General features: G+C 47.3%; 2 protein-coding genes across 6 annotated transcripts; one reads left to right on the top strand and one right to left on the bottom strand.

Annotated features, from left to right (window-relative positions):
* Window positions 1–2387: 2387 nt before the first annotated feature.
* On the bottom strand, window positions 2388–39133 carry DMRTB1 (DMRT like family B with proline rich C-terminal 1). 5 transcript variants are annotated; one of them, XM_037499877.2, is made up of 8 exons: window positions 38936–39129; window positions 33826–33985; window positions 32548–32711; window positions 26371–26591; window positions 24880–26265; window positions 23223–23428; window positions 20641–20818; window positions 19168–20030 (listed from the first exon to the last, which is right to left on the bottom strand). In XM_037499877.2, exons 5-8 carry the CDS (start codon window positions 25736–25738, stop codon window positions 19966–19968), a joined length of 1308 nt encoding a protein of 435 aa, XP_037355774.1. In that variant the 5' UTR covers window positions 25739–26265; window positions 26371–26591; window positions 32548–32711; window positions 33826–33985; window positions 38936–39129; the 3' UTR covers window positions 19168–19965. The 5 variants fall into 5 exon arrangements, with proteins under 5 accessions (XP_054547203.1, XP_037355774.1, XP_037355772.1 ...); XM_037499875.2 differs by having other exon boundaries at window positions 26371–26588; XM_054691228.1 differs by lacking the exons at window positions 19168–20030; window positions 20641–20818 and adding an exon at window positions 2388–2547 and having other exon boundaries at window positions 26371–26588; window positions 38936–39133.
* LOC119236759 (phosphate carrier protein, mitochondrial-like) lies at window positions 38816–54858 on the top strand. Its single transcript, XM_037500735.2, has 3 exons — window positions 38816–40345; window positions 48537–48669; window positions 54549–54858. The coding sequence occupies exon 1, from the start codon at window positions 38816–38818 to the stop codon at window positions 39818–39820; it is 1005 nt and encodes a 334-aa protein (XP_037356632.1). The 3' UTR covers window positions 39821–40345; window positions 48537–48669; window positions 54549–54858.
* Window positions 54859–60948: the final 6090 nt, after the last annotated feature.

Raw genomic sequence — 60948 nt, 5'->3', positions numbered from 1 at the left:
ACATTAACCCAGAGGCTGCAGCCTGGAGCTCGTGAGTTTCTGTCAGTCTCTGGAGCCTGGGCAGTGGCCCTCACTTCACAGATAGGGAAACCAAGGCTCCAAGAGGCCAGACTGACCGAGAAGGTCAGTAGTGCTGCTCCAGCACTACTCCTATGGCAGGGAGTGGTTCTTAGTTATAGAAGACACGAAGTCCCAGAGAAGGAAAGACCATGCCTGAAACAGTTCAACTTACCCCTCTGCCTGATGAGCGACTTGAAGCAGATGGGTCTGTTGACTGCATGTTAAAATTTTCTGGGTGTTTCCAGGCTCCACACACAGACCCCCACCTCCTAGCGATGGAATTAGCTCTCCGAGGGTGAGCCCGTGCCCAAGTGTGAGAAGCTCCCCAGGAGGCTGCAGGGCCCAGAAGGGCTGGGAATGAGGGTACAGGGGTCACGCTGTGGCTACCAAGAGCCAGGCTCCATCGGCGTTTCACACATGTCCTTGTTTAACCTTCACCAGCCCTGCAGGAAAGGTCCTGTTGTCATCCCCATTTTATAGATGAGAAAACTAACAGCCAGGGAGGTGAAGTCAATTACCCCGGAGCATAGACAGCCACGCCAGAGTTTGGACTCATTCGCATCCTGACTGCAAACCGTGGACACCTCTGAGCCACCGCACTTGGCTGTCTCCAAACTCTTGAGGGGAGAGGCTGTGTCAAGGTGAGACGGGATCCTGGGACTAGGCGCCAACCCCTGTACAACCCGCCTCTACCACTGACCTGTGGAAAACTATTTGCACTCAGGATCTTGTTTTCTTTATCCATATATACAATGAGAACCTGCCCAGGCCAGCTGGCTCCTGGGAAATCAAGAGCCATTCTCTGGAAAGACGGGAGAGCTGCCGTGCAGGGCTGTGCTTTGGCGAGCTGCTATTTTCACTGATGTTTGGCACTTTACTCTCACCTCAGAATTCTTCCTTATCAGTCACACCTTTACCACCCGATGGTGAGCCACCTAAAGGGAGTGGGGCCTGAGCCCCCAGAGAAGGAGCGGGGTGGGTGCTCCTGCTACAAGGCAAAGTGGGGAGACAGAGGGGGAAGTCACTAAGCCCTGCCTGGGGTGGACTTGGTTTCCAGGAGCTCTATGGGACCTGGATATGGTCCCCTGGAGCAAGGCTGCATATTGCGCTGTCTCCATAGAGCCCGGCTTGACAAGATGGTGCCATGTCCTGGAGAGGCCTGGCAAGAGATGAACATACCTGCTGTAGCTGATGGGGAAACTGAGACTCAAGAAAGCTTGTGGCTCCCAAAAGATGGCAAGATTTGGAGAGCTGACGGCAGGCATTCCAGAGCCCCCAAATCTGCTCAGACAGGGGCAGTGGGCACGTCACTTCACTTTTATTCTGTATGATAGGATGAAGGCCATCAACTGGCAGATTAAAAAAGGGTAATACTGTCACACAGTAGGTGCTCCAGAAATCAAGCCTGTTTGAGAAGTGCCCATGTAGACAAATGTTCCAAGTGTTATTCACCCCATAACTCTAAACCAAGCTTCATGTTACAAGGGGAAAACTGAGGCCCAGGCAGGCAGCCTGACTTGACCGGGGACCCTGGAAATTTGGTGGTAGACCTGGGCTCAGGGACTCCAGGCCCCCAGACTCCCACAGACCCTCCAGCCTGGTCAATCTTTCCACAATCTTTTTCTCAGCAGTTCATGGCCCAATGACAGGGAGGCCCTCAAGGCCGGGTCAGCTACGTCATCCTCCCACACAATGGTGCACTCAGCAAGTCCCACAGCATGGATGCCAGAAGGTGGGCTGGTGACCCCCACACGGCCATCGGGGCCCGCGCTGGGAGATGGCCTAATTCCCAAGCCCCAAGGTTCAAGGTCTTTCTCTCAACAAGGCCCAGAGTTTCACCCACGTCACCTCTGTACACCCCGAAGGGAAATCCCCGTTTTATAGATGCGGTAGGGCAGGGACTGCCACTGAGTGTAGAGCCCAAGCCAGGGCTCTCTGTCACAGCTTCTTCTCCTGAAGAGACCCAGCCCAAGGCGATCGCAGGCCCAGCTGTTTCTCATTTCCCCCTTGAGGCCCTGGGCTCGCGCCGATCAATTCATCAAACTGTCTCGCGTTTCTTCTGAGCTGGGCCCAGAGAAGCGAGATTGTTCAGGCGCGTCCCAGCCCTGGACGGCCTCACAGTCTGGGGGAACACGGGCTCATGAGCACCCCTATTAGCACCCCATCACACTGTGTGAACAAATCTCACATGTTCCGACCGACGTGGGGCTCCCCACCACCAAGGCCGCGTGTCTCATCTCTTCAGCAGTGATAGGAGAAAACCCTTCCCTCCATGTTCTGCACGCAGCATGTGATGACATCAGGCAATGTACATGGCGTGAAAATATTTTAAGAAACATATTCACATTTAAAAGAAAGACGAGAAGGATGTGCTTCCAAAGTTTAAGGGTGAGTCATCTTTGGGAGAGGGAGATGATGGTGATGTTTGTTGTTTCTTCAGACTTATTTTCCAAATTTTCTCCAGCCTTTTCAGCTTTAATTCCTAATCTGTAAAATAGGGACAAAAATCTCTACCTTACTGGTAATTATGTAAATGGGATGAGGCATATGAATTACAGATACAGTGAGCATTTAATAAATAATACTTTTTATTAATATTATTTACAGGATGTATCATTAGTTACAGAACACCAGTTATAGTCACCCGTAGTGACTATAAGCCCCAATCCTCTCATATTACAGGTAAAGAAACTGAGGTTTAAAACTTGCTTGGTAGGGGCCTCCCCGGTGGTGCAGCGGTTGAGGGCAGGGCTGCGAAGCTGCCCGCAGCCTCTGCAGCACCGGTTCGATCCCCGGTCACCGGGCGAGGGTCCCACATGGCGCGCAGATCTCTCCTGCCGCCCACTGCTCCCCTCAGCAGTGTACTTCTTTGTTCTGTTCCCCGCTCTGAAATCTCTCACCCTCCCGTGCTTCTGACTGTACCCAGTGCTTGTATAAATAAATAAATCTTTAAAAAAAAAAAAAAAAAACTTGCCTGGTGGGCCTCCCTGGTGGCGCCCAAGGGGTTAAGCAGAGCACTATGAAGGAATCTGAAGCCTCTGCGGCATGAGTTTGTTCTGGCAGGCCAGGGAGCAACCCCCATGGCACAGCAGACCTCTCCTGACTCACCCGCTGCTCCCCTCAGCAGTGTACTTCGGTCAGTCTGCCTGTTCTGCTCCCCACTCTGTCTCTGGTGAATCCTCTCACCCCCACATCTCTGGCCTGTACCCCAGCTCTTGTATGCATAAATAAATAAATCTTAAAAAAAAAAAAAACTGTTGCTTGGGGCTGAAACGGGGGCGGGGGAAGGAGGAAATATAAAGATAATAATAAAAATAACAAATAACCCAATTAAAAAAAATAAAAGATTGAAATCAACATTGCTCCAAGGAACTTATCCAAATGGCAAAGCCATACATGAAAAAATGCTCTGCATCATCAGGCATCAAGGAAGTGCAAATCCAAACCTCAGTGAGATGCCACGTCACGCCCACTCAGCTGGCCAGAATACAAGAAAACCAAACAGATAAGTACCAAGTGCTGATGAGAAACATGGAGAAATTATAGCCCTCCATGCACTGCTGGTGGGAATGTGACGGTCTGGCAACTGCCAATAAAGTAAGGCATCACTTTACCACATGACCTCGCCATTCTTCATTTGAATGGAATAAAAAGCCAGGAGAGGGGAAAACACAAGCACCGACAAACTCTTACACAGGACTGTTCGGCGCAGCATTAGTCATAATAGCCAAAACATGGGGAACAACACAAAGGTCCATCGGCTGATGACTGGATGGACACAAGGCGGTGGGACAATACAATAGTATTCAGCTGTAAAAAGAAATGATGTATTAATACCTGCTACAACATCAGTGAATCTTGAAACATTATGGTTACTGAAAAAAGCCAATTACAGAGACAACGTGCTGTGAGAAGCCATTTATATGAGCTGTGCGGAATAGGCCAATCTGTAGACTCGTGGTTGGCCACGAATGGGGACTTGAAGGCAAATGGGAGTAACCACTAATGGGCATGGGGTTTCTTTGGGGGTGATGGAAATGTTCTAAAATTGATGGTGGTGATAGTTGCACAATTCCATGAAAGTGCTAAAACATCATCGAACACTTTACACAGGTGAAGTATGTGGTGTGTACACATGCAAATGATATCTAAATAAAGTCATTCTTTAAAAAAAAAAAAAAAGAAAGAGTGCGTGTACTGGATTTGTTCTTCTAAACCTCTCAGTGATGACAGGGCCCATGAGTCTGGCTAGCTGTGTTGGCAGCGGCGCCAATGACTAATCGATGACTATTCCCCCGGCTCTGTGTTTCTCGTCAGTCTGCAGCCCTGACCCTTGCTTGGTCAGCTGTCTCACCTCAGAGACAGAAAACTAACAAATTAGGCACTAATTATAAAAAGAACTGCCCTCCCTGAGTGAAAAAATGGTAGGGAAAGGTGACAGCCCAGACACAGGGTGAAGCAAATATTTAACACAACCAAGATAATTAAAGGAGAGGGTTTTCTCTCCGGAGAAAGGACAAAGAAATCCTGCAAAGATGCAGAGCTGATGGCAGGTGAGGTGAGGGCTCCCCACTGCCCTGGAAGCCTGGGTCATCTTTGTGCTTACGAGTAAGCTGTTGTTCCTTTTGCAGGGGACAGACAGCACAAAGGTGTGGAAGTGGCACAGAACAGCGTGCAGGGAGGGCAGCTCCATCAGGCACAGGGCGGGTGGGCAGGGAGGGAGGCTGTGGGGTCCCTGGGCGCTGATTCCTGCTGAGGGGTTTAGACAGCCTCACGGGGTGATCTTGGGCAAGTCACCCCTTCGCTGAGCCCAGTTCCATTCTGTAACTGTCTCATAGGGTGGTAGTGCGAATCCCATATATAATAACACATTGTTAGAGGTTTAACAGGGTTCCTGAAAGCGCCAGCGCCAGTGATATGGAGTGGTTGTGTCTGTGGGCATCAGAGGGTTTGGAAAGAATTAGCTAAAGGAACATAGAAAACTAGACAAATGAGAAAACAAGGCAATTATTAATTCCAGAAAATGGTAAAAATATGATTAAAAAAAAGCAAGTAATCAGAGTAGAGTACTTGGATTAGAAAATATGTACAATATCATGATAACATAAGCCCAGAAGATCTATTTAATGAAAATGTATGTGTTGGGCCTCCCTGGTGGCGCAGCAGTTGAGCGCTGGGCTGCAAAGCTGACTGCAGCCTCTGCAGCGCCAGTTCGATCCCTGGCCACCGGCGAGGGTGCCACATGGCGTGACAGACCTCTCCTGCCGTGCCCGCTGCTCCACTGAGTAGTGTGCTTCGGTCCTTCTGCCTGCTCTGCTCCCCGCTCTGGCTCTGGTGAATTCTCTCACCCTCCCACACTTCTGACTGTACCCAGTGCTTGTATGAATGAATGAATGAATGAATGAATGAATCTTTAAAAAAAAAAAAAGAAAGAAAGAAAATGTGCGTTATCACTACTGGGACTCTGGGAATGACAAGGGAATGTCAGACACAGGTCGGTGCAGCACACTGCCCTCCCCAGGAAGCCATAGAAACCACCTCAGAGTGAACAGTCCAGAAATATCAGCTAACATGTACTGAAGGAGCAAAGTGAAGACAGAAGAAACATTTGAAGATTTCAAGGTAGCTGTCTCTGGAAAGTACAGCTGGGGTTGGGACTGCCTGAGGATAATTTGGGGACTGCTGATTCTTTATTTCAGCTTATAGGATATTATTTGATCATTTGAAACAATATGTTTGTACTGTTTGCAAAAAATATACATGAGGGGCCTCCCTGGTGGCACAAAGGGTTAAGACACAGCACTATGAAGCTACCCACAGCCACTGTAGCACGAGTTCGATCCCCAGCCAGGAAGGTGACCCACATGGCGCAGCAGACCTCTCCTGCCTCGCCCGCTGCTCCCCTTAGCAGTGTATTTCAGTTAGTCTGCCTGTTCTGCTCCCTACTCTGTCTCTGGTGAATCCTCTCACCCCCCACACCTCTGGCCTGTACTCCAGTTCTTATATGCATAAAATAAATAAATCTTAAAATATATATATATATACACGAGTGAGCAGTAGGTATGATAATCTCCCTTGGTAGGTAAAGATGTGGATGCACAGAGGCTTTCCCAAAGTCTAGTGTAGCCAAGTTAGGGCAAGAGTGTGGCCCCAACTGCCAGGGGGCTCTCAGGGGCCAACAGCCACAAGTAATGGCCACAGCGAAGATGAAAACTTTGGGGTACCACATGGAATCTCAAGAGTCAAGTCTGCTCAACCCTCCAAAGCTGGGAGGACAGTTTGAAAAAAGTTCAGTCCATTTATGTTATGGCTGTGAAGCCAGTTGAGTTCAGAAGAAACGTATGACCACAATTTGTGTTTATTTGATCCAAACGCTTTACTTTCAAAGAGGGGGAAATATGGGACCAGGGGAAATTCTTCTCAGTGACCGTGAATTCCCAGACCACAGAGCAGAAAGACAATTTCCATAATATTCCACCTTATTCTGTACACGTTTCCAGGCAGTCTTTGATGCCACAGTGTAGAAAGCAGCCCAGAGTCTCTTGCTCTAAAACAAATCAGCTGCTCCAGCCACCCCCTCTCTACTACCCACAGCCCTTGCACCCCACCTCCCCCAAGTGCCTACTTTTGCAGCCTCAGCTCTCACTCATCCCGTTCCACTGCCTCCCCCTTCAACCTGCATTCCAGTGGGGGCAGCTCTGTGCTACGGTGTGGAGTTTGGGGGCCCCTGTGAGAGATGAGCCCATGTAGTTAATCAGCAGTGGGAACCCCCCAGGTTGGTGGAGACTTTCAAATGAAAGGACAATTGCAGAGCCACGTGAGAGGGAGGCCCACACTCCCCTATCCTGTTTAAAGTTCAAAGGCCTCAGTGAGACCTCAGGCCCCTCCAAATCATGGCCCTGCCCCTTCTCCATCACATCTCCCCCCATTCTTTTTGGTTCAGCCTCTTGCTTTCAAGCCTTTTCCCATGCCGTTCCTTCTGTTTGGAACACTCTTCCCATGAGCTCGCAAGGTCAGGGCACTGGTCACATGGTCAGCTGTAGGTGGGTGTCTCTCCTAGTCTGTGTGTCTCCAGACCAGAAGGGGTGTGGCTTCTATCTGGGTGCCCGGGGCCACAGAGGGCCTCCCCAGGAGCCAGGGAGTCCATTAATGCTTTTTGAATGAAAGAAGAAAGGACAGGCACGTGTGACTGCTGGAGGGGAAACCCCGCTTGGTGCCCTGCACAGGCTGCCTTCAGGGGGCTGTGTGCCGACCCTGGCTTAGAGCCACTGGGGGGCAACTGGCACCATGAAAATTCCCTAGTCCTCAAAGTTCCGCCACCCAAGCTCCAGGGTGGTGTCTGGGGGCAAAGCCCTCCCTGGGGGCGGCAGCCTTCCACTGGGCTGACGTGCATATTTGTGGCCTCTAGCCCTGGTCCAAAGGGCTTTCTGCCTCCTGGATGCTGCAGTGAGCAGGGAGGTCAGAGCCCACTCTGGCTCAGGGCCGAGCGAAGCTTTCTTGGCTATGGGCACTTTTGGGCAGGTGGTTGAAAGCATTCACCTCTCTGTGCCTCAGTTTCCATACCAGCAGTCAGGGCTCCTGCACTGACTTCCCAGAGAGTTGTGAGGGTTGCGCCAGTGTGGAAACGCCCTCAGCAAACTCCACAGCCCCAAAGTGGGGTGGGGGTGGGGGTGCACAGGCATTGAGGGTCCCTCTCCCTCTCACCCCCACCCAGTGAAAAAGGCACTGCCATCCTCCAAGGGGAACTGCCCAGCCAGCTCTGGCAGAACTTGCCCACGGTCTCTGGCAGAGCTAGTGACTGAGCTGGGGCTCTGCCTTCCCTCAAGGATGGGAGGATGAGACAAACACATTCTCATTGCAGCTAGTAGTCCATTCAAAGCACAAAGAGCACAGAGCGCGCTCCCTGCAGCGTGGCTGGTTGGCTGGGGTCTTGGCGCCCCCTGGTGGCCATAGAGTTTAATTTCACCACCAGCATTTAGTGAAGGGCGGCTGCAAAAGTTGCGGGAGATCACCCAGGCGGCGCGCAGAGGCCTGGACTCACTTTGCAACCTTAGACAAGCTCCTGAACGCGACCAAACCAAATTGTCAGGGGAGATGAGAGCAGAAGGAACCTTGGATACTATTAATCTTCCAACTTATTACACTGGAGAGGGAAGGGAGCGGGGAGCTCAGGAGGCCAGGCAGGTGTGATACGTGCCCAGGAAGTGAACTTAGGGGTCTGGGGAGGTGAATCACCATGCACTGGCTGGTCCTGGAGAAGGGCCTTCCAGAGGCGGGAGACGGCCCTCCTGCCTAGGCCCGAGAGTCAGGACAGCCACACCCCTCTTCCCTCACTGTCTCTACTCTCCCCCTATCCCATAGCCTGACTCCTCCTGCCTGCTTCACCTGCTCCTGCCCTCACCAGGAAGGTCACCGAGCAGGCCGTGGGAGAGTTAGAGTTCACGTACCAGCTTCAGCTCAGCACCAGCCTCGGGGTCCCCTAGGGCCCCTCTCTCAGATCTACCCCTTCAGTGCTCACACATTGAGGCATCCATAGCTCAGCCCTGTCCGCATGCTGGTGACAGGCTCTACTGGAGCTCACAGCAATGCTTCCCCCTTCTCGCCCACGGCCCAAACCCCCAGGCGACTCCCCAACACCTACCCTCTGATGACCCTCTTTCAGCAACTGGCCACAAACCACCTCTAATTCTCTGCCTTCTCCATCTGAAGTCTCTTAAAAAGAAAAAAAGTTAAACACCTAGTTGCATTTGCCTTCTTAAAATTTAGGAGGAAAAAATAAAATCTACCTCCTCTCTATTTCCCATGCATAGCTGATCTTTCTTTTATTATGGAAAATTATTTCATTTTATTATTTTTTAAAAATGTGTGGCCATATATTTCTTCTGAACTCCACCGGCTGCACCAGTCATAACGTAAATGGATGAACTTTGTCACTGTCCTCACAGCACGGGTGGGTTGAGCAGACTCTCTCTTCACCCCTTTCTTAAAGGAGTATCAGCTATCTTAACACACTCATCGGAACCCCCACCCCCCACCCACCAGCTACTTCCCAGTCCTGTCCGTCCCTTCATATTTTCAAAAGACACTTGAGTTTGCGCTATCGTCTCTCCCCACCTCACAACCACGCCAAGCCCTCTTGTTGCTAAATCCTCTCATACAATTGAGTCCCGCTCTCGGCCTCTGGAGGGCCCAGGCCCTCCCCCACCCTGCTCTCATCTCCTAGAGCTCCCGGTTTTGCTAATGCTGTTCCCTCTACCTGGAACACCCTTCCCTCCCTTCACAAAACACATACCTCCTCATTCTTCAACACCAGCCTGGGTGTGTCATCCTCTAAGGAGCTTTCACTGATGTCCGGGCTGGTTTGGCAAGTCCTCTAAAGACCGCCCGCCAGCCCTTCACCCCACTCTTTGTCCTGTCCACTCCAGGGGCTTTCTTTCAGTTTCTAAAAGCAGGGGAACATATGAAAAACTTTCCCACCTTAGAGTCTTTTACGTGCCTCCAGGGCTCATCTATGTCCACATTGCACCCAAATTTCTGGAAAACTGTGTGTCCCCCTTCCAGGAACCCTTTTCTGTCTCTTCGATTGACCAGAGACCTCTCCAGGTAGCCTAGGTCCCAGGATTGCTCTGTCACCCCCTCACAGATGCAGACTTGCCTGTCCCCTGTAAGAAGGGCAGCCCCTCTCCCTGCCGCCGGCCCCACTCCGCACTGCTCTCACCCGCGGCCTGTATTCACCCCATCTACGCAGCCTCTTGCACGCCCTGTTTGAAAGATGGAGACAGCGAGGCCGTGGGTCCATCCAGGGCCAGGGCCGCGCATCCAGTCTGCAGCAGGCAGGGCTTCCCAGACCCAGCGCTCCGCCAGCACAGACGCCTCCAAATCTGGTTTAAATGGGAACCAGCCTCCAGCGGCCCCCCGCCCCCCGCCAGCCCTGGATGAAGGCTCCGCATCCCCCTTTCATGCTGTTTATTCTTTTGAACAAATTGTGAGTTTTACAAGACATCCAGGGCCTGTGGTGCATAACACATGTTCCCGCGGTGAGAGCCCTCAGACCTGCTGGGCAGCGGCCACCCAGCCCTGCTCCCGCCCCTGGCCCTCTGCACCCCTGCCTCAGGCTCTGCCTGCTGTCGGACCACGCCATGGGGGGGGGGGGAGGCGAGAGCTGCTTGTCCACAGCTCCCCAGCGACCCTCTAGAGTCCCCATCACCTCCCCGGCTCCCACGCGCCAAGGACGCGTTCCCACCGTGCCGCAGTCAGAACCTCACAACGCTCTAGAGAGGCACTCCTCCTCGCTTCACTCCGCGAGACACCCAGGCTGAGAGAGGGAAGGTGACTTGCCCAGAGTCACACAGCTAGTTAGTGGGGAGATTGGGAATTAAAACTCACTTGGCTCCAAAACTGGTGCACCCCCAACCACTTCATCCCTGCCTTCAAGGCCAAGAGAGCAGCAGGTTTTGGTGTTCTGTGCCTGGCTCGGCATTCACGGTGCCCTGAAGCATCTCAGAAGCCAGGAGGCTGCATTCTGGGCCTGCTCTGCTCCTTGGAAAGTCATTTGCCTTCCCAGGCCTCAGTTTCCCCATCTGAGGAATAAGGGGGTGGAGCCGCTGTGCCCTCAGAGCCCCCAAGGAAAGACCCAGTTGGCTGCCCAGCCTCAGGCAGCTCAGCGTTGTGGGGCCCAGACCACCCAGGGGCCCCTGACAGTGCTCAGTTTCTCGGTATCTCTTCTACAGCTGACCCCCCAAAGAAGCCAACGCATTGGAGGTTCTTTCAGCCTGAGTTCCCGAACCAAATTTTTTTTTTTTAATAAGGTAATTGAACAAGTATTCCGTAAAATGTGAAATGATGCTTCATGTCATTTGAAAGACTCAAATGTGAGGCTCTCCTGTCCTTTCCAAGGGATACTTCTTGGAGAAAGCCCACCTGCTCAGGTCTGAGCATCTATGGTAGCTGCCCTCCTCAGACACCTAGAGTAGCAGCCCCCTGGCGGCACCAGGCCTCTCCCTGGACACCAGTCCTAACGCCGGTGAGGATGAGCATGTCTTCATTGGCGTGGCATGCGAGGCCTCCCCACATCATCTCTCAGACTGCTTCTCCGGCCATCTCTTATGCCACCCCTGACCCTCGGTCCTCTAGTCACACCCTCCAGGGTCCCTCCTTGAGGCCCCAGGAAGATGGGGACTCACGGCAACAGTTCTGGAAGGGGGACCCAGTGAGCCAGGGACATCTGAGAAAGCAACACTGTGCTGAGATCAGAATAATGAAGAAAAGGCCTCCCCGGTGGCGCAGGGGTTAAAGACACAGCACTATCGAGCTATCTCCAGCCACTGCAGCAGGAGTTCGATCCGCGGAGGCCAGGGAGCAATCCACATGGCGCAGCAGACCTCTCCTGACTCGCCCGCTGTTCCCCTCAGCAGTGTCTTTGGTCCGTCTGCCTGTTCTGCTCCCCACTCTCTCTGGTGAATCCTCTCACCTCCCGCATCTCTAGCCTACACCCCAGTTTTTGTATGCATAAATAAATAAAAATCTTTAAAAAAAATGAAGAAACCTAGACAAGCAAAAGCAGCTGAGGAAGAGAAAACAGTAGGTGCAAAGGTCCTGTGGCAGGGATGGGCTTGGAGTTTATACAAGAGGCCATGTGGCTGGTGTGTGGTGAGTGAGGGTAAGGGCGGTAGAAGGTGAGGGCAGAGGTGGGTCTACAGGGACGTGGGCAGTGATGTGCTCAGTGGCACTGCTCTCCAAAGCCACCACCATACCTGAACACCCATGCCAGTAAGGGGGAGACGGTGTGGAACCTGGGATGCCATGAGGGAATATCCTGCAGCTGGTAAAACAACTAGGGTTACAGCAGCCTTAACAACATGGATGAGGGTCTCTCTAGTGGTGCAAGGGGTTAAGCACAGCTCTATGAAGCTGTCCGCAGCCTCTGCAGCACAAGTTCGATGCCTGGCCAGCCAGGGAGAAACCCACACAGTGCAGCAGACCTCTCCTGCTTCACCCGCTGCTCCCCTCAGCAGTGTATTTCAGTTGTCTGCCTGTTCTGCTCCCCGCGCTGTCTCCGGTGAATCCTCTCACCCTCCGGCCCCTCTGGCCTGTACCCCAGTTCTTGTATAAAAATAAAAAATCTTTAAAAAAAGAAAAAATAGATTCCGAACAAAACCCAGCCACTCAGTCACCTCGTTGAGGACCTACAGAAAGTATGAGATGATAAATGGGTGCTGCCTTAAGCCACTAAGAGCGTAGGTATTTGTTATGCAGTAGAAGAATACAAATACCCTGGATTTTTCCTGCTCCACCAGCCGAGTGCATAGTGGCACTTCTGTATTGACTGGAAATGCGGGCGCGTAGCTGGGCTGGAGCAAGCCCAGGGGCATCATAAATGCTATGAACACTTGGCTTTGGTGGCCACGGAACCTACTGCTAGTGCTTTGCCATCTCTTTGATGGGATTCCTGTTGATCAGTTAGCAAAGGAGCCCACTAGGAGTCTGGCTTACAAGCGGCACGTGGTGTGCCAGCACTAGGCAGAAATGGATGGAGGCTGCAGCCCACACAGGGAAGGAGATCCTCCTGTGAACAGGACTGCAACCGGTACCTGGCCGCCTGCTTCAGTGAAAGGGAAGGGCATTATGAACTGCGTCACCTGCAGGCTCCTTGGCCCTCTGGCTTCCTGTTAAGAGCTTCCTGTTGGGCCAATGGAGCCACTAGCAGGAGATCAGAGGGCAGGAGAGAAAGGTAGAGCTGTTTCTACCCAGTTCCCTGCGGTCTGGTCTGTCATTTTGGTGGCTCCTTGACTCCAGCCTCTGCATGGCAGACCTGCCTCCAGGATCCAGCTCACCCTGGGAGCACTATTTTCTGATCTCTTGAACGTTTCAAGTTGGCTTCTGTTTCCTCCCAGAACCCTTGCTGCCAGAACACCATTTAGGCGTGCAGTTAGGGAGGTTGTGTAGATAAAGTTGGCACATGTGCAGAGCTCAGCCTAGCTCTTTCTGCGTACTAGGTGGAAGGTAATGGCATGAACCTGAAGGAACAGCTATAGAGAAAGCACGCTGACAAGAAAGGATGTCATAGCACTTACTTGGAGAGCACCAACATCCAGAAGGCAGGCAGAAAAGGAAGAAGAGCAGCGAAGAATGGAGAGGAACGGCTGTGAGTCGTGGATCAGAAGGGAGGAGCACTCTGGGAGTCTAGACAAATGCATGTAGGACATTGTAGGCAGCCAATAGAACAGAGAACTGACCACTGGATTTGGCCATAAGGTCATCTCTGGTGACACCCCACGAATCCATAGCAGAGGCAAGTAAGTGCACAGAGTCTTAGGGGACTTGTGCAGGACACGCCTGGCATCAAAGCACCAAAGCAACACCAGCCTTCCCGGGGAGTTTCAGAGTAGGCTCCATGGAGGTGCTGATGAGGCCTCAGGGGAGGGGTGACCCAGGCTGAGGGAATTCTAGTGCAGGGGAAACAGAGGTATGGCAGACTTGGAATGGTCAGCTGGGACTCTGGGTTGTGAAAGGCTTTGCAGGCCAGTCTGGAAACCTGGAACTCGGTCCCAAAGCTGTGGGGAGGCAGAGAAGGGTTAGCGACAGACTGCTCAGATCCGGTCATTAGGAAGCCCCCATTGGGTGTGGGAGGGAAATATCCACCTCTCTGAGGAGCCCAGCACAAGGCCTGGTCTACTGAGGGTGCCTAATAAATGCTTTTGATTCTGTGGCCAGAACAAGGGACATTGTTGATGTTGAAGATGGTGGTTGACATCACCCCACAATTGATGTTAATATACCGTGGTAGTAAAAAAATTCACTCCAAATTGGAAAAAAAGAAAAACAAAACCCAAAGCCAGATGTTCAAAAACACTGACTTAATTAAAGACCTACAATTAAAACAGCCAGGGTTTCAAAACCAGGTATGCTTCACACATTTCAGGATGAGGTGCTATTATCTCTTGTTTTCCCAAGAGGAGGCGGGTTGGGGAGCAGTCGTTCCAGCAAGTGGCTGACAATGTTGGGAGGCAACTTGGTGTTTGCCGGGTAACCGGATTATAGCTAGAAATTAATTGCCCGTGAATGTGGAAAAACAGCCAAGCGCATACAGAGCATTCCACGGACTGCATCTACTATCCAGAAGAAAAAAGAAAGAAAGAAAAAAAGATGTTCTGATTCCAATTAAAAAGAGAAAAAAGATGAAGAAAAGACACCACCCAGCAGCTAATTACTGACAGGCCAATGCCTGCGCTAGCTCAAGTACAAGAGCTGACATGATAGAATGTTAGTGTCTTGCGATCTGCTGTTAATAAAACAGCACAAAGACGCAGAGGAGCATACATCTGCTCACAGGATGCTCGCAGCTTGGGGAACCCTCCGAAGCCTGCCTACCCACATAATCCCCCGTGACAGCATGGGGTCCCCAGCCTCGGCTAGGGTAGATGTCATGAGGTGGAGTGAGGGCAGCCCCAGAAAGAGACAGACAAGGGGGAGAAACAGCTCACCCAGAGCTGGGTATGTATCTCAGCCAAGGGTCTCTGAATGCAAGGGGGTCAGCATGGTGACCCTCTTGAGAAGGGAGAAATCTTTAAATCTTTTAAAAACTTAAGTTAGCAATAACAGCAAAAGATTGGAAAGGATCTGATGAAAGTCTACACAGAATGCGCAGAGCCAGGTGCTTATTGGCAGAGTCTAAGTAGCATGAGGAAGGTAGCAGAGTCTCTAAGCACCAATGCAGGCCCCCATGGGGTCCTGAAGAGCATGAGGGCTCAGGGAATTTGGCTGGGGAAAAATTATATCTTCATTTTCACTAACCTCTATAGAATTCAGTACTGCCTTCAGCTATGATTGTAAGGCATAAACCCTACCCCCCGCCCTCAAATTACCAGTGACTTGGTCATAGGTAGAAATCACAGATTTTCTCACATCACATCACAGTTGTTGCAAATATCTTAACACATCAGTATCACTACTCTGAAACTATTACTAATGAGGAGCCAGATCTTACCACTTCATGTGAGTAAAGCCGTGCATGTGTTGCTGAACAGCAAGTGCATTTCTCTATCTTGACAAGTATATTAAACATAATTGGTTTCCTCTGTAACCTTATGCATTTTTATTTTACCCACTCCTCAGAGAAGGGGCCAGAGACTCCCCAACTGACAAAGGGGCCTATGACACCCAAAAAAAGGCTCAGAAGCCTCGATCTGGGGATAATGAAAAAGAGAAACACCCCAATCAGTGTGGATCATATGCTACGATGGTGTTTTTTAAAAAACAGATCAGGGCCTCCCCTGGTGGCGCAGCGGTTGAGCGCTGGGCTGTGAAGCTGCCCGCAGCCTCTGCAGCGCCAGTTGGATCCCCGACTGCCAGCGAGGGTCCCACATGGCACACAGATCTCTCCTGCCACGCCCGCTGCTCCCTCAGCAGTGTACTTCGTCAGTCTGCCTGTTCTGCTCCCCGCTCTGGCTCTGGTGAATTCTCTCACCCTCCTGCGCTTCTGACTGTACCCAGTGCTTGTATAAATAAATAAATCTTTTTTAAAAATAAAATAAAAATAAAAAACATCAAAGGAGCAGATTGGCAAGCTCAGAAATAGACCCACACAAGTAGACTCAACTGATTTTTGACAAAAGTATGGAAACAATTCGGGCCACCCCTGGTGGCACAGCGGTTGAGCACTGGGCTGCGAGGCTGCCCGCAGCCTCTGCAGCGCCGATTCGTTCCCACCACCGGCGAGGGTCCCACAAAAAAAAAAAAAAAAGTATGGAAACAATTCAATGGAGGAAGAATGGCATTTTCAATGCTGGACAGTTGTGGGCAAAAAAAATGAACTCCAACTTAAATCTCACCTCCTGTACAACAATTACATGAAAAAAATGGAAAACCAGCCCCTGGGTGGCTGCGCCCTTGTCAGTGCTCTGGCTGTATCCCCCTGGACATGGTATCTCGTGCCCTGGGGAGGAAGTGGGTAAAGAGGCCAGGAGGTGTCTCCACACTATTTCTTAACAACTGAATGTGAACCTATAATGCTAACAAAATTAAATTTTAGTTAAACAAATAAAACAACAAAATGCCTGTACACAACATCTCTAGAAGATTGAAAAAAAAAAAAGGAAGATGTCTCTGAGAAGAAAACCAAGAGTGGGGCTCTTGGGATGGGGTGGGATGTGTTACTGGCTCACACTCAGCGGCTTCCCCTTTTCCTGCATTCCTCCTATTCACCATTCTTTTTTTTTTTTTTAAAGATTTATTTATTTATACAAGAACCAGGAAACAGGCCAGATGTGCAGGAGGGTGAGAGGATTCACCAGAGACAGAGGAGGGAACAGAACAGGCAGACTGATGAAATACACTGCTGAGGGGAGCAGCGGGCAAGACAGGAGAGGTCTGCCTCACCATGTGGGTTGCTCCCTGGCCAGCCAGGATAAAACCGGCAATGCAGAGGCTTCGGGCAGCTTCACAGTGCGGAGCTCAACCGCCTGCGCCACCAAGGAGGCCTTACCATTCATTATTTTTAAACACAAATAAAAAGTCTGGAATAAGGTGAAGAAATGAGCAAGAAAAAAAATCCCAGTAGGAATCAAAACTGTTACCCAGGTTACATTTGAATTAAAGCATCATTATTGATAAATGTCTCATCTACCTTGTGAAAGGGTTTAGATTCAAATTTTAATATTCTATTAATACTATTTTAAAAAATGACTTCACACTTTTTTGTTCATTTTCAAAAGGAAATTACACGAGCTTGAAAAAAAATATTTCAATGATTTCATTTTTTAAAAAATGTTAAGACTTGAGCTAGCTTGTTCATTGTATTTGGCCTGTTCATATGCCTTATAAGCCACTTGGGGGTGGACTGCAGTCTGTGGGGCACCATGATGTTGACTGCCATCTGGCCCTGTGGGCTTTTCCCACTTCGACTCAGCATGATGCCCACGTAGCATTCTCTCTGGAGGCTTTGCAAGCTGTGGTCAGGGGAGTGAGCAGTGGTTGAAGGTGGCAAACATGCTTAGGTGGTTCTTCCTGTGCTATGCTAGAAACTGCCCAGACACTGGGGTGGTCCGATCATGTACATGGTCCATATTCAAAAAATCTCAAAATGGTAAATCAGGGCAAATAGATATTTAAAACTCTATATACTTGGTGCCCAAACATGTATGCTGCCTCTGCACAAACTGTGCATCTTTGGGAAAACAACTACCCCTCTCTATGCTTCACTTCATAACACAGGGATGACAGCCCCATGTTTTGAGATCAGTGTGGGAGAGGGTGCAGAGTTTGGCAAAGAGTACAGTTTCAATGACCCCCAACTCTCCGTTCCTCTGACCTATGTGGGATCCCAGCAGAGACACCACAAGTCTAAGGCAAAAGATGCTGCAGTGAGTGGCCAGAGATAAGGCACCTCAGACCTCCACCCAAAAATACGTAAGGTGGCCTGAAATTCAACTCTTCATTTGCCAAAAGGGTCTCCATGACTACAGGACTAAGCAATGTTGCGCTCCACCAAGGGAGCTGGGGACACAGGGACAAATGAGACCATGTCACTGCCTCCAGGAAGCGCAGACTTGTGGGGGATAAGAGAGGGGGCGACATCTACACAGTGGAATGGACATAAAGGGTGGCGGGGGCCAGGACAGCTTAGTCCAGCCTGAGGGGGCCTGCAGGCAGGGTGCCTGGATGAAGTATGAAAGGATAAATAGATCAGAGTAATATGGCCCAAAGGAGCCAGCAGGAGACTCTGTATGTGCAGAGGCACAGGAAGGAGAGAAACTGGGAATACCTATGGGACTCTGAAGACAAAGATGGAAGGGTTTCTATTTTACAGACAGACTGTGCAAAGGTGAGTTGTAGAGGCTGGTGATCACATAGCCCAACCTATAGGTTCATCATTTTCATTTCGCAGGGAAATCCCATCTCCATAGAAGGGCCTCAAGGAGGTTCTTCAGAAACCCAGCGGAGATGCCAGGAAATTGTAGGCCTGTCGCTTAGCAACAGATGGGGTGGGCCCTGGAGGTCCTATTTCTGCCACCCCACCCATAGCTGCTGCCCTGCGCCCTCTACTGGCAGGTCCCCTGCCAGTGCATCCGGTATCAAGGAATGCCTCATGCTGCCTTCCAGGTTTTTCTGGTCATAGTCAAACTGGGATGAGTAGGCTACCCTTATCTGCTGATCTGCTTTCATCCTCTTCTCCCTGATTCAGGGTGTGCCAGAGAGGTGGCTGGAGAAGTGGGGAGGATAAAGTGTTATGAGAAACTAGGATCACTGATCCAGACCTGCCCGGCCATACTGAGGTCAGAAGTCCACTCAAAACGGGGGCGAGGCTAAGTGGAACCAGAAACTAGGCCTTCTACACCCCTGCTTCCATGTTCCTGCAGTGCAGTACCAGTGGCAGGACAAGAGTATGGGTGGCTGTCACACCAAAACCAGTGTAGTCCAAAATCACTGCCTCATCAGGTCCACTTTGAAGCCCATGCTGCCCTGCAGGCCTCAGAATGTTGGTTTTGGGGCCTTCCCGGTGGCGCAGCGGTTGAGCGCTGGGTTGCGAGGCTTTCTGTAGCCTCTGCAGCACCGGTTCGATCCCTGGCCGCTGGGCAAGGGACCCACATGGCGCGCAGACCTCTCCTGCCACCTGCTGCTCCCCTCAGCAGTGTACTTCGGTCTTTCTGCCTGCTCTGCTCCCCGCTCTGGCTCTGGCGAATTCTCTCACCCTCCCGCACTTCTGAGTGTACCCAGTGCTTGTATAAATAAATAAATTAATCTTAAAAAAAAGAAAAAAAGAATGTTGGCTTTGTCCTGCTAAAAGCACTGTCTGTGAAATTCCTGATTGAGCTGCTATGCCTTCCCATAGAGCAGGTCCAGGCCCCCAGCCATCCCACTGACATTGAGAATAGCTGGATGCTTGGACATCCCTGCCCACAGGCAGGACGGGAAGCAGGTCAACTATATCCTGCGAGCCAGTCCTTCCATGAATGGAGAACAGGACTCTGCCACTCCGTGAGGAATCATTCACTCCCGGCACCTGCACTGATCAAGGGCAAACCAACACACCCCAAACCCAGGCCCGGCCACTCTACCCAAACGAGCCTTCTTCAAGGATTTAGAGAGAATAAACCATCCACAAGGATTTTCACTGCTCATTTTATTTCAAGTCAACTGTCCCCAGAGAAGAAACTGCTGACATCATAGGTGATTTGGAAGCACTATTCTGAGAACTGCATCAGTGCTTATGAACAGCCTACTTTTTAAAGTTGGCGATCACTATAAAAACATCAAAATAGTCAAACTTTACAGTTTTTTTGAACAAAAAATGATGCCAATAGTGGCTTGAACTTCATGGAGGTGAGGTGAAGTAGCCCCAACGGGCAGGATGCTTACTAGAAAGCCCTTTGGAGAAGGCAAGAGGCTGTGGCCAGGGAGACGAGCAGCAGGAAGGACGCTGCAGAACCCGCTGTCAATGCCCTGGTCCTGGCTGCTCGCACCAGCTTCCAGAATGTGCTGGAAGCTTGATGTCTATGCTGCCCCGAGCTGGGGACCAAGCAGAGGTGGCAGAAGCAGAAGGCTGAAATAGATGGTGCCTCCTGTCCTGGAGTGGGGCCTGAAGAAATCAAAGACCACCTCTGCGGTGTGAGTCTGAGAAACAGTAGCACAACCCAGAGATGGTAAAATTCATTCCTAAATGTGAGCTTCCACCAGCCCCCCCAGTGCTCAGAGCCCTGGCCCTTCCTTGGTAACTTCATCCTCTACGTTCCTCCACAATCTCAGGACAGAGAGAGCCTGAGAAATCACCCTTTTTCCTCCTAACTTAAATGGAAATTAACTGTTACCTTATGCCTATCACTATCCTTCCTCCTTGCACATCAATGAATAGAAACAAACTCCTGTCACACCCCTAAGGGCCCACTCTGCTGGCCCGAGGGCTTGGGCCTAGTCAGACTGCTCCCGAGATGACGGCTGGCTGGGCTCCCCCAACACCTCCGCATCCTGGTCATCTGCGAAGGACAGAGGAGGAGGACTGGATTTAGAAAGAGAGAACATTACCTACCCACAGATACAAACTGCAGACACATAGCATTTGCATCACTCCCAGGCCCCTACTGAGAATTCATCTGCCCTTAATTTGCCAGGTGTTGGGAGACTCTGAACACTTGCTACAGTTCAAGGTCTCCAGGTCTGCTGGTCACAAGCGGCCCCATGAAAGCCGCTCTGCTCTGCAGCTTCTGTTTGTCAAAGGACCCCCGAGTGTGGGGACAGGGTGAAAGGAGACGAGAGCACTAACTTAGCACAGCCGCTGTCCTGTACCCGGCGTGAGGTGAGGGAACTGGTGTATGGCCTGGAGACAGGCAGAGATGCCACAGAAATTCCAGCCCGCCTCAGCGTCCACAGGGTGCCCACGTCTCTGGCCTAGGAAGGCATCTCCCCAGATGCTGGCCTGGGCATCCCCAGATACTAGGAAGGTGTCTCCCCAGATGCTGGCCTAGGATGGGCGAGTGCAAGGGAAGTGCTGATCCCAGGCCAGCACACTGACATCCTGCTCTCTGTGCCCCGCTGTCCTCCAGGAGGTCCCCCTGGCTCTCCCTAGCTGGGCCAGCACCCACTCACCAGCGGTCTCCCTGTCCGTGTCCGCCAGGAGGGTCAGCGAGAAGGCGGCCGGTGGAGGGGGCGGCGGTGGCGGTGGCAGGAGGTGGAGCGCAGCAAGGAAGCCTGGGGGCAGGAGTTGGGGGGGAGTCTGGGGGGGCGGGTAGTAGCTCGGTGGAAAATCCCCCGCTGGCTCTGACACCTGCAGGGCACACGGGGAAGGGTTACTGTGTCTCCTTCCCACACAAGGGGCTCCCTCTGGCCCCACGGGCGTGGGGGGAATGGAGTCTCCAGCACACCCCCGCCGGGTGACTGGGGCGGGCGGCACTGGTCCCTCTGCAAAGCCTTGGTTGGGCGCAGCCACTACGGTCCTGCACATACCCTCTCTACCCCCAGAGGGAGACTGTTACTCCCTTTGATCTAATGATGAAGTGTCCTAGAGAGGAAGCCATGGGCCCAGGCCACAGGGCTGTTGGGCTGCTGACGCAGACCTGGATCCCCAGTCTGTCCTGCCCCACTACTCCGGCTAGGGGAGGATTCTGGCGCATCCTAAGCACCTGTGGTCCCGTTTTCTGGCACATGTCATGACTCAGACTCAAGGATTGGGGCCCTTTGGGGACCCTGTTCTAACTGCACAGAAGTCAGCAACCTGGGTGTGATGCAGCAGTGACTGGGCCAGGGGAGCTGGTGGCATCAGCAATCAACCCGTCTGTTTCTGCTCCTTCTTTAGGAGAGGGAAACGAACACTGTGTCACAGGCCCCCACGGCTGAAATGAGGGGATCTGGAAGCGGGATGAGCTCAGAGCTTAACTGAGAAAGACTGAATGTAATAGAAAATAAAAATGAGTTTCAGATGTAATTCCTACTATTTATTTCTCATACAACACTTCAGAGCAGCACTTTACAAGTTGTGTTCTGGAGAACTCCAGCTCCCTACTGAGATATTTTTAAGTGCTCTTAGAAGTATTCTTTGTCAAGGGAGTTTGAGAAACTCCATATAGTGCCCCTACTCCGGTGAGTCACCCATGAAGAGTATTAAAGCCTCAAGGCCGTCTAGAAAACAATCTCCTTACAGATTTCAGAACTCACTTTAACCACAAGGAAGAAAAGAAAAGCCCACTTTCAAGAGCCCACTACATGCCAGACCCTGTGTCAGGCATTTTACCTGCCACTATACCTTATTCAGTCTATCAAGGGTCTATGGGGTAGGCACAGGGATCCCACTGCACAGACTGAGAACATGAGTGAGGTCCTCAGAGGTGAGGTACACGGCTAGGAAATATTGGAGGGAGGATGGACCCTTGATCTAACTCCAGGTTTGTGCTCTTCTGTGGGAAGAGAACAGAGGAAGCAAAACAGCAGCAGGTATGGCAGAGGCACCAGAGGGCAGAGGGCAGCAGGACAGTGTGAAAGCAATTCATAGGCTCTTGGGTTTGAAACAGCTTCACAAATATTGCCTGATCCTCTAACCAGACATGAAGGGGGTCGGAGGGGGATTATTAGTGTTTTAATTCCAAGCTGCTCAGCCAAGTCTCTCCCTGAATCACAGTTCCTGCCTGGGGCCTGTGGTGGCAGCTCAGGCCCAGATAAACCAACTGAGATCACACTCTTAACAAAGGCCGTCTGGCAAGCCTGTCAATCAGTGGCCTGCCCTGGACGCCAGGCTTCTGTGAGCAGACGGTGGGTGGGTGCTCCACTTGGCCAGAACCTCTCTTTGTGTGGAGGCTGGAAATGCTTTCGCTCTCTCTGGGCTGCCACGGGGTGTCCGGTGCCCCTGATTTGGGACTGGGTCGGGTTTAGGGCCATGACTGCTGTGCCTCTGAGAGAAAACTTAGGGTAACAGAAAGTGCCTGAGCTCTAGAGACAAGGCGAGTGAGGTATACATGCCGGCTAGTCGCTGACCAGCGGTGTGACTTGCACCTGAGTCCCTCACACTCCAGTTCTATGACCTTGGGTGAATATCTTCTCTCAGCCTTCTGCCTCAACTCCTCAACGGGGTAAAAACTTGGATCTTAAAGGTCCATATTAGGCACCTGGGAAATTACCAAGATCAGTGCTTTTTAAGCATTTTCCTGTTAATGCAGTGGAAGATAATTTACATGTATATGAATATATATATAAATAGCTTACAACACCCAAAATAGAGAGATGGGCCATACCTGTGGCAGGAGACCTATGCTTGCTCCTAGCTCTGCCCTCAACTGCATGGCTCCAGGAAAGTAAAATTCCCTTTCTGGTATCCAGCAGGAGTCCATGCCAGGAGTCAAGGCTGATGGTGATGGCTTGGTGTTACCGTGTGGCTGCTCCCCAGGCTTACCTGACATGTGTCTGTATTCTGTCTAACCGGACTCCCCGGAGACTTTTAGGCCACAGCTCTGAAAAGCACATGCCACAGCCCAGGCAGAGTGGTATGGTCCTGGCCACATGTGTGCCCTCCCAGAGGTGCACACTGTGCAGGATGAATGCGCTGTCCCTCTTATCAGCCCCTTAGGGACATGGCACAGAGCAGAGCTGCCACTTGGTTTCCTGGTATTGATGATCCTTAAAGGCAGAAATGGCAGCTGGGACAAGGAAGAACAGGGAAAGAAATCAGGGATGGGACTCACCAAGCTTCCTCCATGGTAATGGCTATAAGACACATGCCGGAAGCCACGTTGCAGAGGGACCCCCGAGGTCGAGGATGCATCCTGGTAGCCCAGAGGGAACGGGCGGTAGGAATGCATACTGGAGCAGCTGGGGTACAGCTTGGAAGGCTCTCTCTCCAGGAACTCAGAGCCCACCACACACTCTGAATTGATGCTCAGAGAAAGCCCTGAGAAGACCAGCAAAGAAGGAGGTGTTAATGAGCATCGCATTACTGTCTAAAGGTAGAAATATAATAAATATATCCATTTACAAAGAACTTCCACATTCATTACTCTTTTAACCTTTCCTGCCCTGTAAATCTTCAACCATGTCCCACTGCTCTTAGAAGTCCTGGATACAGCCACAAAGCCCCTGTGACTAGTTCCAGCCTCCACTATAGCCTCCTCATACTATATCTAGCAGCTGCTTCTTTGTCATTCATCTTAAAGACTTTACAGATATCCTTCCCTGGGCTTGGAAGGCTTCCTCCTCTAACCCCATTTTGTCTTCTGGAGTCCTCAGTACTCAGCTTCTGCTCTTTCTTCACACTACACCTAAACCATCAATTGTTAAGAGCTCTGGATATTCGGTCGTGTGAGTCTTTGACCAATGCTATCCCTCCCACAAGGACAAGACCCTGAGGGCAAGGAATATGACCCCACCCCCAGTCACAGGGGATGGCTGTGTTTGACACATCATAAATGTTCAGCTCCAGTTCACTGGGGCAAAAAAAGGCATCGTGTCTATGGAAAGATATCCTTCTCCTAGGTTTGCTGTTCAGCAAACATCTAGGCCAAACCATTTAGTACAGAGGGGATAGACGGCAAAAAGGGAGCTTGCCTCAGATTAGAATGAGCAGCCCCCACCTCCTGACTCAGACTGGTGCTCTTTCTCCCACACTGCCATAGGGAAACGCTTGTCTGCACCCCATAAAAGCCATTTTTAAGCCTCAAATCTATACGTGAAATTGTGCTTTAATAGTGAAAGCAGCAAGCCATAAGGAACAATGTAATTTATGCACATGGCAGGATGGGCATTTAAAAGAAAAACAGAGGTAACCACAAAAAGAGGTAACCACAAATTGACGGACCAATTTGACGGGTCTCCAGGGATGAGCAAGTCCGCTATCTCAGCCCCCAACCGTCCAGAGAAAGGCCCCAGTGCGCAGGCGCATTCGGTCAGCACATGGCTGGAGAAAGGGCCTCCAAACCGCAGGGAGCAAGGGTGCGCAGGCGCAGTCCCGGTTGGGCGGGCGTCCTGGGGGAGGAGCTCCAGCCCGAGGAACGGGCGGGAAGAGGCGCACAGGCGCAGTAAGGACCAGCTCCCAGGAGCGTGCGGGGGGAGGGGCCGCAGCCTGAGCCACCTGGGGGCCATCTTTCTATTGCAGTACGAAAAGGCAAAAGCTGTAGCTAAATATTAAAAAAAACCATCTGGTCATCCTATTCCTTCTCTTTTTACCTGTTAGGCGAACCCAAACCCGTACGCAAGGGGACCCCTGGAAAGCATTCCCCATCCCCCACCCCCAAGCGCAAGCCCGCGGGGCCCTGCTGGCCTGGCCCGCCACGTGGGTCGCGGGGAGGCCGTGGCCGGGAGAGAAGCCAGCGTGGGGCGAGGCCGCGCAGGGCCTAGGGGTCTTACCGAAGTCAGCAAACGGCGGGCTAGGCACGGGCCGCAGCGGCCTGCGCAGCTCCAGGCGGCCGGGGCTTCCCCTGCCGGCGGCCTCGGCCCCGAGCAAGGGCCCCACAGGCCTGGGCACGGCCGGCGCGGGGCGGCTGCTCAGCCCCACGTGGCCGTGGACACCCAGAACTGGCTGGAAGGCGCTCGGGCCAGGGCTTGGGCCACGCGGGGGCCTCTCAGGAAAGCCGGGGACCACGCGGCTGTCGCGGCCCAGCTCCACGTCCCCCGAGGCGGCAAGCAGAGGCAGCGGGCGAAGGCTTGCGCCTGGGGCAGCAGCCGCAGCCCCGGGGGCCAGCTCGGACCCATGGGCGCTCACGGCTTCCTCCTGCTCCTCCTCGGAGGCCTGCTTCTTGAGCACCTTCTGCGCAGCCATGATCTTCTGGCGCTCCGTGATCAGGTAGCACTTCTCGCAGGTGCACTGCTTCCATCGGCACTTGCCCGCATGGCCCTTGACCGGCACCAGGAAGCCATGGTTCCGGCACCGCGAGCATTTGGGGGTGCGCAGCGTCTTGTCGGCCAGCTTGGCGGGGTCTGCCTTCACAACACAACCACCACCGCTGGGAGCTGCAGAGCGAATGGAGCAGAAATGAGCAGTGCCCCACAAGTCTCTGGTGCTGGGGACATTGGATACACTTGTAACAAAGCGGCTCTCAGCACGTCCAGGAGCTGCTGTAAGACCCTTGCATTTTACCTTCTTTTTGGGGGTGCAAAATTTGGAGTCTGTGCTTTGGCTAATGAGATGCAAGGGATTGGGTTGGATAAATTCTTCATGGAATACTATTGCATGTATGTCATCTGGATTATCTGAAGTTTTAAGCATTTAATTTTCCAAACTTTCCATGCCTGTCACCCCACAGAGTATTTTGTAACTTCAAAAAAAAAAAAAAAAAGGCGGCATGATATTCAACGGTCCACAGATTTAAAAAGCTCCAGAGGACGCAGCTCTCAATAAACCCACTCCAGCAAAAAACATTCTAAGAGTTAAGCCGTTTCTCCTTCCAAAAACTGCTGCGTCTGCTGAATTTCATTTCTCTCCCGACAGAGAGGATGCCATTCAGTGATGCTTCCAGAATATTCTCCAGAGCTCAGTGCAGTGTGATCTTCACCATGGGTGCGCCTTTATAGTAATTCCTATGCGTAAGAATCTTGTTGGTATAGGAATGCAGTTCTGGAAGACGGCGTGTTGCTGTTGTTGACTTCCAAGTAAAGCATACTTAGAATGCTTTAAAGTGAAACAGCATGAGCTTGAATGGTTGCTTAACCTTCATGAATTTTGTTATCCCTATAAAGCAGCCAAAATAATCCATTTTCTTGTTTGATACAAATTTGTAACACCCAAAAGTCTTTCTTTTTGGGTCCAAAAAAAAAAAAAAAAAAAAAAAAGGGAAACTAAGTTGAAAAGCTTATAATCATGGAATCAGTAATATTTAAGGATGTAGTTATCTTTAGTACCTGGCTAACCCGTGTGCATTTTAAATTCCCCTTTCTCTGCAATTCTGTCCTGGTGGCAGGACGGTGGAAGCAAGGCCTGGTGTCCGCTTTGATTTTCCTGAGGTTCCCCGTGCAGCTGTGCTTTGCCGTTCTCACCAGCTGCTTGAGAATAGGAAATGGTCGCCATTTTGAGCTGACTAGAAACTGGAAAGCCGAAAAGAGGTTCCTAAAGCCTTTTTCTGCTTGGAAGAAAAAAATATTCCTCATATTAATAAGACAAAACTACGCTTCCTGCATTAGTCCTTAAGGAATTTCATTGTTCACTTTGTATTTCACTGTTAGCTAGGTTTGTCTCTGCTCTAACACCCTCTATCTTAATTTCTGATTTAAAAAAAATACGGTCCTATACATAAAGGGACAGGCAAGCTCCTTTTCTGTCTCCACTCAGTTCACATATCTTTTTTTCTCTGACTTTGTCATTTGAAAATGGTACTTAAAAATCAGAGTTTCAATACTGCCGTCAAAAAAAAATCTGGGGCATAAGCTGCATTGTTTCATGATATTGCAAACTATAAGGCCATCAGATTTAAATTTTAACGTCAGGTGACATCAGATGATAAGGCCTAAAGAAGAAAACTACTCTCATTTACATTTCATGCTTGACCACCCAGGCTCTCTTCATTTTCCTATTAATGATTTAAAGGAAAATTCTATTCAAAGCCAACTATTTAAATTAACATATTTTAGCCTTATTAACAAAATGCTTCCATATTTACTTTATAGCTTTAAGGGCAAACTATACCCAAGGTGATGTGAATTTGCATAGTGCTTTGAGAACCTTAGTAAACAACCATATATCTTTTTAATCAGTAGTCATAAGATGCAGAAACCCCACGGTTTATACTGTAAACAAATCTAAAAAAAAAAAAAAAAAGACTAGTTTATTTCTCTCTTTCCTACCAAAGTCTCAATTTGTGTAGGTAAATTCCAGCAGAGCTTTATTTATTTCACTCTTGGAAATTCGGGCAAATTGATAGGTTTGTTTTATTTAGGTTGATGACTGATTACTTGCTAGGCTGCGGATTTTTTTTTTTTTAAGATTTATTTATTTATTTATACAAGCACTGGGTACAGTCAGAAGCACGGGAGGGTGAGAGAATTCACCAGAGTCAGAGCAGAGAGCAGAACAGGCAGACTGACAAAGTACACTGCTGAGGGGAGCAGAGGGCGGCAGAAGAGGTCTGCACGCCAATGTGGGACCCTCGCCTGGTGGCCGGGGATTGAACCGGCGCTGCAGAGGCTGCGGGCAGCTTCGCAACCCAGGGCTCAACCGCTGTGCCACTGGGGAGGCTCTAGGCTGCAGCTTTAAAACACACATACATACATTTCTTTAAATTGTTATTTTAAAAAATGCTAACATGGTGTAAAAAGAAGAACTGGAATAAAAAAAAAAAAAGGATGGGGGGCCTCCCTGGTGGTGCAAAGGGTTAAGCACCACACTATGAAGCAATCTGCAGCCTCTGCAGTTCGATCCCTGATCCCTGGCGGGCCAGGGAGCAACCCACATGGTGAGGCAGACCTCTCCTGTCTCGCCCACTGCTCCCCTCAGCAGTGTATTTCAGTCAGTCTGCCTGTTTTGTTCCCTGCTCTGTCTCTGATGAATCCTCTTTCACACACACACACACACACACACACTGCATCTCTGGCCTGTACCCCAGCTCTTGTATGCACAAATAAATAAATCTTAAAAAAAAAAAAAAAAAAGGATGGATACAGTAAGTCACTGTAAGTAAGCACAATGACCACCTTCCTTTTCCACACCCAAACCTCAGGAAGAAAGTCTGCATCATCCTAAGCAATGGTTTATAAAATAATGAGTTATTGTTGCTGAGGAATCCTTAATTAACTACAAAGGGGCTGGTTGGTGGTCATTACTCCCAGCTTCAGTTATGGCCCCTTTCCCCTTTAATCCCAAGTTTCTTACCTTGAATAATGCTTCTTCTCTTTGGTTAATAGGATTGTTGTTGGTACTGTTTAATTTATACGCATTTTAAAGAAGAGTGCAAAGGGGGACATCATTTATAATCATTCAATATTGCCTGCTCTGTGATGTTTCCTTACTGGCAGCGCACAAGAGTAAGGAGAGGCTTTTTTGCCTATAGTATCTTTCCCCCAGCAGCTATAACCCAGATATCTGCTATCTTCCCCTTCTTCAGGCTCTCTCTAGTGAGCAATGAGAAGTTTATTGAAGATTTTGTAGGGGATGGAAGGGAGGATTTACACGACACATTCTATAGCAGAGTCTTAAAATCCTGCCTTAGCATTTCTGTTGTCTCCAGAGCCTCCTTTGCTGTGCCACATCCACTGAAGGGAAACTAGTCTGTCTTTCCTCTCCCCACCATTACCCGGCCTTTATAGCTTCTGTCTCCTTTCTTGATTTTTTGAGAGCTCTGTAAGAGCTGTAGCAATCTCATTTCCCTTTATATCCAGCACAAAATAGACATTCAGTAAATATTTGTTGAATGTACAAATGAATCCTGCCAATGCCAAAGTTCTTTCCTGCCTAACTGGCATAGTAAATTAACTTGACTTAAGCAACTTTCCCCAAACATCATACAAGTGCTCAGCAAAATAAAACCGACAGTAAACAGGCCCATTCTTCTGACAAGGAGAATTTGGGGACCAACTTGTTTCCTTGAGTTCATCCCATACCCTAATGGCTGAATAATAGTAACAATAATCACTAGCACACTTTTATTTACTAAGTGTTTATATGCATCATAATTCCTAAGTCCTTTGTGTATATTAATTCATATAATCCTCACGAAAATGTTGTAAAGTAAGGACTGCAATTTTTACCTCCATTTTATACATGAAGAAGCTGAGGAGTGAAGTGAAGTAGCTCACCCAAAGATTTACAATCAAGAGACACAGCCATGAGGGCCTCCCCGGTGGCGCAGCGGTTGAGCGCTGGGTTGCGAAGCTGCGCGCGGCCTCTGCGGCGCTGGTTCGATCCCCGGCTGCTCCCCGGCCACCAGAGGAGGGTCCCACATGGCGCACAGACCTCTCCTGCCGCCCGCTGCTCCCCTCAGCAGTGTACTTGGGTCCTTCTGCCTGCTCTGCTCCCCGCTCTGGCTCTGGTGAATTCTCTCGCCCTCCCGCACTTCTGACTGTACCCAGTGCATGTATAAACAAAACAAACAAACAAACCAGCAAACAAATAAATAAAGCATGCCTCTATAAAAAAAAAAAAAAGAGACACAGCCATGATTCAAAACCAGGAAATCTATCCTCAAATTCCATGTTTTTTTGTTTTGTTTTGTTTTTTTTTTAAAGATTTATTTATTTATTTATACAAGCACTGGGTACAGTCAGAAGCGCGGGAGGGCGAGAGCATTCACCAGAGCCAGAGCGGGGAGCAGAGCAGGCAGAAGGACCCAAGTACACTGCTGAGGGGAGCAGTGGGTGGCAGGAGAGGTCTGCGCGCCATGTGGGACCCTCCTCCGGTGGCCGGGGAGCAGCCAGGGATGGAACCAGTGCTGCAGAGGCTGCGGGCAGCTTTGCAACCCAGCGCTCAACCGCTACGCCACCGGGGAGGCCCCTCAAATTCCATGTTCTTAACCACATATATGATATCTCAGTATTTCTTCTAAGCAAACACAGTACTCTCAGACTCTTTCAAGGAAACTTTGGTAATAAGTAGAAGTGTTTGTCTTACTACATTACTTATTACTCTATTACAATTGACACAAATGGGGTGAAGGTGGTAGCAACCTAGGGAAACTTCCTAGGATTCCCTGTTTAGTTGCTTTCCAGAGCTGATATTTATTGAGAGCCAACTATGTGCTAAGCATAAGGGACACAGTAGTAAATACAGACAGGGTCCTTGCCTTTAGCCATACATCCTAACTGGCAGTACAGACAGTAAACAAATACTTCCAGATGAAAGCTGGGAAGTTGGGGAGAGTCAGGATGCTATGTGAGCTCATAGGAAGGTCCTAACCTGACTGGAGAAATCAAGGAAGACTTCCTTGAAGGGCTGATTTCTAAGCTGAGGCAGAAGCTTCTGTATTAGCCAGATACAGAAGCAGGAGAGGTGTGTTCCGAGCAGAGGGAACAGCATGTCTGAGGCCCACAGAGTGGCTATAGTACAGTGCAGTCAGGAGACTGCTGAGAAAGGATTAGAGATTAGAGGATTAGAGATTAAACAGCAGTCAGGTCACACAGGTGTCCTGGGGAGAATTTATGGGAGTCAGCCACATATGGCCAAGGAGAGCAATAACATGGCAGGTGGCCAGGCCAAACTAGAACTCACATATCCAGACCTCTAGTACCTGCTCATGGTGGTTTGCTGTTTTTTACAGATAGTGGAACAATAATAAATTAGGACTCGCAGAGGTATTTCAAGATTAAAATGGAGTTGAGTGGGGTGTTCTTTGGGGTGGCTTTCCAGAGCCACACACTTGAGCATAGCCATGGTCCTGAACAGTGCTAGGCAGAGTTGTTCCTCCCAACCCTGGCCCCCTGTTGACTGAATCATCTGATCCTAAGACTCCTGTGGAGGCCAAGCACAAAGCAGCAGGAATGGAAGACAATGGGGTGAGAGGAAAGAAGAGTAAGATGCAATCACACAGCCACTGAAGAGGTTGTACAGGAATAAACAATTCCGTGGAGCAACTGAAAGCACACCATCAGGCCGGAGAGGGCACATTCAAAGTGGCATTGTTAGTGGAGTTAGATGCAATAGCACTGACTTTTGTTTGTCCTGTTTTCATTTGCTCATTTGACGAAAAAAGTTTTGACACACAGAAAATTTGACAGTATTTACAACTGACTACATGTTCTTTTGACAGTACTATCAAATGTCCATGAATATCAAGGATTTTTTCCCTTAAAAAATGAGACACATGTCCCTATAAATACATTGTTAATAGGGGATAATAGCCTTTAATATATCTGTCAGTTGGTGAAATCAAATTTGGTTTAAAATAACAAACAGGAGGGCCTCCCCGGTGGCGCAGCGGTTGAGCGCTGGGTTGCGAGGCTGCCCGCGGCCTCTGCGGCGCCGGTTCGATCCCCGGCTGCTCCCCGGCCACCGGAGGAGGGTCCCACATGGCACGCAGACCGCTCCTGCCGCCCGCTGCTCCCCTCAGCAGTGTACTTCGGTCCTTCTGCCTGCTCTGCTCCCCGTTCTGGCTCTGGTGAATTCTCTCGCCCTCCCGCGCTTCTGACTGTACCCAGTGCATGTATAAAACGAAAACAAACAAACAAACAAACAAATAAATAAATAAAACATGCCTCTATTTAAAATAAATAAATAAATAAATAAAATAAAATAACAAACAGGAATTTACTGCCAATATACGCAGGTCTCTGTCCCCTAGTAAAAACAGTCAAGAAGAACAGAGGAGCAAAGAATACTCAATATACCCTTCCTTTTCCTCTGTGTGTTCCTTGTCTATTTCCCAGAATAGTAAATTTGTATTTAAAAAAAAAAAAAGCAGAATTTTCCTCTGCATTTTGCTTCTATTAGAATGGCAAAAAGATATCAAGAATATATCTTTTAAGAGACCTTTTTATTTTGTCACTGAGTCAGTATAAATTCAGTCCATGTTGTAACTGTAACATGGCGGGAAATACTGCTCTAGAGACAGGCAGGCTGTGTGAGCGCCTGATCATTACTTATCAGTTGTGTTACCTTGGTTAAGTCACGTCACTTATTGAGCCGCAGTAGTAATACCGTTTGTATAATGTGCTGTAAATTCTGAAGGGTCCCTACATTTATCCCATTTAAAGATTCATATTTAATGAATGTTTACAGCTTTGCAGGCATGATATCATTTAAACCATAGAACACCATCTATAAGGGAGGTATTTTCATTGTGACCATTTGACAAATGGTAAAACTGAAGCTTAGAAAAGTTATGAAATTTCTGATCTAGGGTGTACAGGAAGTGGCAAAAATATGTATGAAGAGTCTGCAAATATGTACTCTTAAATACTATACTATATTGTCATTCTGTAGTTATTTAACTACAAAGTAAGGTCTCTGATTCTTGTAGGATTAATGAAAGCATGCATTTAGGATACACAACACAGTGACTGCTGTCTATTTGTAGGATTAGCATGCATTGCTTGATATCGAGGAGGAGGAGCAAGGGAATGGGGAATAAGGAGAAAGTAGTATCTCAGACTTACTTATTCAAGGCCACTTCCAATTGAAGATTTGATTCAGCGGCACAATCTTTCGCATGGCTTTAGGCTCTTCAAGCATAGATTAAACCCAAGCTGTCCAATACCATGTCCATGCCCCCATGTGGCTATTTAGGACTTAAAGTAAGGTAAATTCAAATTGAGATGTGCTGGAAATACAAAGTAGACATCAGATAGCGAAGACATAATGTTTTTTAAATGATGTTAATACCTCTTTAATAACTTTATATAGATTATATAATGAAGTAATGATATATTGAGTTAATGTTATTTTTAATATATTACTTTTTTTTTTTTTTGGGTGGGACCCTTGCCTGTGGCCGGGGATCAAACTGGCGCTGCAGAGGCTGCAGGCAGCCTCACAACCCAGCGCTCAACTGCTGTGCCCCCAGGGGAGACCCTATATTACTTTTTTTTACTATCAGAAAATTTTAAATTACATCTATGTCTCCCACGTTATAATTCTGTTGGATAGCACTGAATAAGAGATTTGTCTACTCAGTCCATTCTCCTTCCACTTGCGAAGACCACGTTTTCACAACAGCTCACATTCAAGCTGGCACACCATCTTCTTGGGGAGCGCACCACTCTCATACAGCCCCTCCTTATGTTGCTTAGATACCTTCACTTACTTGAATCTATTCTTTGTCATGTAAGGCCTTTCCAATGGAATAAAAAACTCTCATCAGTTTTACTTCAGTTATAAAAACAAACCACTGGTCTCATGCTTTAGAATTGGGAAAATTTACCTGACCACTAGAATAAGCCAGTTAAAAGTATCTAATAAAACTCTAGTTTGCATTTGGATGTTTGAATATATTGATGTTTGAATATATTTTTATAGGAATATTTTCATATTTATCTTGCCTGGCATACATTTCCAGGAAAATGTCGTGTAAAATAGAAAAGAGAAAAGGGAGCCATTATATACGAAGGTTACACCATTCCTGTGATCCATACCCATGAGATCCCAACCAGAGGCAGGGGTCCATTATTTACATGCTGCTTGAAAAATGGAGACCTTTGGACATTTAATGTTGTTAAGAACTCTGGATATTTAATAAGAAATTATTTGATTTATGTCCTTCTCCCCCAGAACTCACCCCAGGTAAATAATTATTACCTCTAAAAGCACTAATGCTGCTTTGCACAAATAGTTCCTTAAACAAAGAAAGGCATGAAGACTTGCTCTGACCAGTTTTCATCTGAGCATATAGAGATTATACCTCCCACAACATTTTCTTTAAACATGGCTAGACTTACTTAGTTTAATGAGGTTGGGGGATTGTTGATTTTTCCCCTTTAACTTGCCAGATAAATCAAAAATATTTATTTTAAGAGACAGTTTAAGGAACTCTGTAATTCCCAATCTGTCAGAGTTTTACAAATAAATCTTAGTTGAATGCCTGTCGTTGTTTCCATTCTGGTCAAGCGAAAAGAAAAAAGTATACAATTCATCAGAACAATTAGTTGATTGAGGTTAAATAATTCTAAGAATAAACATTTGACACCCTCCCACCCCCAACCCCATGCACCATAAAACTCCTCTAGTAAGAAGGATTATAAATTAAATGTACAAGATTTAAAATGGTCCAGATATACCCTAAACATTATTGCAGACTCGAGGGACACATTTAGAGAAGTTAAAACCAAGTGTAGTTTTAGAGTTTGGCCATCTTTGTTCAGTCATTTAACACAGTTTATTGCTTTGGTGCTAAGATGGGGGCATGCTGAGAAGTACGCAGCAACTGGGGAATAGTAGCAACAGTGCCCCCTGCTGCTCGAGGTCTACCTCCCTTAAAACTTCAGTGTCACGGATATTGAGAGATATGATACCTCAGGGTCTAATGAAACTCTTAGATATAAGGAAGTAAGGAAGGAAATAATGAACATCATTAAGGGACTTCAACATTGTAAGCATTGTGCTATCACTTAATAATAATACGAAGTTCATTATAAATTCTGGAAAAGAATGGGATGAAATATATAAATAAAGAGACTGAGTTTCAAGAAAGTTAGATAAACCTTAGCAAGATTCATAGCTAAAAATGGAACAGCCTAGGTCGCCTCGTATACCTGGTTCCAAAGCCAGGGATTCTTACACGGGGAAGTGACTGGAGGCCATTGGCACAGCTCAGACTGCTAAAAGTATTGTGACCAACTGTGCTGATTTGCCTGGGACCGAGAGGGTCTGCGACACTGGACCTTCAGCACTACAACCAGAAAGGTCTGGGGCAAACCAGGACAAGTTGGTTGCCCTAGCTGGAGTTCAGTTTTGAATAAAGCACAAGGCTGGAAGGGTCAGTTTGGAAAAGGCGGAGACCTGCCCAGTTGTCCGTCCTCTTCTTCTCTATGGCCCAGGCTGCTGCAGCACACATGAGCAATCTCTGTCCTACTTGTCTAACACTGTGAGATACCCTGAGGCACTGTCAAAAAAAGTTCACATTTCTGCCATGTATAGTTTTTTCAGTTCCTACGCTGAATCATCAAAGTCAGTTGAAATTTAGTTAATGAATAAATCACCCATTCAAGTGCAGAAGAAAGAGCAGAGTTCAGAAACATGGGTTCTGTTGAGATTAGGAAGAGCCAGAGAAGTGGGATGAGTAACAGAATTGACATTCATGGGATGGCTATTAATGCACAGGGTGCTGGGCTAGGTTTTTGTGCACACTATTTTTTTCTTGTAACAACTCTAAAAGAGAGTTACAACTAGCCTTAAATACATATTTTTGAAAGTAAATTAAGTGCAAAAAGAAGCCAAATAACTTGTCTAATGTCACACAGCTAGAAAAAAAATGAACTCGGAATTTATTTCTGCCCAAAGTTGTGGGACTTTTCCCACTATATCACAGTGTCTGACACATAGTAGTGCTTGATATTGAGTTTTTCTTCCCATTAAGTTCCTAAGAATTTAAAATTATTAATTTCAGTATCCCTCATGTGCTCTTTTTTTAAAAGATTTATTTATTTATGCACACAAGAGCTGGGGTACAGATCAGAAATGCATGTGTGTGTGTGTGTGTGTGTGTGTGTGTATGAGAGAGAGAGAGAGAGGATTCACCAGAGACAGAGGGGGAAGAGAACAGGCAGACCAACGAAATACACTGCTGAGGGGAGCAGCGGGCGAGTCAGGAGAGGTCTGCTGCGCCATGTGGGCTGTTCCCTGGCCGGCTGGGGATCGAACTTGTGCTGCACAGGCCGCGGACTGCTTCACAGTGCAGTGCCCAATCCCTTGCACCACCAGGGAGGCCCTCCCTCATATGCTTTTAAAATAACATATCAAAAATGCAGATAATATCAATATGTAATATTTAAGTATATATGACATATACGAAGCATATAACATGTATATACATAATAGTTAAAAAGTAAGATAACAGACAAAACATAAAAATAAAATTACCCAAACTCTAATGTTAGATATAGAGATGCAAGATGGTGGATGAAGTTCCCTGCATAAGTTCACTATACATGTCAAAGCTGAGAGAGCAATTCAAGCAACTACTCCAGTTCACTCGCACTGGTTGAGTTGATCAGTACTCACTAAGGCTGGATAGAATACTAAATCACAAGATTATACATGATGTAAGCAGTGTCTTTACAATTTCATTTGAAGTATCTGCTCTGCAATTTTTTTTTAAATGGCAATTTATCGGGCCTCCCTGATGGTGCAAGGGGTTAAGCACAGCACTATGAGGTTATCCACAGCCTCTGCAACATGAGTTCGACCCCTGGCCTGCCAGGGAGCTACCCCCATGGCACAACGGACCTCTCCTGTCTTGCCAGCAGCTCCCCTCAGCAGTGTATTTCAGTACATCTGCCTGTTCTGTTCCCCTGCTCTGTCTTTGGTCAGTCCTCTCACCCCCCACGTCTCTGGCCTGTACCCCAGTTCTTGTATGCATATATAAATAAATCTTTTTAAATAAAAATAAAAATGGCAATTTACTAACCGAGATGAAATTAAAAAGAATGTCAGGCAAATTACTTAAACACTGCAATTACAAGAAAACACAAGAGAGGTGGGTTAATAAAGTTTTCTGATATACTTTGCACCTGACTCTATACAATAACAGGTACTGGCAAAGTAGAAGGCATGGACAAATGGATAAGGACATCTCGTACATACATGTCTGTGTAATCAGAATGGAGAAGCTATTAATGGGCCTAAGTATTTATGGCTGAAAATCAACTACCCTGCATAAACATTAAAATGTCATGAGAAGGGGGACCTCCCCGGTGGCGCAGCGGTTGAGCGCTGGGTTGTGAAGCTGCCCGAAGCCTCTGCGGCGCCGGTTCGACCCCCAGCTGCTCCCTGGCCACCGGAGGAGGGTCCCACATGGCGCGCAGACCTCTCCTGCCGCCTGCTGCTCCCCTCATTAGTGTACTTCATCAGTCTGCCTGCTCTGGCTCTGGTGAATTTTCTCACCCTCCCGTGCATCTGACTGTACCCAGTGCTTGTATAAATAAATTAATTTAAAAAATGTCATGAGAAGGAAGTAAGCAAATATTATTAAAATGTCATGAGAAGGAGGTAAGCAAATATCTTGCGAGACACCTGAACAAAGAGGTTCTGATAGCAAAAATGACTATCAATTGTCTTTTCAGTAGACAGTATCTATAAAATGGGAAGGGTATCTCACACAGGTGTAAGGATTAGAGGCTTTTTAATGGCCACTCAATAACTGTTTGCTATTGTTTTATCTTAGCACTCTGTGCTTTCATTTCATTAGAGTTTATGAAAATTCTGTTTGGGAACAATGTAGGATATTACAATAGTTCTACTTTTTAATTCAGAATGTGCCTGGATAGAATAAGATCTTAAGTCTGTTGAATGAATGGATGAATACATGTTCACTTTCTTCTCTCTAAGTGAATATTGGATATAGAGGTTCTCTTATTTAAAAGAACATGAAAGTATACATCTGACTTTGTGGGAAGATTAGGCTCAACCCTCAGTAGTTTCCACCCATTGAATTCCTCTCCTCTCCTCAATAGGTCCTGCACTCATGCTTCTCTTAACCTGGAATTACCTTTCCATTCTTCTCTACATGCCAGACCCCTACTTATCCTTCAAGACCTAGCTAAATTGTCATCACCTCTGGGAAGTCCTCTTAACCTCTACAAGCAGAATTAATGGCCCCCTCATTGTGCATCCAGAACTTTTTCAAATTCCTATTATGATACTTCATACACAATGCTGATTTTAAAATCTCCTTGTTTAGAAGTAATCAGGAATATATCTGGTTCTTTGCTAACCCTCTTTGAACCCTGCACGGGGGTGCGGCACACAGTATGTGAACGAATTAATGTATGCTACTGATTTTCACTTGGGTTTACTTGGTTCTCATTTCCCAGGTCAAAGAGAGTGCAAGATCCCTAAGGGGAGAGAGGATTTCTGACTCATTTTCATAGTCATGCCAAGGATTTGAAGTCAATGAAAAAATACCAAATGCATGCAAATAATCAGCATCCCTCCCCCTGGATTCAGTGAATATCACCATGCTTCCTAAGCTCTCACTACGACTCTTGGAGGGAAACAACAGTGCAGTGTGAGTGTTGGGGGCAGATGTCATCCTCATGCCAGATAAGAATGTTATGGAAGCTTGGAAGCCGCAGGACTGGGCCCTTCTGTCCATTCCCTCTCAGAAACATTCTGTTGCCATGGAGATAACCAGTACCCCAAGCGGGCACAGTTGGGTGAGGACTCCAGAAAGGCCTCTCAGGAAGGGTACATGGAGACTCTTGGGACCCTGATCAACGTCCTCATCTATTTATTCGCCTATTCCTGTGTTTACTCATGTTTGTACTTGTTGGTTTACTTTATTAGCACCATTGTAGAGGACTAGGCGGCTGAGCTGGACAGAAGCCATTCGGGCACGGACAGCCTCACCCACCTCCCAAGGTGAGATCTAGGTACCCCTGACTACGGGCTGAGGAGGGGTGAAGGGTGGTTCCTCTGATTACAGAAGCCCACTCGCCTCAAGCCCTGAAGGCGGGGTGAGGGCGGCACCCCTACTGAAAGTCTCAGGTACCACTAGGAGGCGCTGCGCAGGCGCAGTGGCAAAACTGCAGGCGGGAGGGCGGGTGAGGTGAGGGCAAGGCAAGGCTTGGGGGAGGGGGCGTCTCCGTCACCGCCCGGACCGTTAATTTTGGCGGGCTGCGGGCAGCTCACAGCGCATGCGCACCTGCCCCGCGCCCCCTCGGGAGGCCAGAGGTGGGGCTGGGGAAGCGGGTGCCTAGCCCGAGCGCGGCCATGTGCGACGCCGGCGGTTCCCACACGCAGCGGCCGAGAAGCGGGGCCCAACTCCAGGGCCGGGCCTGGGCGGCGGCCTCCGCGAGGGCCCGCACCTACGAGTACGGCTCGAAGCGCTACCTGCTGATGTGCGGGCTGGGCGGGATGCTGAGCTGCGGGCTGACGCACACCCTCATCGTGCCCCTCGACCTGGTCAAGTGCCGCCAGCAGGTGGACCCCCACAAGTACGGCGGCCTCTTCAGGGGCTTCAGCGTGACGCTGCAGGATGACGGGGTGCGCGGCCTGGCCCGGGGCTGGGCGCCGACGTGGATCGGCTACTCCCTGCAGGGCTTCTTCAAGTTCGGCCTCTACGAGGTCTTCAAGATCCGCTACGCCGAGCTGCTGGGCCCGAGCAGGGCCTATCACTGGAGAACCGGCCTGTACCTGGCCGCCTCGGCCAGCGCCGAGTTCTTCGCCGACATTGCGCTGGCGCCCATGGAGGCGGTGAAGGTGCGCATCCAGACGCAGCCCGGCTACGCGCACACGCTGCGCGCCGCGGCGCCCCGGATGTACGGCGAGGAGGGCCTGTGGGCCTTCTACAAGGGCGTGGCGCCGCTGTGGATGCGGCAGATCCCCTACACCATGATGAAGTTCGCCTGCTTCGAGCGCACGGTGGAAGCGCTGTACCGGCACGTGGTGCCCAAGCCGCAGAGCCAGTGCACCAAGGCCGAGCAGCTCGCCGTGACCTTCGTGGCGGGCTACATCGCCGGCGTCTTCTGCGCCATCGTGTCCCACCCGGCCGACTCCGTCGTGTCCGTCTTGAACAAGGAGAAGGGCAGCACGGCCCTGGGGGTGCTTCGCAGGCTGGGGTTTTGGGGCGTGTGGAAGGGGCTGTTCGCTCGGATCATCATGATCGGCACCCTGACGGCGCTGCAGTGGTTCATCTATGATTTGGTCAAGGTCTATTTCAAGATGCCCCGCCCGCCTCTCCCCCGAGCGCCCGAACCCCAAAAGAAGAGGAAGTAGGCCTTTGTCAGCCTCTGTGGCCGCCTTGGGCCCGCCGTTGCAGTGAGAAGTGGCGATGGCGTGCCGTCGATGCTTGTGTATAAAATGTTAACGTTTTTCAGAGAGGCGATTTGAAATGCAGTCCGAGTTCGCCTTCAGTGATTGGTTTCTTCGTTTTGGCAAACCAAGAGGATTGCAGCCGTTTCATTGGGGCGGGGGCGGGGATGGGGGGGGTTAAGACATTATCTTTGGGGAGTCAGCTTTAACTCAATAGCTTTTCAATTATAAGGAAAAAAATTCTTCGCAGGAAGTAATGTTAGGTAATTTAGTGTCTCGATATTGTATCTCCTTTGATTCCCCATTTGGTAGAGATTATCCGGGCATCACTACTGAATCGCTTGCTAATGAGGTTTTAAGGTCAGCACAACTGTATGGGACACGGAACAAAGGAAGAGTCTGCTGCATGGTATTCATCTCAGCAGAAATTGTGCACCTATTGAATAGATGAAGGGCTCATTCCATATTTCCTGTTCATGTGCATTACAGGTAAAAATTATTAAAAGTTAAATTGTGACTTATATTGCCTGATGGCTTAGAATGTATTCACTGTTTTCAAAGAGACAGGACATGAGAAGATCTGCGTTTTCTCATGTTGCTTTGTCCCATTTTCTTCCTGATGTTGCTGATTAGAACATCGCGCTCTCCAGGAAGTGCTACAATTGGATCAATGTGGAAAACCAAAATGAGATGAAGGGCAGGCTGTGGGAATAAATATGTAAAGAAAAACCTCTGTTCTCTAAAGATTTCTTTTTGTATAACTCAGCTTTCAACAGCCATACATCCAAAGAAGATCATACCACCCTGACATTAAAAAAAAAAAAGAAACACAAAACCCTACAAATTCCAACAATTTTTTGCTGAATATTAAAGAATGGTTTTGGTGACTTTGGAAGGAAAATAACAGTTTGAACGGAACAAATGTCATTCCTCTAACTTGGTAGATGTTTCAGTGATCTTTGCAGTGGTTGGGCTTCATCAAATTTACTGAAGTTATAAGGCACATTTTCCATTTTCTGTGGCCTTTACATCTCTGAGGAAATGAATAAAATTAAATTCTGAGAATTAGATCTTTGTAGAATGTGAATAAGAAATAAGCTTCAGTATGATGTTTGTTACAATTTATCAATATGTTACATGATTGCCTTAATTTTGTATTAAAGACTACAAAAATAGAATATGTTGGTATTTTAAGTAAACTGTTTAGTGCTTAACAAGTTAAAAAGTGTCTTAAAAAGTATGTTTGAAATGTGTTGATTGGATAATAAAGAGTTTGGAGAAAAAAATAACTTGTGAGTGAGATGGAATGAAATTAATATTTACTGCTTCTGTTTTGCTTATTATCTGGGAGGTGGCAGGAGAAGGATCATTATTGAGACATTCCTTCAGTTCCAAGTGAATACTAGGAACTTGGCGGCTAGGTGTGTTGAAAAGTTCTCAGTGAAGGAGAATGATAAATTTCACGGAACTGCAGCTTCATTTTTGCAAGATTTGAAAAAAATATTTGTTGTGTCTTGTAGAATTCTTATAGTAACTTCCTTTGGTAAGCAATTAAATAAAATGCTTTCTATCAGCAATACCATTTAGAGAATTGCTGTAAAATCACTATGGAGTTTCAAGATAGAAAGAGACCAAATGGTTTGTAGTATTTCACCATTGTTTTGTTGACACCACGTAATTTCTGTAACATGCAATACACTGTGTATGTTTAGAGAAGTATACAATATGAAGAGAACTCCTTGGCATGTGTCTGACTGTCATGGACATTATCAGGAAGATAGGTCAGCTTAGTTTGGGTCAGCAGTTTTCACAATCAGTCCCTAAATTTCTATTCACCTTTTTTTTTTTTTTTTTTAAAGATTTATTTATTTATTTATACAAGCACTAGGTTACAGTCAGAAGCGGGGAGGGTGAGAGAATTCACCAGAGCCAGAAACAGAACAGGCAGCGTGACGAAATACACTGCTGAGGGGAGCAGCAGGTGGCAGGAGAGGTCTGCGCACCATGTGGGACCCTCGCTGGAGGCCGGGGATCGAACTGGCACTGCAGAGGCTGTGGGCAGCTTCGCAGCCCAGCGCTCAACCGCTGTGCCACCAGGGGAGGCCCAGTCCCTAAATTTCTATTCACCTTTTTTTTTTAATTGGGTGGTGATTTATAAAAGTTTGAATAAATAGGGTAAGATAGCTAACCACAGAAATAAAGATGAGTTTAGAGTCATTAAGAATTTTTTTCAGTTACCATTCTTTTGGAACAATTTAAACTTCTACTCAGTGTTTTACCTTGTCTGTAACTATCTGTGACATCATATGTCTCTGTTAGAATTAGAAAATATGTCTGGTATCATTAGACAGTTCATACTCTCATAAACTCAATTTTTGAAGTCCATTTTATGTATAAAAAAAAACAGACTCAGGCTAGGTAATTTGCTCAATGTCATATAGCTAATAAGTGATACAGTCTAAATCAGAGTCCACATTTTCTTTATTTCAGCACTTTCACATAACCAATGACTATTCTTTTCATAAACTGCTTCTTACAGTACCTCGAAATACTTTTAGTAACATTTCTATTTGTATAAATGATGAAATGACTGTTTTTGCACTAAAGGAAAGCTTATCTCAATTGTGAAAAATGTACTGTTTAGTAATCAAATGCAAAGTACTTACATACCTTTAATATTTAAATCATTTCCCATACCAGTTCAGTGCATCAATCCTAACTTGAAGGGACTAATGATAATAAAAGCAGTGCTTTTATCTTTATAAATTTGTGGTACTGCAATTTTCAATGAGAAGCTTTGTTCTATCACATTTTCTAGTGTTTTCCTCTAATCTTTAGTTCCTATAGCCGAAAAAACCTGGCTTAGGCTATTTATCTTTTCTCCCAGGTGGTGATTAAAGTAGGTTTTTTTTTTCAAGTATATAAAATTAATTTCATGATTGGGAACTATAATCTCATTCATTGATCTGTTCTTTGAGAAGTGAATAAAGAAAGCAGGTGAAATCTTGAACAACAAAGGCCATATTTACATATCACAATGGTAAAGACTGGAAAGGTATTAATGTTATGAGTATTTTCCTTGCTCTACAAGTATATCTTTAGAAAATACTTCTTTTGAGCCTTTCAAAGGCAAGAACAATCACTGAAGTCAGAAGATCACATTTTGATAGGCAGCCATTCAGTTATAGTATGCCTATTTTATGTGGTCTTAAAGATCAGTTATTTTTAATCATGAGCATGGAACTGAAAGGAAACTTAAATTTCAACATTATTTTCAAAGCTTTGTCTTGTTTCCTAAATGCTTCTATTTGGGCGGTTGAGTGAGTATTGAGGGTACTGACAATGCAGTTATAACTAAGATTTGTGTGTATGTGTGTGTCCCTTTTAGTTAACACATTTTGAGACCTTCAGTGATATAAAGCACAGAAAATTTTAAAGGCCATTGGTAATTCTACCCATGCCCCAGTTTATAACACAAATGATCAATGTCTACCATTTACCAAGAATTGTGATGAGCATAATATATAGTTCCTGCCTTTGTGGAACTTACAGTCTAGGGGGAAAAATAAATACGAGTATGCAAAGTGCTGCAAAGAAACATAGGGTACCGTAAGGTTGTACATCTAAATGATATTTGAGATGAGACCTAGAGGATAAATAGGAATTAAGACCCACAAAAGGAAGATACATGGAATTGGGCACAATATATACACCCGATCTGAAGAAAGAGAAAGCCTGGTGGTTTTGAGTTCCCTCTGGCTGGAGTCATTAGATTGCAGAGAGGGTGGTGGGAAATGAGTAACAAAGGTAAACAAGAAAAGGGTCTCTAGGCTTTATAGTTAAAGATTTGGACTTCTTAGAGCCACTGGAAAACTCCTAAAGGGCTAAAAGCATGGAATGCCCTTCGAGTTGCCATATGGTAGGAAATGAGTGGACAGAAATGAGTGGAGTCAGTTAAAATGTTACTATACCTAATAACCCAGGTGAGGGAATAGTAATCTGAACGAGGATGATGACAATGGGGATGTTAAAGTATCAGGAGGAGCCAAAAGATGGCAACATCCCAAATGCCCATCATTTGATAAATAGACAAAGACATATATTATGTATTTTTGTGTATATATATATATTCACATATTGAATATGTATGAACAGTAGGAATATTGTTTGGCTGTAAAAACTAATGAAGAACTGATACATCTTGCAATTTAAATGAACCTCAAAAACATGCTAAGTGAAAGAAGCCAGACAAACAAGGTCATGTACTACATGGGTTACTTTCATATGATATATCAAAATAGGTAAATCCAGGGCCTCCCCGGTGGCTCAGCGGTTGAGCGCTGGGCTGCAAAGCTGCCCGCAGCCTCTGCAGCACCGGTTCGATCCCTGGCTGCAGGCGAGGGTCCCACACGGCGCGCAGACCTCTCCTGCTACCTGCTGCTCCCCTCAGCAGTGTATTTCGTCGGTCTGCCTGTTCTGTTCCCCACTCTGGCTCTGGAGAATTCTTTCACCCTCCCACTCTTCTTCTGACTGTACACAATGTTTGTATAAATAAATAAATAAATCTTTAAAAAAAAATAGGTAAATCCAGAGAGACAGAAACCATATTAATGATAAGTAGTGCATGGGGTGATGGGAATGGGAAGTGATTATTTAATAGATATGGGTGATAAAAAGTTTTCAAAGAAGAAAGTGGTGGTGGTTGAACACATGGTGAATATACTAGATACTACTTAGTTGTACACTTTAAAATGGTTAATTGTTAAATGAATTTCACCTCAATAAAAAATAATCATGAAGTGCTTTATTCATAATAGCCTCAAAGTGGAAATAGCAAATGTCCATCAAATGATGAATGAATAAAAATGTTGTATATTCATACAAGGGAATATTTCCATCATAAAAAGGATTAAAGGAATAAAATCATGCTGCAATGTGAATGAAACTTGAAATCATTGTACTAAGTGAAAGACGCCAGAAACACAGAGGCTGGATATGGTACAATGCCACTCATATGAAATGTCCAGAACAGACAGTCCCTTGGCAGTAGGGGGCTGCGGTGAAGGTGGCCAGATGGGAGATAGGAATGGGGAGTGATTGCTAATGGATATAGGGTTTTGGGGAGATGATGAATGTCACAGAATTAGTGGTGATGATTGTACAATTTTGTGATTAATCTAAAAACCACTCAAGAAGGGTGAATTTCATGGTATGTGAATTATATCTCAATGAAGCTGTTTTTAAAAATATCATGAGACTATAAAATGCATTCCAAATATCTATTTTTTCCTTAAGATATGATCCTTACTTCTGTCTTCCTTAATTTAGTTAAGACTCTAACCACAAAAATAAACAACGGACTGTGTTAAATTGTCATGTTAAATTCCACAGAAATGAGCAGGAACAGATGATCTACCATGTTGTAAAGGCTGGAAATTGCCTCTAAGAAATGAATGATGTTTTAATCACCTGTGGTGCAGAGGTCATTAATTTTGGAGACTCATTTCACAATGTGAGGAGTTGAGCCGCTAGCAATTTTGACCTTTATTGTAAAGGAAAAGGAGCAGATAGATTTTGAGAAAAGCAAGTGTGTGTATAACATACAAGAAAATCCCAGCTAACCGAAATGGTCAGAAATTGGTGGTTTTATTTAATAAACTGCAAGGAAACCAGAAATCTTTTGGTTTTAATTCTTGATGAATTTTTGTCTATATGTCTGATTACTTCTCTTTTATAATATGTTACTTATGATTAATAATTCAAAGATTTATAAAGCATCATGGCCGTCATTTTTGAAGACCAATACTTGTATGCTGCCATACCCATAGAAGGTGTAGGGTTTGGATAGATATACGCTGTCCCCTAAACCTTATTGGCTATCAATGTGTGTATGTGTGTATTTAATCCTCAATTTGTAATCTTGGCATTTGTTATAACATAGAATAATGGGAAACGTATGGTTTAAGATTATTGAGCATCGACTCTATATTACCTTGTAGCTTGGTACTTTTGCTAGAGTGTAATCTTCATGAAAGTGGGAGGTCCCAGATTCCCTGCCCACCTAAGGAAGCAAGGAGATATGGAGAAGGCTGGAGGACACACAGGGAACAGAGTTAGGGGACTGGGAGAGGAGACTTGGAGGAGTCATGTGGAGCTGACAGATGTGAAGTCGCTCTTGCTTCTCAGCTTTGGATTTGCACCGGGTACTTGAGTGACTTGGAAGGAGATAGATGGAGTCAAGGCATGCAGAGACACTTGGAAAAGATGCAGGTGAAAGACCCATGGGGAGGTTGACAACGTCAGCCTGTATCTTGACTTGTACTCCGGTTTTTCTCCTTTAGTCCCAGACTTGCCTGGCTGCTTCTGCTCCCACCAGAAGGTGCCTTAGACATGTGGCAAGCTTTTGGGCCTCCGAGGGTCAGCCTTGAGCCAACCCCTTTGGGCTGGGCATTTACCCACAAGGGGATGGGTAACTTTGGGTGTTTTATCAGGAAATTATTATCCTTTCTTCTCTTTTTGCACACTACTAAAATTCTTTCACATTAGTAGTATGCTTTGTCATTATGTGGCAGATGTCAGAATCTTTTTTGAGTGCAAGTTTGGAGGTCTTGGGTTACTCCTCATTTTACACACTAACAGTTTTGCATATTATCTTACTGTATTCTCATTTTGTGTCCTAGCAGGGTGTTTCAAAATTTGGGGATTTCATGTAAACTCTATATCATCCTGTGAGAGCTCCAAGATGGTAGGCTCTATTTCTGGAAACTATATACCTAAATTATTATAATTTATATATATATATATATATATCAGTCTATTTATCTTTTCTACCATAAAGAAATAAAATTTGTTTTTAGAAAATACTAAAATTTGGTATTCTAGAAACAGTTTCTGCGGGTTGAAAGAACTCTGCCCCTTTGCAAGACTGGTAATTCACATACACGTAATTGTTAGTCTTCAGACGTGAATTGGAGCTGCTGACAGGGTGATTGTCTATTTGTAAGAGGGTGGATGGAAACCTGGCAAAGAACCACAGTCCTTTCATCTCCAATAGCATTTGAATTCTGGCTGTAGTTACATTTTACTCCAGATGAGGATTTGTCGCTGTAATCATTGTTCTTATACCTCAATGGCTCCCCTCACTTTTTTTTTTAAATGATGCAGCTGCTTTATTTTTTTTTTATTTTTTTTTAAAGATTTATTTACTTATTTATACAAGCACTGGGTACAGTCAGAAGCGCGGGAGGATGAGAGAATTCACCAGAGCCAGAGCAGAGAGTAGAACAGGCAGAGTGACGAAGTACACTGCTGAGGGGAGCAGCAGGCGTGGCAGGAGAGGTCTGCGCACCATGTGGGACACTCGCCCGGTAGCTGGGGATCGAACTGGCACTGCAGAGGCTAAGGGCAGCTTCACAACCCAGCGCTCAACCACTGCGCCACTGGGGAGGCCCTCCCCTCTCTCTTATCAAGAACATAAAGTTTTTTATGTCATACTAAATCAGTATCATTCATCTTATTTATCTGTGCTGTGTTTTGAAACCTTTACTCCTTTAGATTACCTATGTCTGATAAATGTTGCTACTAATATTTATAGCAACTGTTTACTATGCCAGACAGTGTGCTTAGCAGAATGGATCATTTATTTACAACCATCTTGTGAGGCTGGTGTTTGTATGTTAGCATTTTTCTATTTCTTTTATTTTCTTTTGACTGCTAGCAACACAAAACCAGAAAGATATTTATTGTTGACAATAAATCTGGAGCTAGGTAGGCCAGTCCTGGTTTAACAGAGCGGTGCTGTCCCCAAGTACCTAGGCTCTTTTGGGTCTTATACTCACCATCTTCAGTATTCAGCACTGTTTCCCCTTGTCTTCAAGAGGTAGCTGCCACAGCAGACATTGTATCTCAAGGACAGCATCCCAATCAGGAAGCATGGAGGCAAAGGCAAATGGGCTTATCAGAAAGGAAAATCTTTCTCCGAGTTTCTGGCAGATTTCCCATCTGGCCTCATTGACCAGAATGAAATTATTTGCTTTCCCGAAACCCCTTTAAGCCACTCATTGATGATAAGAATGGAGGGTTTCGATCAATGTAACACATCTGCCAGGGTGAAATCCACTGAGACCTGGACAGAATGGGGACTTTTTGTTGTTGCTAGCAAGGAAGAAGTGGGAAGTGGCTGTTGGGTAGATAACCAGGATCTGTTCTTTATTCTTTTCCTTATTTTGTAGATGAGGAAACTGAGGCTCAGAGAGATCACATGAGGCAAAACCATAGTGACAAAACCAGGATTGAAACCAGTTCTGTCTCCAAAACCGTTCATTGTCACACAACTTGCTTTAGCCTGAATCCTGCTATAAGGCACACTGCAGTAGATCATATCAAAAGGGATTTGTTACTGAAAGTGTCAGAAAAACTGCTTTCTAACTGTGACTATTACATAATGAAGTGTCAAAGCCAGGAATCTTTGGACAATGGTGTTCCCATGGATAACAAAATAAGATTAGATAGCAAATTTGCAATCATGCTTTGAAAAAGAGAAACTAGATGAGACACACACACACACACACACACACACACACACAGAGAAACATCGTTTTAAAAGCAAATGTTTATAATTCTTCTTTGAAGTCATCCTAAGTCTTTTCATTCTGCCCTTTTTGCCCTTTTGACTTTCCAGAAATGGTGGATTTTTTTTATATACTGGAAAAACCCAAAGGATTCATCAGAAGAACATGTTTCAAAGAGCTACTACCAATTTTTTTTCCTTAAGAAATGCATCAAGCATCTGAGTTGCTGCTGGTAAATTCTCTGTAAGTAGCATTATAATTAAGCACACACAAAACCATTCTGTGTTTCCAAGAATACAGCTGGGTTGGCACGGGATTAGTGATAGCACATGGGCACCAAGCAAGAGGGTCCCATTGCATCTCAATACCATGTACCTTCTTTGTGCAGTAACCAATCTGATTTGCCCCCACCCAACACTCTCTGAGTCACAGGTCATTGCCTATTCACCCCGTGTCTGTCATTGAGCTAATTTCTTGGGCACCTTCACTGAGCCTTGAGACTGTGGTTATTCTGCCTACTGGCATGGTCAGAAAAAAGTGCCAGGAAACAGAAGTGGCAAACCTCTGCCAACATGACTCCTCACTACCCCAGATTGGTAGGCTCAGCCCATGGAAATAAAACAATGGTATGTAACGAAACTGGGACGAGAGAAGCAAGGGTGGGTAGGGGTGGCGGGAAAGGGCTGAGCAGTCAGACCAGGCATCCAAACTTAGCCTGACCACTCCTGGCTTGTGGGGTTCAGCAAGTTACCTAACCTTCCCCCCAAGCCTCAGCTTCCTCCCATGTAAAATAGGGAATCACAGCACCTATCTCAAAGACCGATGATGAGAATTAGCAATAATTCATGTAAAACATATGGCATAAAATAAAATTTCAATAGATTGTAGCACTTATTATTACAGCTCCTTAGTAAAAAGTTAAAGGCTATGAGTGTGGAAAGACTTAGCCTGTGTTTTTTTTTTTTGTTATGATTGTTCCTGGTTATATACAGGATGAATTTGCTTTAATTTTTAATGCCTCATAAGTACATAACCCTTTGTGGAAAATGCAGCGTAGGAAAATGAAAAGCAAGTAGCCTGGGGGTGTTGCGTGTTTAGAAGCCAACGATGGCAACCCTATCTTCCCCTGGCCTCTGTGCAAACAGTTTCTTTTACAAATGTGTTTTTGGTATGCAAATCACTCTATGCAGATTTCTGTGTGCAAAATACAGCATAGAAAAAACGGCCCTCTTGCCAAGGAAGATAGGAGATGTTGGCTGCCATCAAATGAATTAGCAGCAAATTTTAGATTTCTTTCCCTACTGCTCTTTCTAACAATGTATGGGGTGAGCATATTTTTGGCACAGTAAACCAAACTATTTTGGCTTTAGATTGTGTGTTCTTGTGATAAAAGTGTGCTTATTGAAGCCTGTAACTACTTTTTGAAACCATAATAATGTTTTGTGGTATTTAATTTAGCATTTCACAACAGTGCGCCACCTCAAGTAAGTGAAAACGCTTGTTCTGAAATCACAGATGGCTTCCCGTCTAAGGTTAAGCTGTTTGTCTCCATGCACTTCCTGCTTTCCTGTGAAGATGTGTGTGTATTAACAGATTTAAGTCTATGTTGAATTATATGTACATCTTAGTAAGTGAAAGGAATACATTTACTAGTAAAATCATCTATTAAGTTGGGCGAGCTTGGGAAGCTAGTGCTAATTCCTGAGGCCATACCTGACCAGCCAGGCAGAATAACAACACATCTCCTTCCTGGTGTTCCACGCCATCTTCAGTCTTTCCCTACTGACTGCTTGGGAGCAAAGGAGGCCACTGGTGACAGAGAACTCCAGCCAGGTGTCCTGTTCTCCCCATGATGCTCAGGAAAGCCGCACCTGTAGGCACGGGCCCACCACGCTCTCCTCTCTCCTCTTCTCTCATTTCTTCCCAAGCCTTTCTTGTTTGGAGGTTTCAAACTCACTGAGTGAGACACGCATTCATCTTTACAAAAACAATGCTAAAATGAAGGCATTTTTCAAAACGAAACTCTCATCTGAGAGAGAATAACCAGTGTTGCTCACCTGTGAGACTTCACCAATCGTGGGAAAGGAGGGAGGAGAATAATGGGTTTCACTCACTCTTTACTCATTCCTGCATTTGCTGGCTCATTCCTTTCTATTCATTAATTAGTACGTGTCAGGAATTGCCCTAGGTACAGGAACACAAAGGGGAAAATAGTCGCAGCATGGAGAAGTTCACTGTCTACCAGGGGAGACGGGGTGAACAAACCACGCTGGCATGGATGCCCCAACAGATGCTTCTCTAAGGGAGAAAGGTGGTTCGCAGATGGGACCGTTAACTCCACCCTGCTTGTGGGCAGGAAAGACTACTTGGAGGAGTTATACCTGAGCAAGCTTTTGAAGGATGATTAGGTATTCTCCAGGTATGTGGGGATGTGTGGGAGAGGGAGCACTTGAAGCAGAGAGAGTAGTAAGTGCAAGGGCACAGAGGTCTGAAGCAGCAAAGGATGGGATATTTCATCAACAAAATTTCTTCATTGAGGAAATTTCTCTGGCCTAAGAACAAAGAGGAGAGATATAGAAAGGAGTCCGAACATTGCGTCTGTCTGGCCTGCTTTTTTATTTCTGTTCGATCACCCTGTTAGGTTACCTCTTGGCTTGTCCAAATGATTGCTGTATCCTATAAATGGTCTCGTTGCCTCCAGCTTCTCCCCCTACAAGCAGAGGATTCACCCACCTCTCCCACACCACACGCACACTGGTGCCCTTCTGCACAAAATAAAGCCCAAGCTTTTGAGGCCTTGATGACTCTGTCCCTCCTGCTCCACTGGCCACACCTATAGTACCTACCCCTTGGGTCGCAGGGCCTGAGCCGGGCCTAGCTGCGTCCATCTCTGCTCCTTTGCCCATGTCAGTCCCACTGACCAAGCTGTCCACTCTTTCCTGACCTTCACGTCAGTCCTTCAGGATTTAGCTCAGGTACCCTCTGTCTGGGATTGGCTCCATCCTCCTGTCTGCTAACGTTGTGTCAGGGATCAACCAAGGGCTTGGGAGTCCTGAGGTATAAGTTCCAATCTTGACTTTAGATAAGTTTCTGAGACTCAGTTTCCCCAACCGTAAAAGATGACTGCTTACATTGCCCAGCTGTTCTAACATGTTTACCAAGTACCTAACACATAGTCCTCAGATGTTAGAGCTATTATTTATTGTTATGATTTTTATATATATGTATAGGTGTAAATATATATCACACTTTTGTTGTAATTGAAGCTTTTTGTGAAATGCAGGCTGTGGTAACTACCTTCCTTACTTGCCATGAGGAGCATATTAACTACGAGTATGAAATCCCTATAAACCAAAATGCCCTTTGGAGAAGCTAATCATTATTTGTATCTATATTAGCATATTTATTATTTTCTTCATTTATTCATTCATTTACTTATTTAATATTTACTAAATCCCTGGATTTGTTACATCCTAAGCTCACTGTGGAGGGTGAATTTGAAATGCCTCCCTCAAAGCACAGAGTCTCATGGAAGAATCAGACAGGCAGTCAAGTCTAAAACCAGTGGGGAGGGCCTCCCCGGTGGCGCAGCGGTTGAGCGCTGGGTTGCGAAGCTGCCCGCGGCCTCTGCGGCGCCGGTTCGATCCCCGGCTGCTCCCCGGCCACCGGAGGAGGGTCCCACATGGCGCGCAGACCTCTCCTGCCGCCCGCTGCTCCCCTCAGCAGTGTACTTCGGTCCTTCTGCCTGCTCTGCTCCCTGCTCTGGCTCTGGTGAATTCTCTCACCCTCCCGCGCTTCTGACTGTACCCAGTGCTTGTATAAAAAACAAAAAACAAACAAACAAACAAATAAATAAATAAATAAATAAAACATGCCTCTATAAATAAAAAAAAAAAATAAAAAAAATAAAAATAAAAATAAAACCAGTGGGGAGCCCCAGAACCATGCTAGGCACTTAGGAATAAGGGAGGCTGAGAATTAGGGATGATTTCCTGAAAAGCAGCCCTGAGTTTGGGTGTGGAAGGAAGAGACTAGACGGTGGTGGGGAAGGGGGTGCAGGTGCAGGGAACTGGGCCAATAAGGGCTGGGGAGAGGGCAGCATGAAATGGCGTAGGGTAGGGGGATGGCAGTGTGGGACCAAGGAGCCCAGCATCTGGGGCTGTGGATTAGAGGGAAAGAGAGTGGGTGGTCGCGGGGAGATTGCATTGGAAAGTGAACTGGGGAGGGAACACTGGGAGCTCTGACGGCCTGTGTGTTTGGAAGGCACGTGAGGTCCATGCACCAGCAGGACCGAAAGCTCCTGACAGCAGAGAAGGTTTTAAGTCTTCCCATAGCCCCCCAATTCTCATGGCTCTCTGGGCACAGGGCTGCACAGTGAGAACGAGGGCCCATGGCATAGAAGTTCCAAAGTACAGTACAGAAAGCCCTCCAGCCACCCCAGTGCTGGGTCCCCTCCTCCAGAAAGCTCCCTGTGCTGAGAGGTGAAGGTGACCTGTTTTTGCCAAAGAGCTGCAATAATACAATAACAGGAAAACAGGGTTTGTATAACAGAATTTCACTTTGAGTATGTTTTTTGCTGCATTACACAGAGATACAAGCTGAAGGCCAGTCAGTCTACCAAAGGGCTTTGAAGTGCACAAGCAAGATCCCCAAAATAGTTATTCTTTCCAGAGCCCTTTAAAGCCTGCAGTACAACCTGGCAGGTGCTAAGATAAACATTAGCTTGTTGACCACAAAACTGGCTCTGGGGTCCTGACTGTTAATTGTCAGAGGTGATGATTCATGATCTTTTGTTTTTCCACTTGTGGAAAATAGAAAAAGGCACTTAGAACACAAATGCGCTCTCTGCAAATACCGGGATTTCTAGTCAGGCCCAGTACTATATTACAACCACCCTCTGAAGTAAGGTTTTGAAAATAAACACTTGAAAGGCTGCCCAGATTGTTGTAATCTTATTAATCTAACAAAGAAACTCAGTAACTGCCTCAACCAGGGGGATCTGTGTTTACCATGTAATTTGCCACAAGCTGATAAACACACCCTTGCCCCCTCACAGAAAAATCCCATGTTCCCTGCAAGGAAGCAGTTGGCAGAAAAACAGAAATAGAGGATTAGAGACCAAAAACCCCTGCGGTTTAGGTCCTGGGTAAATGTTTGTTCAACTCCTCTACCCCCTGGCTTCCTACCTAGCCCTCCCCGCCCCCACCTCCAATTTCAGAGGTCCAGGGCAGGGCTGCTCTGGGCCCCTCCAAGCAGTCTGCTAAGATCTCCCCAGCAGGATTTCTGCCCCAGGATCTTGTTGCGTGGCTCTGAGGTCATTCTGGCTACTAGGGTGGACTTTCAGACTGTCTTCTATGCACAATGTGAGGGGATTCCAGAGGACTCCCTTCTTCCTTATCTCTTGGGGGCAGTGCTTGCAACAGCACCATTGAGCATGGCTCCTCAGAGTTTTTGGTTGCAAACCATAGGCAACTTCTGGCTAAGCAGCAGAAAAAGAATTTATTGTCAACAGCAGCAAGCCAGACCAGGAAGTTGGGTGGCCGGGTTATGTCAGGTCACCACCACTGTGGCCCAGCTGCCCCTTCTTCACTAACCCGGCTCTGCAAATCATCTCTAAACTGGTTGAGCACCTTTGTGTCACGCCCTCAGGATTAAAATCCCAGGAGGGGGTGTGCATTTGCACCCAGGACCACCTTCCCCTCCCTTGTGCAGGCTAAGCCCCCCTTTTACCTCAGAATGAAGAGATTTGCATGTTGGGTAGACAGAAAATAGCCACTTCGATCCCAGGAATAGCAACGACTAACACAGAGCACTGTGCCAACCACTTTCAATGGATGACCTCTTTCAGTCTTCACAGCAGGCTTGTAAGAAAGGGGCCCATTTTACAGATGAGAAACTGAGGCACAAGAAACATGCTCAAAGCCACACACTAGGAAGAGACAGAACTGTGAGTTGAGCTTCCAGTGGGCAATGAGTTTGGTCAAAGTTCCGTCATGGTCTTAGAAGTTCTGGAAACTACATGTAAACCTCACCTAAAATGAAACTCATTCATAGTAACCAGCTCACCCCAGTTCTCCTCAAGCCTCCTCTCCTTTGTGTGCCCTGTTTTGCTTTGCTTTCAGGTCCACCTCACCCTTGTCTGTCTGTGCAAGGCTGCTCTTATTTAAACCCTGGCTCGAAAGACTGTGGCCCAAATCAGGAATGCACCAGGATGCCAAATGCCATGAATGATTCTACGAGATAAATCCCCCGCTCTTCGAAACTGTCTGTCTTCACAAGGATCTGATCCAGGATGTGAATCACTGAATAAAAATCCCTATCAACCTTTACAAATCTCATTTCTAATTAAATGTGTCTTATCAATCAGCGATTGTAACATGTATAGCAATAGAGTTTGACATTAAGGGATTCCTATTATTAAAAAAAAAATTGGCATGCTTTAAAAAATGATGGGTGCCTGATCAATATCTGCTGCAATAAGGAATGAGAAGCAGAGGCCTGTCACTCTGGTAATTGCAGACTTTTTCGAAAGATTGACATTCTTTTTGTGAGTCTATTACAAACAAAATCTCATTTTCGGTCTTAAAATATCCTAATTTTTCAGGCCTTCATTTTCTTGGTTCTTACCTCCTCCTAGATTACTGATTACCTCCACTTGCTTTTTTTTTGTTTAGAAGTAATTTTAGTGGCCCCCACTCCCCACCGCACACACGCAGCAAGAGGGCATTCCTCCTCCAAGCCATTACCGAAATCTAAATACAACCACTTAAGAGTCTACATTTACCCCGTCGGAATGTGTTTGTCAGTCTGTCGTCTTCTGCGTAGCCCATGTCCCACTGTGATTTCTCAGCAAGACAAAATAATTACCAGTAATTGTAGTGGGCATGACAGTTAGAGAAAAGCTGAACATTAAATCCATCCCTTAAAACAAAATGCACGGTGTGCAGGACACTGTCTTCCGCAGTCCAAAGTTGTGACTGAGGGAGCTCAACAGACTCCTCCCACCCAACTAAGAGTAAAGTTTCAAATATGACAGTGAGCTGATAGTTTGGAAATAACTTTGTTGTGAATAAAAAGCCATTTAGCTGTATCACTCCGGGAGTGATGCAAAAAGGAAGAGAGAGGCAAGACGCCTTCTCCTAAATCAGAATGATGGGATTCATTTGCACCAGCTTGATCCTCTCCTGAAGGCGTGAGCCAGAGTGCACCCTGTTACCCTCAAACATCTCAGCCATTGCCAGACGCTTATGCTCCTCCCCGTCAGCCAAGGACCCACCAGGCTGCATAGTCACAGCGCAGATGGAGGGTCAAGCCTCTCTAGGTGCTGTGGGGCCTTTAGGAAGGGAGGAGGGGCCCCCCAGTCAAATGTCCCCGTTTCTCCCAGACCATAACCCACTGTCAGCAGCATTGGTCAGGCAGTGAGAGGTGCTGCTTGTCATTTGCTGGGGGGGGGGGGGTGCCCTCCCCAGGGTCTAGACCCCATAAAAGCAGTTTCCTTACAACTTCTGTAAGGCGGCCCTCACCAGGTTAGTTCCTTGGCCCATCAGGTGGATTAAGCTTCTGATGCATCCATTGAAAACTCTGTGCCCTGCACGAGGACCTTCCTCTGCTTGAACCGACTGAGGAGACTCTCTAGAGTTCCCTGGGCCTCCCTGCAGGACAAACAGAGCCGGCTCAGACAGCTGTGGGTTAAAATTCCAGCACTGCCACCCAGGCAAGTTCTTAGACCTTGATTTCCATGCAGGACAGTGGGGCTGGCAATACCTGTAAAGGTGGCCGTGAGGCTGAGAAGCACTCGTGCAGCACCTACCATGGCACCTGGCACCTCCGGGATCCAATTAACTGGACTCCTTTACTGTCAAAATCTTTCAAAAGGCCACCCATGTGGCAGCTGAGAGACTATTGAAATCGGAAGCAGCAGGGAGAGAAGCTTTGCCTGACTCCCTCCCTGGTGTACTGGGATTTCTCCCCTCGCTGGGTTCTCCCACATTTAAGCTCCCAGGCAGCAGTCCTTCTGCCCACCTGTGCCTATGCAGGTGCTTCTTTTCACCAGCTCTCTCCCTCTGCAGGGCAGCAGCTTTATGCCTGCCAGTGACCTGTACCAGCCCAGGACTTCTCTTCATTGACCTCCCTCAGTGGAGGCCGCTCTCCTCAACCATGCAGGCCTTTCTCAGCAAACCTGTCCCTTTCGGGGAAGCTTTTTTTTTTTTAAAGATTTATTTATTTATGCATACAAGAGTTGGGGTACAGGCAGACTGACTGAAATACACTGCTGAGGTGAGCAGCAGGCGAGCCAGGAGAGGTCTGTTGTGCCATGTGGATTGCTCCCTGGCCGGCCGGGGGATCGAACTCATGCTGCAGAGACTGTGGACAGCTTCATAGGAGGTGCCTCAACCCCTTGCACCACCAGGGAGGCCCTCGGGGCAGCTCTTTCTACCCACTTGTGTTTATGAAAGTGTGCTTTTCTCTTCTGCCATGCTCTTTTAAATTAAAAAAAGAAAGAGAGAAATAGCTCCCAGCACTCTGGGACACAGGCCCAACGTCCCTTGTGGGTTTACTTAGCTTGCCCTGAGAGAGAGCTTGCAATACAGCCAATGGCTGCTGCTTTTAAATTCCTCTCTTTTTGTGTGTGATCCTTTCATACTTAGCACTATGGTTTCAAAGAGCCAGAAGGGACAATAGTGATCATCTGGGTTCCAGATGGGCAAATCAAGGGCCAAGGAGGAGCTGTAGGGGACATCCCTGGACTCCTGGCCCAGTGCTCCTTCTTCCCCTCATGCTGCCCTGGGCAAGTATGTCCTGGAGTGTGGTTGCCCAGGGAAACACTCTTCAGATGGGCTGCCCCCTCAGGTCCAGCCACACAGTCCTAGGAAAGAGGCAGACAGCACCCTCACCTCACCAGCCAAAGGCTCCTTAGCAGCCCCCTGTGCCAAGGAAACCTGCACAAGCCTTGTGCTTAAGACAGCTCTTTAGTGTGGCCACTATTGACTGGGGACCTCCCCCCTCAGAAGGTTGAACATGACTTGTCCTGCACCCACAGATACTGCCTAGACACCACGAGCATCCTCTGTGGGTTTCCTTAGAGCCTGCAGAGTTTATAACCTGGCACCCCCTCCTCCTCTCGCCAGGCCAGGCTCTCCCTGGACACTGTATCCTAGTCCTTCCCCTCACCCAGCTGCAAACCTGACCCAGCGGCTGTCCAATGGTCTCCACTCCTCCAAAAACGGCCCCCTGGGCTGCTGAGCACTGCTGGCTTCTGGGCACTGCCCGGCTGTTCAGGACTGTCATTCTCCCTGTTCCACCCAACCCCATCCCAACCCCTCACTTCTCTCCTGAGCCCCCTGTCCACGCCCCACCCCAGGGCCCCAGCTCTCTCTAGGAAACCTCTATCTTTGTGTTCCTGGGCTCAGCTGCTGACACCACGCCCAGGCCTCCTGCACTGGCTTGCAGGCTGGGGCTCATCCTTGCCTCCCCCTCCCTTTTCTTTTCCTACAGGCTGTCTCCTGGACAGGTCTTGATGGGTGCTCGCCTCTATTTCCGTGGTCACTCTCACCCTGGTTCAGGTCACAATCCCTGTGGTTGGTTACCTATACCAGCCTCCAACGCTACCCCCAGCCCCAGTGCGAGCCCCTTTCCAGTCGTCCTCCTACACTGAGTAACTTCTCTTTCCAAGCCAATGTCTGCCCCCATCTGTGACCCTCAGGGCTCCCCTAGACCCCTGTTTGGAGTCTTCTCCGACTTTGGTAATATATCCACGGCCCTCCGCGATCTGATCTATGACGGGCACACGAGGCTAGTCCACCCTCTCCACCCCTCTGACTTCCTGGGGCCCTCTTCCAAGTGGGTCCCCTGCCTGGCAGCCCCACCTCCCCTCACAGTCATCCTCTGCAGCTGGCCGACTCCTCCTCATCCTTCCAGACCCAGGTCCTGCATCACCGCCTCACAGGACTATCCCGACCGACCACTTGGGTTGAGTTTACAGGCCCTGATCAAACCTGTCTCTAGCTTGGATCACAAGGTGCTCTGTCGTCTGTTCATACACCTGCCTCCCACATGGCCGGGGTGTTCTGCCAGCACAGGGGCCATGCCTCATTACCTCTGGGTCACCTCAGATTGGCAAATGGTGGGCAGCCTGTTACCATGTGATGGAGCTCAGGCTGGAAAGTGAATGCCAGTGCCAGGCCACACACAACAGCATTTATTCCCTGCCCATGTGGATGAACCATATCTCCAGCCTGATCTGGTGGCAGGAGCAGGGCTCAGGGTTAGACTGTCTCAGCTTCGAATCCTGACTCGTCCACTTACTAGGTTTGGGTCTTTTTTTTTTTTTTTTATCTATTTATTTATGCATACAAGAACTGGGGTACAGGTCAGAGGCATGGGGGCAGTGAAAGGATTCACCAGAGACAGAGCAGGGAACAGAACAGGCAGATCCACCAAAACACACTGCTGAGGGGAGCAGCGGGCAAGACAGGAGACAGGAGAGGTCTGCTGTGCCATGTGGGCAGCTCCCTGGGCGGGGATCGAATTCGTGCTGCAGTCTGCCGACAACCCATAGATTGCATATCAACCCCTTGCGCCACCAGGGAGGCCCAGGTCTGGGTCTTTGAACAAGACACTTAACCTCTCTGAGACTTGGTTTTCCCCATGTGTGAAATGGAGATAATGCCTTCCTCATAAATTTCTGATAAAAACTAAATGAGGTGACACAAATAGGGCCTGGTTTTTACCTGCACAAAGTGGGAGCTATTACCTCAAAAGACTTTTTAGTAAACATGCATTGAATTAAATAGAATAGCACTGAGCTTGATGAGGTGCAGCCTCCCACTAGCTACAGAAACAAACCGGAGGCATTGCAGTGAGCACTGTCAGCAAACCAGTGTCCTCGTTGGTTTTAAAAAAGGGGGAGGCTTTGACATGGTAGTAGGGTCACTCCCAAATCACAGAGCATCTGAGCCTAAGATTCTTAGATTTGAGAATTTTAAGAATTACTGTATGTAGCCAGAGGCTGTACTAAGTTTTCAAAGGAGAAAATGCATCCAAAACTTGATTCTACTGAAGGGCAAAAGACAAGCATGAGAAGGCCTAGGTGGCAATTACTTACCTGTAAATATCCCCCTTCCCATGAGCAGGTGCCTTCAGAAGGATTGAGAGGCAATAATACTCGAAACAGCCATTTTGTGAATCCTGACCGTGCTCAACATTCCAGCAATTGCTGCAAAGCGGGAGCTTATGTCTGCAAAATGCAGGAAAATAGAGCCTTTAGACATTACAGTGTTTTCAAATATCATTATTACTGCTCTATAAATATCCCACGCCCACAGTGTATCAGGTGCCACATGGGAAATATTGGATTCAGTTGGAGATTTTCTTAAAAGACACATAACAGTACCATATGCCAGTCATCTTGGAGAATATTATGTGCATGCTGCAGAAGCAAAGATTAGCTGTGTCAATATGTATAGAAAACCCCACAAAAGAGAGTCTGTGGGATGTGTATTATCTGCACTTATGATCGAAAGCATTTGCTTAATTTCTTCACTTCTTTAGGAGCTATTTCATCCATATACTATGGAAAGGTTGGAGGAGTGAGGAATTAATGCAGCAATAATCAGGGGGAAATTATCAGAGATCCCTGGGGTCTCCTACTGGGAGTAGTACAGAACTTCCGTAGCTAAAAAGAGCAGTTCCAGAGCTGTGAACAGCAATTAACCCTTCCATTTACATTCAACTAATGGGATTCAAACATAGTTCCTTTTCAATTGTCCTCACCAGCATAGCAAAGGGGAAATTGCTTGGAGAATATAAAGGTTTTGCATGGGAGACGCGCAAGAGGTAAAACTGTTCCCACTATTGTGAGCCCAAGTGCAAAGCTTCGCAGGGGCATTGTTCAGGAGCCCTTGGTTGTCTAGGGAGGTGGGCGTTGTGATTCAACTGTGGTCCCCTCACCCCACCCCCAACTTGATATGTTGAAGCCCTACCCGACCAGTGTGATGGTGTTTGGAAGAGGGTCCTTGGGAGCTGATTAGGCTTAGATGAGGGCGGGCCCCTCGTGGTGGGACTAGTGTCCCTATAAGAAGAGAAGTAGACAGCTTGCTTCCCCGGTTTCTCTACCACATGACGACCCATCGAGAAGGTGTCCATCTTGCAAGTTGGAAGAGAGGCCTCACCAGAAACAGACCATGCTGGTGCCCTCGTCTCAGACTTACAGGCTCCAGGGCTGTGAGGAAATAAAATGTCTGTTGTTTTTTATGGCATTTTGTTATGGTAGCTGGAGCAGACTGATACCACGGGATTCTTGCAATCTATACTTTCCTCTTAGTGACAAGATGGGAATTTGGTTTATAAGTCATCAAGAGGCACGTTCCAGTGGACAGCAGGGCACCGCCCTTAGTCTGGTGAGGTGAGGGTGGCTCTCGCTCTCTTTTCTTGGAAGCTGGTTGTTGAAGACTAAAAGGACATGTGACTGTCAGAGAATCAATTCTGAGCTAAGAATATGAAATTGTCCAATTACTTGGAGAA

The sequence above is a fragment of the Talpa occidentalis genome, unplaced genomic scaffold (genome assembly GCF_014898055.3).
Source record: "Talpa occidentalis isolate TD23 unplaced genomic scaffold, MPIMG_talOcc4v2.1 talOcc4.9, whole genome shotgun sequence".
NCBI classification, from domain to species: Eukaryota; Metazoa; Chordata; class Mammalia; order Eulipotyphla; family Talpidae; genus Talpa; species Talpa occidentalis.
Note: the sequence above shows the minus strand (reverse complement) of the source record. Positions and strands in the feature narration are given on the sequence as shown.

Coding starts and splice junctions, on each gene's coding strand:
- DMRTB1 (XM_037499877.2), bottom strand. CDS start 25,738: ATGCTTAAAACTTCAGATAATCCAGATGACATACATGCAATAGTATTC. Junction 23,429..24,879: donor CCCGCCGTTTGCTGACTTCG/GTAAGACCCCTA, acceptor TGGTCTTCTCAG/GGCTTTCTCTGAGCATCAAT. Junction 20,031..20,640: donor CACGGACAGGGAGACCGCTG/GTGAGTGGGTGC, acceptor TGTCCTTCGCAG/ATGACCAGGATGCGGAGGTG.
- LOC119236759 (XM_037500735.2), top strand. CDS start 38,816: ATGTGCGACGCCGGCGGTTCCCACACGCAGCGGCCGAGAAGCGGGGCC.